Source organism: Pinus tabuliformis, chromosome 2_2 (genome assembly GCF_031772625.1).
Source record: "Pinus tabuliformis cultivar Carrire ecotype Pingquan chromosome 2_2, CPIR1, whole genome shotgun sequence".
NCBI lineage: Eukaryota > Viridiplantae > Streptophyta > Pinopsida > Pinales > Pinaceae > Pinus > Pinus tabuliformis.
The window spans coordinates 640,762,533-640,834,621 of NC_142300.1; positions in this window are offsets into that span (position 1 = coordinate 640,762,533).

Genomic DNA, 72,089 nt, shown 5'->3' on the forward strand with positions numbered 1-72,089 from the left:
TGGATAGATTATAACTTGCATTCACTATAGGACGCATTATGCTTGTTTGCATCAATGTTGAACTTTACTAGACTAGAGGCCTTGTCTAGTTTATTATCTCAAGACTAAGATGAAGTGATATCTTCTTGCTTGAATGACCAGTAATAGCCATGATGTCAAGAGAAGAGTATCTCATCTAGAAGGGATGAGTCCCGTGTCACTGCTAATATCAAAATGCCCCTGAAGCCCTTAAATTACACTACAGTGTTACTTGTGGGGTTGTTGTGAACTTTAGGGAGAATTTTGTTATGTTATGGGAGAATTGGATGCCCTTCAGGAGTCACTGAGACCATACTAGGGGGCGGCAGAAAGGCCACATCTATAGGAATGCGTGGAACTCCCTGCCCTTGAAAGGCGAAACTTTGAAGGCTAGAGACTTATCCATTATTCATCAATCCATCAGACACAAGCATGTATTCAGATCCAAAAGGGGGGAAAATTTCCTTTGAGGAGGATTGATCTTCTCATGGCCTTCATGGTGCCTCATAAATCACATGCCCTCGAAGAGTAGTTGCGCAAGATTGTGAGGGATAGCACTAGTGAGTGATTTCGTATGCCATAGTGGTCATGGTGGAATGTTGGCATAGATCTAGACTGTTGCATAACCACTACAGCCAATCCATAACTTAATCCATGCTGGAATGGTGAAGGTATGAAATGAACAAAGGTTGCGAGGAAGCTAGGCAAGAATTCAATCTTATAGCTCTAATCAGATAACCCTTATCCAAATAGTTTGATGAAACCCTCATTGTGGAAGCCCTACATGGGATGCCTAGATTTTGCCTTATCATGATTGGGCAAAGGTTTGGTCTTGTAACACAAAGGAATGGAAGGGGTTAAGGGGCACCTAGTAGCTAGGCTTATGACACATAGGCAGAGAGTGTTCTCATTGGCCAGAACAGTGCCCAAATTACGACTCATCCCAACAGTGAATTCCCATAACTATCACAGGGGTGCTCGCTTTGAGGAAATGTGATGATGTGGGGTCGGGATGGGGTGGCCTCCAGGTAATCTTGATTTCACTAGGATTGGCGTAGGGTGGGCATGAGATAACTCAACATGTAGGAATCTTCTCGAAAGTGGATTATGAAATGTTATAGGTGATGGGCCTCCAAATTAGACATAAATTAAGGCCCATCTAACCTTTCTTAGGGACATGAAGGTTATATTAAACCCATCCTTATACACTTAATAATTTTTTTATTTTTAATATGTTGATTAGGAAGGTCTATGGATAATTTCATATTTTTGCCTAATATTATTTATTTTTGTAGAATATTGTGATAATATTGGGAAGATTATAGAGATTTGGAGGAGGAGATAATTTAGGGACTTTCTACCTACTACAGGAGGATCAATATTGGATAAGAAATCAACAAGATATTCTAAAATTATTGCACAAATTCTTGAGCTCCAATGATTGAGAAAATCTAAGAATGTGTTCCCTATCATTTAATGCAGATTCCTAGTATTGGGAACCAGATCCACTATTTGAGGGATTTTGGAGGGGAAATCTTCCTCATTTCATGGATAATGCTTCCTAATAATTTTTTACAAGTACCAAGTCAAATTTGTCTCTAGGGGTGGATTTTTATTAGTCTTCTTGTGGAAAGAACTTGTATTTTTGCAGCTCCACTTTCATTTCTTGCAAGGATGTAATTGTATTGATGGAAATAATGAAAATTGGTGCCATGCTCAGATTCTAAATCTTGGTCTCATTCATAGGACTCTAAGTTTCCTTAGGCTTGGCCATCCCAGAAGCCTCAAATCACTTTTGCATCATTTACTTTTCTTCCTTTCACTTCTTATTCACATGCATCTCTTGTTCTTGACTTTTTCTATTTCTGCATTTAGTATTGATGATTTATTGTTGTAGGATTGGGTTTAATAGTTGAAGTAAGTTCTTTTGTAGGATAAAAAACATGATTTCATCCTTTTAACATCTTTGGAAAGTAATAGTAATCATTGATCTACTTGGATTAGTTCGCTTATTCCCAAATCTAAATTTCTGGAAGTCCCTTGTGGCAAATAGTAGTAAATTTCTGCTATTTTTTAGAACATGCTAACAAGATTCAATCGTGTTAATTCCAATTGAATTAGATAAAAAAAATTCCATTTAATAACAAACTTTAACCCATTTCATTCAAACTTGATTAGGTTAGGAATTTTATATATTAAATAGCTCACTAGTTCTAGAATTTCTAGATTTTAGACTACTAATTTTCTGCTATTTTTTAGCATGTGTTAACAAAGGTATTTTTGAGTGATTCCACCTGGAATGGAGACCTACGACATCCTAATAAATAAAAAAAATTGTCCCATCAAATTTGGATTTGATTTACTTGGTCACTCGATGAGTTATATCTTATGTAGAAAACATGTTTCCTCTCGCAAATTCCTGTAGGACTCTTCCAACATGTATATACTTGCCCAAATTTGATCAAAAAGCTTGGTTTGTGTCCCTTAGGGTTGAATAATAACCCATAGGATCTAAATAAATGGTTTCTGAGGAATAAATACCACCTAGGACTTGCCTTATTACCCCTGCAAAACATCTCAAAATTTCGGTTAATGGACATATTTATGAATTGGATAATACAATAATGATTTTCTTGATTGCTACATCCAATGAACTCTGTCAATGGATCTAAACTCTTTGAAATGTAATTATTGATTTGAAGTTCATGATATTTTCTGTATGTAATTAGAATAGGTTTTATCTTCTTGTATTTTCTTTCCTGCAATAGGTTAAGGTTTACATTTCGAGAATTTCCATTTTTACAATTACTTTAGGATTTGATTGCATTCACTCCATTACATCATGTCAGCAAAGGAATGACACATTGTATGCTATAGTGCCGATACCTCTTAATTTCGTATGAACCCTGGGTTGATAATTAAATTTGGTAGGTTGGGAGTTACAACATTCTTGTTGCAATACTGAGGCTCGTCACTTTTTAGCGTCGTTACCGAGGAGGTGTCAAAGTATGCATTGTTTTCTTCCCTAATTGATTCATTTCTTTTTGGTTTCTGAAAAAAAAATAAAAAATTATTAAGAATATTTCATTTCAAGAACATAAAATTGCATTGCATTAGCATTCTTATTCAAAAAAATTCTCCAACACCAACCCCCCCATTTTATCACGTGGTGTAGTAAGAGCCACATCACCATCCACTTTTGCAGGTAGAAGAAGAGGAGGTGACAGAGAAGGTAGAAGAAATGGATGGAGATGATGAAAATAAAGAAGATCCTCTTGGATTTGTCATTCAAGATATTTATATTAGTGTTCATATGAAGAACATCCCTCCATCTTTCCTTCCCAACTTCCATTGTATGATGTCATGGAATCTGGAAACCTTTCTCTTTGAATTTGAAATTGTTTGTAGATCTTATGGTTACTTATTAAACACTCAAAAATTGAAATTGTTTCCAGTAACATTGAAGGATAGAGCTCTTAAATAGTACATGATTTTAGGACTAATTCAATAAGATCATGGAATGATATGCAAAAGATATTTCTAGAAAAATATAAAGATCATGATCTTAAAGAAGAAATGTTTAGAATTAATAAAAAATAAGATGAGAGCCTTGAGGATCTAATAGAAAACTTCATGTATAATGTTAAGAGGGAAACACTACATCATTTAGGATCCGACACACTAAAACCCCTCTTTCTTAGAACAATTAGGTATGAATGGATTGATCTCCTTGATCTCATGAGTAGAGGTTATGTATACCAATTATCATTTGAAGAAATTTGTGAAAAATGCAAACACATATCAAGAGGAAGGGCAGGAGTAAGTCAATCAACATTAAGATCAGTAAGTCAAGCTAAACTTGCAAATTTACTTGATAACTTTAAAACATAAATTCTTAGCAATCTAAGTGAACAATTAGAAATGTTAAGAATACAAAATGAGCAAAAATATGATGTTGATATATGTGTGTATCCATGCAGAATCACATGATATTAAATATTTCCCCTCATTACCAAGGTTGAAAGAAATTTACCAAGAGGACAATGGAGCAAGTCAATTTCCAATGTAGCTATGTTATGTTGCTACAAGAGGACCATGGCAGCCTATTCAACCTGATATGATGTAAGAGCCTAATTCACAATTTCAGGCTTATGCACATCCATCTCAAAGTAATTAGAACACACCTTTTGCTTGGCAAACTTGGCCATCTCAACCCCAAAACCAATCTTCGCAACAAGGTTGACAAGGAAATTATGGGAGTCATCCAAAATATCCTGAATATTTTCCTCAATATTCTCCATACCCAAATCCATTATATCCCTACCATTCACCTCCACCACAACCAAAACCCCAACCACATCCATCTCAAAGATCCATTCCCACTCAACTGTATATACCAACTTTTCCAAACCCACACAAGGAAGTAGCTCAGCCCACTTACAATGTTGAGGGACAACACTTTCAAACATCACCTCTTGATCTCCATGGTATTCATCTTAGCTCAAGAAGAGCATTTCAAAAAAGAGATTCTCTTGATGTCATTGAAGGATAACATTCAGAAAAAAGAATATTCGAATAAGAAGACCAAAGAATCATGGGCTGCACTTGATGAAGAGAAGACATCAAAATCAAATATTGAGAAATTTCCCTCATGTTTACCATCAGATCCTCCATGTGTTCAAGAGAATATTCAACGAAAGGAAGCAGATATGAACTTCATGGAAGAAGAATACATCTAAGATGATCCAAATCAGAAAGTGGACTAGGGGCATCAAAACTATATTGAAATATGGTTCCAGACAATCAGTAATTTGCAGCCACACACTCTTCTTCAACAATTCCTGATCTCATCTCAATCAAAGCATTTGGTCTCTGAAATTTAGGTACATGTCAAAGCATATATTTCAAGCCTACACATTAGTTTATCTATCATATTGATGTGCACATGGATCCATTGGAAGTATTCTTATACTTGAAAGAGATTTTGTTTTTCAAGTAGAGTAGGATAGAAAAAATAAAAAATGGAAAATAAAAGAAAAAATAAAATCTCAGGTGAAAACCTCTTTTGAGGTGCCTGAGATTGTCTCATTGATTAAAAACCTCGATGAGGCGGTCAATGGGTTGGGAAAAAAGAGAAAAAGAAAAGATCCTAGGTGAAAACCTCCTTTGAAGCACCTAGACAGACCTACTAGTTGAAAACCTCATTAAGGTGGCTAGTAGGCCTAAAAGAAAAAAATGGAAAAATAATAAAATAATTTGCTCCATGTATCTCTCTCTCATGAATGTAGGTGCTATCCAACCTCTGCAAGCAACAAAAACAAGTTAGCCACCAAATGAAAAGTTGATAAAAAGCCTAGTCAAAGGAATTCAAACTTGGAATTTCTCCTCCTTTGCTCAGATGCTACAAAAGGACCATGGCCATGCCAACCCATCACCCTCATCTATTTCCACCATCCACTCCTGATTCTCAAGATTTTGCCACTCATTTTTATTGTTGTCTTCAAATGCTACAAGAAGGCTCTATTTTTCTATAGGAAGTAAAAATACTCAGAGGAAGAAACTATTTTTGGCATATCCTGAAAATCATGTATCCATTTGCCAAATTGTTTCAAGGGGAGATGCATATGGATGATAGTAACATGCCCAAGCAATTTCAACAAATTCTGGTGCACACTTTCGAGAAATTGACCTCCATCACCTACAACCATTTTTAAATTTTATCGATATTCATGCATCCATTTTCCACTTTGTTCCATGGGGAGATTCATATGGATTATGGTAACATGCCCAAGAAATTTCAGCAAATTCCAGTGCACAGTTTTCGAGAAATTGACCCCCATCTCCTACAACCATTTTAATTTTTTCTCATGATTCATGCATCCATTGGCCAAGATTTATTTATGGGGAGGTGCATAAGGATTATGGAAACATTCTCAGAAAATTCCAGGTTAATCCAATATACCATTATGGAGATCTGGGAAAAACAAGTCTACTATAGGTTTGCTACACGATGCTGCTACATGATTCTTTGTACTGCTACAAGATGTCTTGAATTGCTACAAGAAGTTGGCTAAGGGGTTTTAGAGGAAAATAATGGTGAAATGAAGTGTTGGAAGGGTGTCTGATAGTTGTGAAAAGTGAGGGGAAGGTGAACATCACCCATGACCAAGCTTAACTCCAAGAAGGTCAGATTTGACTATGACAACTTGCTCACAGTAATTGGAGGACAGAGGTTTAGAATGTGGGCTGGAATACATCAACTCCAACAAGAGTATATTGAATGCTAAAAAGAGGCCTACACACAAAAAATATTACATCAGTTAGAAAAAGCATCATGCTATGAAGACCTATGCATCAACAAACAAAGGAAGTCAACACCTCTGAAATCATCATGTTATGAAGCTTAGCAGTAACATTTTAGCCAAGGATGTGAAGCAACAACAACAACAACAAAAAGCTAGGAGACCTCTAGATTCAAGGCTATTAGCAATAGGACCTCCAACAGATTATCACATGTAGCTTCAAGATCATTAGCATCAGCTTCATGACCACCAAAGGAAAATTCAACATTCATATTAGCAACCTCAATATCACCTGCAAAAACAATTCAAGGGTAAGGCCCAGGTATTCAATCCTTTAAACATTTATTACGAACTTATTTTATCTTGAAAAACATTGAAAACGTATGAAGGAAAATGATTTTATATCCAAGATTAGTAGCAGAGAAATCCCAACCTTATTTAGCAATTAATTTCACTTTTCCACCAAGACACTTGCACATGGGGGAGAGGACAAGACAAAAGTGAAAAGGACTTGAGAAAGTGGGATGTAATAATTTAGTCATGATGGAAGACAAGGAGTGTGAAGGGGTAGGTAAGGGCTAACCCAATTAACTCAAAGAGCTTTGATTTTATTTTACATGTAATAAAAAAATAGAGAAAATTTGAAAAAAAGAGGAAAAATAATGGAAAAGATGAAAAAAATAAATAAAAAATGGACCCACCACCTCTTGGCATGCAAAATTTATTTCCTAAAGGATTCAAGTTGTGTGCAGCTTATTACAGTTGAAGAACCACTCGAGGGAAAGAAGCAGCCTCAACCTAGAGTAGGCCTTCCTTGGGAAACTAAGATAGAAAAATTCTGTAGCAAGAAGAGCAGCAGAAAGAGCATCAAATAGACCAAAAAACAAAGCATGAAACATGTCCGCATACATGAATAACAACAAGGTGAGCATGATGAATAGGTTGCTCAGTGGATGAGCAACAACTTCAGTAGGGGTATGATGGACCTCCAAATTAGACATAAATTAAAGCCCATCTAACCTTTCTTAGACTCGTGAAGGCTATATTAAACCTCTCCTTCTAAATGTAATAATGTTTTTTAGCTTTAATATGTTCATTAGGAAGGTTTATGGATAATTGCATATTTTTGCCTAATATTATTTATTTTTGTAGAATATTGGGAAGATTATGGAGATTTGGAGAAGGAGATAATTTAGGAACTTTATCCATACTACAGGAAGATAATATTGGATAATAAATTGACAAGATATTATGAAATTATTGCACATATTCTGGAGCTCCAATGATTGATAAATTCTAGGAATTTGTTTCCTATCATTTAATGCAGATTATCAGTGTTGGAAACCAGATCCATTATTTGAGGGATTTTGGAGGGGAAATCTTCCTCATTTCATGGATAATGCTTCCTAATAATTTTGTACAAGCACCAAGTCGAATTTCCCTCTAGGGGTGGATTTTTATTAGTCTTCTTTTGGAAAGAACCTGTATTTTTGCAACTCCACTTTCATTTCTTGCAAGGATGTAATTGTATTGATGGAAATAATGAAAATTGGTGCCATGTTCAGCTTCTAAATCTTGGTCTTATTCATAGGACCCTAATTTTCCTTAGGCTTGGCCATTCCAGAAGCCTTATAGCCCTTTTGTATCATTTACTTTCTTCCTTTCACTTCTTATTCACGTGCATCTCTTGTTCTTGTCTTTTTCTATTTCTGCATTTAGTATTGATGATTTATTGTTGTAGGATTGGGTTAATTGGTTGAGGTAAGTTATTTTGCAGGATCAAAAGAATGATATAATCCTTTGAACAAATTTTGAATGTCATAATAATAATTTAGATACTTGGATTATTTTTCTTATTCCCAAATCTAAATTTCTAGAAGTCCCTTGTGGCAAATAGTATTAAATTTCTGCTATTTTTAAGAACATGCTAACGAGCTTCTATAGAGTTCATTCCACTTGCATTAGATCAAAAAAACATTCTAGTTAATAAAAAAATTTACTCCATTTCATTCACACTTGATTAGGTTAGGAATTTTATAGATAAAATAGCTCACTAGTTCTCAAATTTCTAGATTTTATACTAGTAATTTTTTGTCATTTTTTAACATGTGTTAACAGGGGTATTTTTGAGCGATTCCACTTGGAATGGAGACCTAATACATCCTAGTCAATAAAAAAAATTCCCTTCCAATTTGGATTTGATTTTTTTGGTCATTAGGTGAATTATATCTTCCTGTAGCAAACATGTTTCTTGTAGCAGATTAAGCACTCTTCCAACATGTATATACTTGCCCATATTTACTCAAAAATCTTGGTTTGTGTCCCTTAGGGTTGAATCATAGCCCCTAGGATCTAAATCAATGGTTGATGAGGAATAAATACCACCTAGGACTTCCCTTCTTACCCATGCAAAACATTTCAACAATTTGGGTCAATGGACATATTTATCAATTGGATAATACAATAATGGCTTTCTTTTGATTGCCTCATCCAATGAACTTTTTCAATGGATCTAAACTCTTTGAAATGTAATGATTGATATGTAGTTCATGATATTTTCTTTATGCAATTAGAATAGGTTTGATTTCCTGGTATTTTCTTTCTTTCAATAGGTTAAGGTTTCCATTTCGAGAATTCTCATTTCTACAATTAGTTTAGGATTTGATTACGTTCAATCCATTACATCATGATAGTGAAGGAAGGACACATTTTATGTTTCACATATATTTTTGATACCTCTTAAGTTTGTATGAACCCTGGGTTGATAATTAAATTTGGTAGCCTTAGGAGTTGCAACATTCTTGTTGCGATACTGAGGCTCATTAATAGGGAAGGTTTGGGATGATTCAACATGGGATGTTATGGCATTATGATGTGGTGGATCAACCTCAAAGAAATTATATGTACAGGTAAGGCCCACCAATCCACGTAAACCAGGAGGTCCCATCCCAGAGTTCCATACGAGGACAATGGAGGAGAGTACTTGGATGAGAAGTGTGGGATGACGAGGTCGGTTAGTACCAAGAAGAAGGCCAGAGGGATGGGCCCCATTGTGTCATATGCACATGATAACATTCCAATGGTGGAAATTGAAAACTAAAAAACAACTTCTAATGGCCCCCTACAATGGTTTCAGAGAATGTGGAAATGGGTGGCATAATGGATGTTGGTTGTGATATGGGTGGAGGGATTTTGGTTAGTTGGGTGGGGGCCTTGGAACCCTAGTCTGGAACCATTATTTTCATAGGGTGCCTGTCCATTAATAGCTGATGAGCCTCATCATTGGGTAACTATATGGACCTTAATCCACCTCCTATTTTATTCAAATCAACTCTTCTCATAATTTATTACATATTTTGATTGTATTTTTCTTAATGAGATGAGTCAAAGTGAGATATTATGCCTAGTGGACTAATATGCATTGATTGTAGGTTTTTGAGAGAAAATCATTGAAATTTTGGCTAATTAAGGGCTGAAAATCGAATGAGACAAGGAGGAGAGATTGTAGGAGGTATATCCTCCTCATTTACTCCTCACTCATTTGAATATTCCTCCATCAATCACACTAGCTCGAAGTACAAGCAGCCAAGTCATGGAGATCAAAAGGCAGTTGAGCAAGTAACATTCAAAGAGCTAGTTTATCTTGAGTTTGGGAGCTGAGCCTCCCTAGATTTAAGGAATTTGTTTCCATACTTCAATTGTATAAATAATAAGGCCTAGAGCCTTATTACAATTTTAATTTTTGCAGTAAAAACACTAGTCATTTTCGTGTTCAATTTTTGTGGAAGACATTGTTATGCAATTTTCTATTTTGATAATGAGAAAGCGAATTTCCTTGATCCAGCACTGATTTGACTCAGAGGGCTGAAGATCTTGGGTTAGGGCCCAACCCTAGTAGCAAAGTCTCCTCTTCTTGTATTTGTATGCTTAGTCAATTTCATAGATTAATGGTTGAATTGTCTTTAGAATTATTTCATTGCAAGTAGTTGTAGATTTGATTAGTTTGCTTCCATTTGTGCTTTACTTCAGCAATAGCTTAGAAGAGATAAAGGAACATCACAAAGCTATCAGTAGGTGGATTTTGCCTCACTCCTTCCTTCAGGGATCATGGTTTGAGGAAAGAACCCCTATGCAGCCCCAAAAAGACAAAATTCTAGTTTCTCATGGAATTTAGGGTTTTCTGTACTTAGGTCAACATTTGATTAGTTTGCAAGAATAGGATTTAGTTATCATTTCTTCTATCTTTAGTATTCCATTAGATCTCATCAATTTTTCATACTATTTTGCAATGTTTCTTCATGCATGAAATAGGCAACTAGCTCATGAAATTCTGTTTCCCTTAGTTAATTGAAATCCTTCTTGTTTACATGATTTATGGATAAATTTAAATGGTTGATGCAGTGCAATATTTTTAGTAGTACGTAGAGATTTCATGATCAGCAACCTCGTCCCAACTTCATCCATCCATGATCATTCCTTTCTTTCATTAAAACCCTCACCAATTTCACCATTTCACAAGAATAATTCTCCAAGATTGTTGAGCAAATCCATCCATCTCTCAACTCTTGTTTTGTGTTCTGAAGTGGTCTTAGGCACTCTGTAGCCTCATTCCATCCACCAACCACCTTCCCTAAGCCTTCCATCACCTTCAAAATCCCTCCTTTTGCTCTCAGCTGTATCCTGTAGGAATACAGGGGATCCTGTAGGAATACAGGGGATCCTGTAGGAATTCAGGACATCCTGTAGGTTGACATGTAGTGACCTGTTTTGAGGCCGAATTATGGAAAAATCCTCTAGGAAGCTAGAAAAGGACCCCTACTTGTCTCCCAATCCTTCGAACAATTCACCATCATCCCGAAGCCACCTGCCACATCACCAAAAGAGGTTAGATTTCATAATTTCTCATGAAAAAAAGACAAGAAGAAAAACAGAGTTATTTTATTCATTTACATGCACAACAGTAGAATGTTGGATGTTTCAATTTGCATACCTAGGATAGTAGGACTGCATACATGTTAACTTAGTATTCTTTTGAAGCAAAGCCTCGTAGGAGTTAGTTAGAAAAATGGTGTGTTTTAGCATTTGATTTCAGTATTTTTCCTTACTGCAGTAGACAAGATTTCCCTTAGTGTAGACTTCTCTTTTCCTCATTGGTAATAAAGCTTCTTCTGAATCAGTAGAAGTATGGTTTGAAAAATCTTAGTGGTATATCACTAGCTTAGTAATGACAAAGAGCGAACCCATCACATTTACTTGTGTATACAACACTGTCACCTCTAAGTTTGTACGAACCCTAGGTTGATAAAGTAAAGTTCATAGCCCTAGGAGTTGCAGCATTCTTGCTGCAATATTGGTGCTCACCAATGGTAGAGCACATCGTCCTAGAACAATCCATTCATAAGCCATTGATTCCCTGTTTGTTGTGATCATCAAATTTTATTGGTGACAGTGGGGACTGCCAAGGTGTAGTGACAAAGTGCTGTTTAAATATGTACATATTTAATAAATCTATATTTATATATATAATAAGAGTTTTTTTAATCCCATTCTTATCACAGCATAAGAGGAATTGGGTTGGGAGTGACCATCCCATTGGGGTAGGTGGGATGTGTTACAGTGGTTATATATCAATGTATTTATCAACACTAGTTATAAAGGAATGCATTATTCCTAGTTTTCTTTAATGAGATGCTATTTCTAGTATCTCATGGTTATGAGGGGTTGGACGTCTGTAAGTCTATTTTTTGGTACTATTTTGAGTTATGGATTTATTTACATGGTTATATATGAATGTTAATATTCTTAGTTAAAATTTTACAGTGCATGGAAATCCCAGTGGACCTTAACTTTTTAAAACTGTTATGTTGGTCATTTCAACCCTTTTTACCCCAAATATTCCAAATCTAGAACCACTATAATAGAGCCTCATTTAATAGCCATTGGATCCAATTCTTATATTATATAAACAAGGGAAGAAGAAGCTTACCTTATATTAAAATTCTCATGCTCAATCCTTTTATTATTAGGCAATGAGTCCAAGCACATTACATATTATATATCGGTGCGACTCCATTCTCTATAAGCTCCTAATGCTTTAAACTTTCCTCCCATTTCTTGTAATGCAACCACACCACATGACTTAGGTCTCCGCTCTTTTTCCTTGGTGTACCGTTCTCTACCCATCAAGACACATCATCTTGGGCTTACCTCACCTTGGCCTATCCCAAAAGTGTGCATAATGGGAATGCTCTGGTAGACATGCTTCGGGAATGGGAATTATTCATTTCAACTGTTGTTCATGGATCCTATCAAATTTTGTCCCTAAACCTTTTTCAAGCACACTCAATCCTTTTCCTTCCAAGAGGAGTCAACAACACTCACGGTCCCACTTTACTCTGTTGTTTCCATGCAAGAGGCTTCAATTTCACCCCAAAAATCTTTTTATTGGCTAGCCTTCAGACGTCATCCTTTACGTGCTCTCCTTTTGACCTTTCGGGGAAGACATTCCCCGACATGTCACCCTGGCATAGTAAATTAATGTGTTTATCTTGATAGACTTTAAATTTGTGTTCCTTGGTGTTGTCAATTGACGTACTTTTCTGAAACTTAAAAAAAAAGTATTGGTGGCCCGCCTATGTACTCTAATTTTGGATCTATTAAGGATCTTAACACTTCTTCATCACTCCTCCAAACGTCCCACTCAAGTAGTCTATAACAATGCTTTAGTTTACTCTATATTTAGTTACAATGATCAAAGTGAAGCATGCAAAACATAGACATCTGCTATATTATTAATATATGTGTGTGATCCACAAGATAAAATGAAACGATTGTAGATGGACTGGTTACAATATTTTATAATGAAAAATACACTTTCCACTCCACATTGATTATTATTATTAAATCAATATTTATATGAATACATAATGTTGGTCTAGATCCTCAAAGATAGGATTGAATGGGCCATTCTTGTCATAATAAAATAAATTATAACAATTATGTAAATATAATGAATTACATGGCAATTGAAAAAAAACTATATCCTAACAATCCACACATTGGAGAACCAACTCCTTTGGTAAAATATTTTGACCTATTAGTCAATTGATTTTTACGGATCCCCATGCATCATATTCCCAAGGAACAAAGGATTCATGGGCTCATGCACATGAGGTCTTCAATATTTCTGCCACTTTCTATAATAATGTGGAAGTCATTCAAGTTGCATCAACTACTAGATGGTCCTTCCACTTAACCAAATACTCATAGTATTCCTTTCCCTTAGTTTTCTTAATCTATATCTTGTTTAAAATCCTCTCTAGCAACAAAAGCTCTACTTCTCACAATTTCTTATTCCACTGAATTTGTTGTTTTCCATTGTCATTTGTTGTGTGCACCTATTCTCTAGGTTGATACTTGTATATGTCTGCTACATTGAATATGGGAAATATTCTAATCCCTAGTGGAAACTCTATCTCATAATCATTTGCTAAAAATTTCCTAAAGATGTTACAAGGACCATTTTTCTTTAATTTTAGTTTATTGTATTCTCCTTTAGGAAATATTTCCTTCCTCACATGTGCCAGTATTAAATCTCCCACTTCAAGAATTTGTTCTATCCTCTTGAGATATACTCTAGTATTACATTTGAGGTCACTTTCTTGTAGTCTTTGTTTCACTTGCTCATTGATCTCTTGCATAGTTGTAACATTTTTCTCTTGTTGCACTTCTTTTCTATACTCTCCCAAAGTTTGTAAGTTCATGCACTCCTCTTAGATGCATCCCATACATAATCTCAAAAGGAATTTGGCTAATGCTTCTATTTGAAGAATCATTATATGAAATTTCTTCCTCGAAAGCACTTAATCCCAGTATTTGGGATGGTCTCCAACCAAGCTTCTCAAGATGTTCCTCAAACTTCTATTAACTAATTCAGTCTACCCATCGGTATGAGGGTGATAGGATGAACTAAAGCTCAATTTAGTTCCATTCTTCTTCCATAATGTCCTCCAAACATACCCCAAGAATCTGGTATCTTGATCTGAGACAATGCTTTTGGACACTCCATGCAATCTCATTATTTCATTGAAGAACAAGTTAGCAACATGGGTAGAATCATTGGCTTTAAACAAATGAATGAAATGGGCCATTTTTGAAAACATGTCCACTACAACAAATATTTCACCATTGCCTTTTCGAGTTTTTGGAAAACCAAATATAAAATCCATTGTTACCAAATCCCATGATCTATCTAAAATTTGTAATGGTGTATACAACCCTGTATTTCAACTCTTCCCTTTTGCATGCTGGAAAATTCTACAACTACTCACAAACTAATACACATTAATCCTCATCTTTTGGCCAATAGTAAAAATTATTCAACTACTCATAAGTCTTCCCATGGCCAAAGTGTATCACAAGACCTCCACTATGCTTTTCTTTGATCAAATAATCCCTCATCGAGAACTTTGTTATGTAGAGCTAATTGATTTTGAACAATAATCGTTATTAAAGCAAGTAATTAAACCTTAGACTCCTATCTTGGATTGTTGGGTTTTTACAAGATTTATAGGCTTCCTTAAAATATGCATCTTCCTCATACAACTCCTTCATGAAGTCAAACCCCATAATTTGAACTTGACTTTTTTGCATAATCAAATTCCTCCTACTCAACACATCAACAATTTTATTAGCTTGGCCACTAATATGCTTTAAAAAAAAAGTGAAATTTTGGAGATATTCAATTCATTTGACATTTTTTTGACTCAATTTAGGTTGCTACATAATGTATTGTAGGGCATGATTATATGTATAAAAAACAAACTCTTTAGACTTTAAATAGTGCCTCCATTTATTTAGAGCTTGAACCACAACATAAAATTCATTTTCATAAGAAGTAAACTTCCTTTTGGACTCATTCAAATTCTAACTAAAATATTCTATGGGTTTATCCTCCTAACTGAGCACAACGCCAATCTCTTCTCCATTGGCATCACATTCACTTGGAAAGGCTTCCTAAAATTTGGCAAGATCAAAAGAGGCTACTATGTGATCTTCTTCTTCAATAACTGAAATTCTTTCTCTTCTTCAAAAATCCACTGGAATGGATGTTTGTCTTTCATTATGGTTTCCACAATTTTTGCACTCATTCTGCTCAAATTCCTAATTAACATCCTATAAAAACTAGCCAAAGTATGAAAAATTCTAACTTTAAAATTCTTTTGGGAGAGGTCCAATCAACAATATCTCTTACCTTCTCATGATCCATCTTCAAACCATCCTTGAATAATATAAATCCCAAGTAAAAAAAAAAAATTGTCTTTAGGAATGAACATTTCTACAAATTAATGAGCAATTTCTATTACTACAACTTTTCTAACACATACCTCAAATGCCTCAGTGTTCTTACTTGGATTGACTATAAACCAAGATATCATCGAAATAAACAATCACAAAATTCCCTATGAACTCTTTAAACACCTCATTCATCAATCTCATAAAGGTGTTGGGTACATTGGACAACCCAAATGGCATGAACAACCATTCATACAATCCATCATTGATTTTCATGGTTGTCTTCCACTCATAACCCTCTCTAATCCTAATCTAATGGTACCCACTCTTCAAATAAATCTTAGAGAAACAAATAGCACTACTGAAACAATCCAAAAAATCATCTATGTGAGGTAAATGAAATCTATATATGATTGTGATCTTATTCAATTCTTAGGATTCTGTACACATGTGCCAATCTCCATTTCTCTTAGGACTCAACACTATCAACACTGCAAATGGACTAAGGTCCATCTCTCTTATTAACCCTTCATCTACAAATCCACTTGTTTTCTAATTTCTTCTTTCTCCTAAGGGTAGTTTTTTATGCAACTTTATTTAGTAGACTTTCTCCTGGTATTGAGTCAATATGGTTACTTATACTCCTCACAGGTGGCAACTCATCAAGAAAGTCATCCACTACGATATCACTATACTAATTTAACATATCTTCAATCTCAAAAGGAAAATAATTAACAATAGTGGAGGTATGGAGGTAAGAATTACCTTAGGTTTACACACCAAATAAAACATTACCTCATTATCTTCCATCTGCTACAAAAAAAAATTCCCACTTAACAACAATGCCTTGGAATCATTTTTTTTTTATACCCCCTCTTCTTGCAGAGGCAACAAGGTATGGATGATATCATCCTTTTTGAATTTGTAAATGTTATTCTTCCCATCATGCATAACACCTCTGTCAAGCTACCATGGTATAACCAATAGAATATGACACACATTCATGGGCATGATATCACAAAGGATTTTATCCTTGTAGTTTCCTATATGAAACACCACTTCACATTGTTCATTCACCAACAATTTATTACCCTTTTGAAGCCATGACACCTTATAAGGAATTGAATTCTTCATATTTTTCAATTTAAACATCTCCACCACTTATGCAGACACCAAGTTTTCTGTGTTGCCACTGTCAATCAACACCTTGCAGCATTTCCCTTGGACCTTGCAAACAGTCCTAAAGACAACCTTCCTCTGAGTTGGTTCAAAAAATTCCTTCTCTAGTTTCAAAAACACTTCCCTAAGCAATAAAAACTCTCCTCTCCCTGGTACATTCTTTGCCCCTTATACCTTTGGTTCCCCTTCTTCTACTATGGCAACAAAAACACTTCTCTAACATGTATCTCTATTTTATGGACATTCATATGCCATGTGTCCAAGCTTGCCACACCTGTAGCCACAAATATCTCTTCCTCATCCTTTGGAAAAGGATCTTCAGCCTCTGAGGTCTCCCTCTAACTATCGTTTTGGACTTGAGCTAATATCTCCTTCGTTCTTTGTTGTGGATATTCCTCTGGTTTATTGTTGTCCTCTCCCTCCAACAATACTTTTTTGATTTCTAGACTGCTTCCTCACAAGTTTCTCTTTAGCCTTCAAAGCTAGCCAGTATGCCTCAACTTCTTTTCTGGGCGATAATGCATTGATTTCATCTTATACTTACATATAAGGTCATTAATATATCTGGATGTCTTCTCTATAAACGCTTCCACATATCCATCCATAATGTTTTCATTATAAAACTCTTATGTATACGCCCTTGTAGTCATCAATCTTTGCTTGATATTTTGCATCTACCTCAATAAAATGAGTTGATAATCCTTTGGAAAGAACTTTCCTTTAAGCTTCACAACCATTTTTTACTAGCTCTTGATACTATAATTATTCTTCCTTCTCCTTTCAACCTATACACCATCCCACCATAAGGCTGCATGACCCTTTAATTAGGTGCCAACAAACTTAACTTTCCTCTCCTCATCCATCTATTCATACTCAAAGAACTTATTCATCTCTATAATCTAGTCTATAAGCCCATTTGTATTCATGCTAGTAGTGTAAGAAGATAAATCATTCTTTCCCTTTGTAACAGATCCTAGAAATTCCTTCAATATTTTTTTTCTTCTACAAGCTCTTCAATTGCTTCTTCTTCCGGAGATTATTGTTCTTCCTTGCTTACATATATAGCTTCAAGTTCTTTTTTCTTACTGATCTCCATGGCTACCATTATTTCTTCCAATGTATACATAACTCTCATTACTTCATTGTTGGTTATAGGCCTCTTTCCTCTTTAGTCTCCTTTGGAACCTTATCCAACTTTGTGCACCATGGTCAATTAATTGTTCTTGGAGCAGATGCAGTATTTTCTCTGCTACCAATTGGTGCAGGTATTAAATTTTTAAAATTTTTGTGTTGGTGGGTTTCAACCCTTTTCCCCAAATATTCCAAATCCATAACCACCAAAATCAAGCCTCATTTTAATAGCCACCAAAGCCAATTATTATATTATAAAAACAAGGGAAAGGAGAAGCTTACCTTATATTAAAATTTTCACACCTGGGAATTTTATTAATAGCCATTGAGACCAAGTGAATTATATTCTATATATTTGTAAGACCCCACTCTTTATAATCTCACAGTGCTTTAAACTTTCTTCACATTTCTCATATGACGATCACACCACAAGACCTGGATCCCTTCTCTTTTTCCTTCGTACACAGTTCTCTACCCATTGGGACATGTCACCTCGGCCTATCCCAAAAATATGCGTAATGGGAATGCTCCAAGAGACAGACTCCAGGGAACGAGAATTATTCTTGTCAACTATTGTTCCTAGATCCTATCAATTGTCTTCCCCAACCCTTTTTCAAAAGAGCGCAAGCCTTTGCCTTATGGGAGAAGTCAATAAAAAACGTGGTTCCACTTTACTCTACTTGCTCCCTGCAACATGCTTCCATGTCACCCCAACACTCTCTATGTTGGACAACCTTCACACATTATCTTGACACCTAGTCATCCCAGTTCTTCCTTTATGTTCTCTCATTTCGACCTTCCGGGGAAGACCCTATGGGACAAGTCATATTGGTGCTATCCATTAATGCATTTATTCCTACATACTTTTAAGTTCTATTCCCCAACATTATCAATTGATGTACTCCATCAAAAATTTAATAAAAACTAAGTATTGGTGGCCCACCTATGTACTATGTTTTTTATAATATTAAGGCTCTTAACGCTCCTTCATCACTCTTGCAAACCTCCGACTCGAGTAGTCTAAAACAACACTTTATTTTACTCTTTCTCTAGTTATGGATACCAAAGTGAAGCATGGAAAACATAGACCTCTAAAATATTATTAATATATATGTGTGTGTAGGTGTACTGTGTGTGTGTGATCAGTAAGATAAAATGAAGTGATTATAGAAGGAATGGTTATGATATTTTATCAAGAAAATTACTCTTGCCACTCCACACTGATTTTTATTATTAAATGAACATTTATATGAATACATAATGTCAGTCTAGATCCTCAAATATAGGATCGAATGGATCATTCTTAGCATAATAAAACAAGTTACAACAATTAGCTAAATATAATGAATTACATGGAAATTAAAAATAAACACTATTCTAACTATCGACACATTGAGGAACCAACTTATTTGTGTAAATACAGGAAAATACCTCCTCATTAGCTTAGATGAGGAAATCATCATTTTTACTGTAATACACCCTTGTTTTAGGCCTTTTAAGTATGGTCATGCGGTCTCAAAAGGCCTGAAACAGGGGTGTATTCTAGTAAAAAAGATGATATTCTCCTCTAAGTTGACGAGGAGGTAATTTTCTGTATAACAATTTGGTAAAATATTTTGACTTCTCAATCAATTTATTTCTACATATGCCCATGTATCACATTATTTAGTATGATATGGTTTTCATAGATCTTATGATTGTTCATGCTTTTTGGTTGTCTTCCTAGAAAAAGAGTGATGAGGTTGCAATGTATGATATCTTGGTAGGTATAATAGAGGTCCATTTAGGATCCTTTATGTTGTTGTTATGGTGCATTGTATTTGAATTATAGAGCGCTATTAGCTATGGTCCAACTGGTTTTGATACTTGTTTGTAGGCATGTTGATGAATTCATTTATGGAATTCATGTCCATGAATAAAGTCTAAAATATTAGACTAGGAATGGAGGTTTTATTCCAATAGATAATAGTGTTCTAAGTAATGTTATGCATTAAGGAAACTTGGGTAAAGTCCCTGGAAATCAATAAGAATCTAAGTCTATATATTATAGAGATTTGGACTTGTATCCAGGGCTAAAGGAAGCTTTAGCACTAGTTTGTATACAACTTAGGAACATAGAGGGCTTGGCAAAATTATCTGTGAGTCCATATATCCAGGTTGTTTTCCCATTTTCATATGCTTGGAGGAGTTAAACCTAGATGAATATGGATATGTCATGGAAAATATAGGATAGACCATATCTAGGTTGGGACGTGTTTTGTGAGTCCAAAGTGACGATCCAGATATGTGCATGAGCTAGATTTTGTATGAAACGTGGGTAGGGCCCTTTGGTGACAATTTGTCATAGGGATAGATTAATTCACAAGAAGTGGATGTACATGGGAATCCAGAAAATCCAGGAGTGAGGGCTAATACGTAAGACTAGGAAGCCCAGAGGTGGGCTAGGCCTATATGTGTTGTGTAGTGATGGTGATCTGGAGATATCTAGGGATTTGGGGATCCAAGAAAATTTCGACTGTGCACATCCTTTGTGCACCCAAATATCTTTGTGGGTGAATACAAATGGAATTTTGGAATAACATGAAGAGGTCGATCCTAGTGGGACCTATGAGTTAGATTGACGTGGCATGTTACATGAATATGTTGTATAGGTCATGGAGATGCCATGTAGGTATCATGAAGGATGTGACATAGTTGTGTATCTCGATTAAAGCTACGGGGACACCACGTGGTATTATTGATGACATGGGAAAATTGTTGAAATGGTGCACTGTTAGTGTGACACATGGTGGGTAAGAATGCCCCTTTTTTATATTCAAAGGGATGAAAGTTGGATGACATGTGCAACCACCAGAGAAGGCCACATGGAGAGGTGGCAATTCCATGATGTATTTTGGGCATTAGCAAGTTGCAATGGAGACAAGTGGCATGGAACCGAATGATGGAAACTCTATGTGGCTCGTCGATGTCTAGGTGGCACCACAAGTTATGCCACATCATCCCTGAGTTGTGTTTATTGGAGGACCTTTAAGGAATTTCCTTTGTGGGTGGGCACAGTTGATAGAACGCAGGACAAACATCTTGAACATTAACTAACACATTTGCGTCTTCCATCTAGAACCAAGCTCAATTGCACCTTTTCTGGACTTGAGCGTGACTGATACAAGGTGAAATCGAATCTTATCCATTATCTAACATCGAAGTAATTGATAAATAATAGACCCCTCCCTTGTTAACCATAAAATATGTGAAGGGGGGCCATAATAACTTACCAGTCATAAGCTATTACGAAGGCCATATGGAACAGATCAAAATAGGGGAAACTCTAAGATGTTTAGTTACATATGTGACAAATAGTGAACCCCCCCTATTAATTGTTGGAAGGATAGGAGGACCCATCATGAATGTAGATCGTCGATCTAACCCAAGTGGTCATGCCATGGCCTTTGGTTGCCAGGTGTTGAACGATTGGCCATGTGGGTGTGACATGGAACTCTCTAATCGGTTGATATTCAAGAGAGTATAAATTTCAATCCAATAGTCAAATGGAAGTAAAATTTATATCACCAGAAATCTCTCGACGAATTATATATGATGATGTTGTCCAAAGTTGATTCCACAAACCATTGGAAAACAATAAATTTTGTAACCCTAATTCCATAATGAGACAATGGAGGTTGGGATAACTAAAAGTGACACCTCGTATTTAGCCTAGGAATTGCAAGGGGGTAAGAGGGAGAATTCCAAGGAGGAGGAGGTAAAATTGGATTTATATGTATTCTTATCTCGTTCTAGCAACAAACTCCCTCTATGCAGATGTCCATTAGATAATATAGATATATGTGCTATTTGTGAAGAGAAACATGTAACTAAATAAATAAATAAAATTGAAAAAACAAATTGTAACCCAAAAAAACCATGGCCATCTAGATAACCTAATATGGCACAAGACTAATATTTTTTATTGTACGAGTACCCATCACCAAATTAGCATTCACTTATACCAAGGAAACAATGACTTGGCCAAGCTAAAAAACCAACCTTGAAAACATGGCTAACAAGGGATTGTACTATTTGGAAATTCACCCTCTCAAAACTAACAATACTCTCCTCAACCTCATATAATAGTTCAACATTCACCACAAATACAATTTCAATCCATTTAAGCTCCCCAAATTCCATCAAAAGTACCTAACGAACTCATACCCAACCAAAATAATAACAAGGTAGTATAACCTACCTATAGTGTTCAACCACCTCCTTTTCCAACATATGCAATCTCTTCCACAGATTGTAAAGAGATTCACTTACATTCAAGAAAAGTGGCACATAATTAAAATTTCCCCATTATTCAATAATAGGATGATGAAGATGATTTTACTGAACTAGATCATCAACCTTCTAGTCCTCCCTTGGAAATCTAGGCTTTAATTCCACAAAAAAAAAAAAAAAAAAAAATCAATAAAAAAATCCCCATATTTGGAGAGATTGTGCATTGAAAAACCCCCTTCAAGACCAAAGTTTGACATTTTAGGAGAAATTAGGAATGTCTGTCTTAACATTCCTTTGTTAAAATCCATTGTGGATGTCCCAATTTATGCTAAAGTTGTTTAAGAAATTTTTATAAAATGGCTAGGTAGAAAGAAGAAGGATTTAAAATTTTTTCATGTTATATGGAAATTAGAAAATCTAATGCTAGGGAAGGTCTTTGTGGCCAAATGCATGGACACTAGAATTCTGATTATTATTGTTAACATCAGTAACACTATCATTCCTAATACTCTAATTAATTTATGGGTAGCTATAAATGTCACGACTACAGAAACAATGGATAAGTTTTGATTGTTTAGTCTACAACCAACCCCTAAAATAATTTACCTAGCAAATAGACCAATGGAAAAACCTTAGAGAATTCTTGAAGACATAGCCAAATATATAGATTCATGGGAATACGTAGTCAATTTTATGGTCCTTCGGCTAAAATCCAATCTAGGAGGATATCCATTGACTTTTGGGACACCCTAGTTGGTTATTATCAATGCATATATTACCAGTAGGTCTAGGGATATGATAATATCCCATGGGAATTCCACTAGAAATATTACCCTCTACCACCCTACCAAACTTTCTTTAGACTCGAAAGAGTCTCATTATCTTTAATATAGCAATGAAGATAGCTCTTGATCAAGAATTAACCTTTAGAGAAGATATTGGGTGCGATCTCATTTGCACTTTTCTATGAGATCCTCATGCCTCAAGACACTTGTTCACCAATTGAATTAGCATAATTGGATACAATGGATCCCTTGGATGCTACATCTAGAAACTAAAGCTTGCCAGTTGAAATATGTTGAAATTGTAGCAAGGAATGGCTTCTTTGACTTGTGCCTTAGTCAAAGATGAAAATTAGAATTCAATCTCATATATGCTTGAGTTAGTTTTCAATTAACATGTGTGATGTGGCTTGTGATTGAGTTATTTTCAGTTAATTCAAGTTATATGGCTTTGAGTGAGTTGTGTTCTAGTTGACAACTAAAATTTAGCTATCTCGTGGAGTTAAACTCTAGTGCCTGTTAGTTAAACTCTAGTGGATATTAGTTAAATAATCTTTAGTTCTAGAATAGAGATCACTTGGGATTTTGAGTTTATTTTAGTAGTTTGACTTTTGTTAACTCAACTCACTCTTAGTTAACTAGTTGTAGCTAGTAAATCTAGCCCTAGTAGGTCTTGCAATTTGATTTTCCTGTTGAGATCGGATGAAGGCACATCTATAATTATTCATTGTACAGAGGTTTTGGTGTGTAGAGCTTGATATGAAAGAAGAGAAATTATCTTCAAAATTGTGCAAGGAAATAGGCGAAATTCTTATTTTTTAGGGGAAAAATTGTGCTAGGAAATACAAGCTTCCTATAAGGCCTTATTTTCCTAAGTGTTGGGAAAGTATTGTGTAGAGTTGATCAATATTACATGGATATTTAGTCTTGGGGAAGATTCTATGCAATAGTTCAGATTACTCAGTTGATTTAATACAAGAAATAAGGGGTTTTTCCCAGTTGGGTTCCCTTGATAAATTTCTATGTGTGATTGTGTTTTATTCATTGTTTTCTTTCCACAAATTTTTGGAATAGAAACATTTTGTCTTTCGCATATCAATTTTCTCTCATTATCAGTTTCAAGGTTTCAGGGATTTTCTACATGGTATCAGAGTTGAAAACAATATAGAGACCAAGTTCCTTGATCATATTCAAAGCGATTTAAAGAGGATATTAGTTAGTGCAGGAATTCTACAAGTGTAAAAATCATGTATGTTATGAAACTAGCTCACAAAAAGATAGAAAATAAAGATCAACGCCTTATAAATTAGCCTCTTCAAGCGGGAAACCTCCTTTATATTACACAAATGAAAAATTCTTCAATGATACAAATGCAAAAACCTCTTTTCTATATATAGGAGTCTAAGAGGTCACAATATAATCAAAGATGACATAACAATAATAATATAAGGGCACAACAATAACAATAGTGGGCTTCTATGGGGCACAATAATAACACTATGGGGACAATAGGGGCACAAAAATAACAAGAAGGGCTATAATGACAATAGTAATGGGGGAATAACTAGTATTATAGGGACCTAACATGCCCCTCTCTTTCAAAAAAGTGTTGTCCTCAATGCTTGAGTTGTTCTAGATGCTTCTGCATAAAATTCTTATCCTACCATGTGGAATCTTCAGTAGTTGAGTTCTTCCCCTTGACAAGATACTCCGAAATTGACTAATTTCTTAGCTGTTGAGTTCTTGTTTCTGTGACTACTTCAGGTTCCAATATGATTTTTCCTTCCTCATCAAGTTCTGGAAATATTATTTGAATTCGTAGCTTGTCACCAATAACCTTCTTTAAGGATGAAACATGGAAAACTGGGTGCACTTGGGAAGCTGCAGGAAGCTCCAATTTGTATTCCATAGTACCAATCTTTTGCAACACCTTATATGAAACATAATATTTTGGTGATAATTTATTATCCTTCTTAGCTTTCTTAAGGGACATTTGTTTATATGGTTGTAGCCGTAGAAATACCCAATCACCTATATCAAAACTTCTTTCGCTGTGATGTTGATCTGGTTGTTGTTTCATTCTATTATGTGCCAAAGTTAGGTTATCCTTTAAGAGTTGGAGAACTTTTTGTTGATGCTCGATGTGATCTTCCACTACTTGAACCTTCTAATTTTCTCTTAAATATGATGTGATGGATGGTGGGTGATGTGCATAAAGTGCCATAAATGGGGTCATTTTTGCTGCAATATGGAAGGAAGTGTTATACCACCATTCAGCCAAAGGCAACCATTTGACCCATTGTGTTTGCTTATCAGATACAAAGCAATGAATATATCCTTCCAAACATTTTTTTACTATCTCAGTTTTCACATCATATTAAGGATGTTAACATGAGCTATGAGCTAATTGAGTACCAAGGCAAGAAAATAATTCTGTCCAAAAATTTCTAGTGAAAATGGGATCTCTATTGCTTACAATAATCTTTGGGTTTCCATGTAGCTTTTGAATTGTTTCCATAAATGTAGTAGAAACTGTACTCACTTTAAATGGATGAGATAATGCACAAAAGTGTGCATACTTGGTAATTCTGTCAACTACCACCATGATGACACTCTTTCCTTCAAACTTGGGTAAACCTGTGATGAAATCCATTGAAACCTCCTCCCAATGTTGAGTTGGAATGGATAAAGGTTGTAATAGACCTGGGGCATCAATTGTTTTCAACTTTATTTTTTTGGCAAACCAAACATTCCGCCATGAAATTTTGTTTGAGTTGGGAATTCTGAGATAGGTATAAGCAATCTTTGTATCATAACAAATCATTTTTCTGGCTAAATGTATCAAATGTATTGGGATCTTGTTGTAACTTTTGAATGAGTGGCCACACTTCTTCATCATTCTTCCATTCATCACTTACTTCTTTTATCCAATCTGGTTGGATAATAGAAATGGCACAAAGCAATGCTTCCACATCCTCATCCTTTCTTGAGAGTGCATCTGCCACAACATTTTTCTTCCCTTTTTTTCATATGATTTCAAAGTCATAACCCAACATCTTTGTGACCCATTTTTGTTGCTCTTTTGAAAATAATCCTTGTTCTAAAAGGTATCTAAGAGTATCATGATTTTTTCTTACCTTGAAGTGTCTTCTCATTAGGTAGGGTCACCATTTCATAAGTGCATGTAGTATTGCCAACATTTCCTTCTCATAAATAGCTTTGTGTAAATACTTTCCTTTCATTGGACGACTTTTGAAAGAAATGGATCTTTCTTCTTGCATTAAAACAACACCAATTCCATTTCCTGAGGCATCACATTCCACAATAAAGGTTTTTGTGAAGTCTAGTGTAGCTAAGATCGGTGCTTGGCACATTGCCTCTTTAAGATATTCAAAGGCCTTCGTTTCTTCTGGAGTCCATAAAAATGCATCTTTCTTCAATAATGTTGTTAGAGGTGCTGCTATTCTCCCATAATTCTTAACAAACTTGTAATAATACCCTGTCAACGCGAGAAATCCTCGCAGATGCTTTATGGATGTGGGGATTTTCCATTCCTTAATGGTTTTAATTTTGCTAGGGTCTACCTTAACACCTCCATTAGATACAATATGACCTAGATATTCCACCTCTTCTACTCCAATGAAACATTTGGAGCTTTATGCATATAATTGTTTCTCCTCCAATAGTTTGAGCACCCTGTCAACATGTTGAACATGATCCTTCCAAGACTTTCTATAGATTAGTATATCATCAAAAAATACCAACACAAATTTTGTAAGGAAGGGTTTGCAAATTGAATTCATCAAACCCTGAAATGTAGAAGGTGCATTTGTAAGGCCAAAAGGCATGACTAAAAATTCATAATGATCATCATGAGTTCTAAATGTTGTTTTCGAAATGCCTTCAATCTTCATTCTGATTTTATGATATCCTGAACGAAGATCCAACTTGGTGAAGTAAATTGATCCATGCAATTCATCCAATAGTTCATCAATGACAGGAATGTGAAATTTATCTTTAATACTGAGCTTGTTGAGCTCCCTATAATTCAGAGATATGCACCATGATCCATCCTTCTTGTGCACCAATACTACTGGAGTGGAGAAAGAACTTTGACTAGGCTGAATTATACTAGTGTCTAACATTTTTGTAACCATATGTTCAATTTCACTCTTTTGTGCATAGGGATATCTGTAAGGCCTGATGTTTGGAGGAACACTTCCTGGAATCAAATGAATAGCAAGATCATGATCACGAATAGGTGGGAGACCTTTGAAAGTCTCAAATACCTTGGAATGATTGTCCAAGACTTTTTGGACAACTGGAGAAATAGATGATTTTGATGTGGGAACCTCTAGTGAACATAATTGTACAATCACGCCTCATTGTTAGTTCTTTAGAAGTTTTTTCATTCCATTAGAGCTGATTATCTTTCTTGGTTTCCCTGCGATAACTCTTAATTCAACTTCCTTTCCTTCTGAAGAAAATTTCATGAAAATTTCTTGAAAATTAAAATTTATTGTACCCAAGGATTGTAGCCATTGGACTCTTAGTACAACATCAACACCACCCATTGGGCTATTCAATACATATTGTCCCATGGATATCTTGATATTATGGCACTTTCTAGAGCAATTTATGGTTCCTCCACTTACAACCATCACTTGACACTCTGGTGCTAGATATAGGAAGCAATTCAATTCCTTGGCTATCTTACAATGAATAAAATTATGGGTACTACCAAAATCAATCAACACTATTACCTTTTTCTTCTTGATATGTCCTTATATATTGATAGTATAAGGAGTGGTAATTCCACCCAATGCATTACAAGATATGGTTAGATTCATTTCTTACTTCTCTAGGGTTTGTTCCTGGTATATATCCTCTTCTTTTGACATTTCTTGTTCCTTTTCTTCCTCCTCTTCACAATCTATGTAAAATAATTTCTTCTCAGCACACTTATGACCTTTAGTGTATTTTCAATCACAACTATAACAAATCCCTTTTTCTATTTTTTCTTCCAATTGTTGGGGTGTCAACCTTGTACATTGTGGAAGGCTAGGGGAAACAACACTTCCATCCTTATAGTTGTGAGTGGTAGGCTTCCTTATTGCCATAATTTTGCTTTCCATTTTTCTTGCCAGCCCGAATGCCTTCTCCAATGAGTTAGGTTCCCAAAGGTGAACCTCATGTTGGATGTTATCCTTTAAAGTCCATATGAACACATCAATCTTATGCTCCTCTGAAATATCTTTTACCGTTATATTCAATTTTTGGAAGTCCTTAATGTGCTCCATCATTGAACCCTTTTGTTTGAGATTTATCAATCGGCTAAAAAAAGTGTTTCTTTTTGTATCCTCATAATGTGCTACCATTTCTTCCTTAAAAATTGCCCATACAAACTAATTTGGTTCCAAATATAAAGTTGCAATGTGTACCTTTTGTGTGTTTTTCACATTGTGGAGATTGAAATATTGCTCCATCTGTAGTATCCGTTTTACGGGATCCTTCCCATCAAACTTCCTCATATCGATATTTGGAACATGGTGGGTCTTCAATACAACATTAGAGTCTATGAAATCATGATTAACATTTCTTTTGTTCTCATCATGAGTTTTCTTTACTACCCTTTCACCATTAATAAGTGTTTCTTGTAGCAACTTAGTCAAATCTATCTTCAAATCTTCCATCTTAGTGTCCATGCCATTCATCTTAGATTCCATGCCATCCATCTTAACTTGAACATCATTCATATTGGCTTCCACAACATTCATATTAGCTTCCAAGCGTTGCATTAGAGTCTATGAAATCATGATTAACATTTCTTTTGTTCTCATCATGAGTTTCCTTTACTACCCTTTCACCATTAATAAGTGTTTCTTGTAGCAACTTAGTGAAATCTATCTTCAAATCTTCCATCTTAGATTCATGCCATTCATCTTAGCTTCCACGCCATCCATATTAACTTGCACATCATTCATATTAGCTTCCACGCCATTCATCTTAGCTTCCAGGCCTTTCTTTAAACCATCAATCTTAGCTTCTATTACCTTTTGTGAGAGTGTAATTTGTTTCACTTGGTCTCGTAATTTTGATATATCATGTTGCATTTTTCCCTCTTCTTCATGAGTCGTGTTAGAGCTTTCAGGTTTCTTACTAAGTGTTTCCATTTTCTTTCTTCGGGGCATCAATTGATGATAATTATGCTTCACTATTCCCTTTGAACTTCAACCAAATTTTTCAACCCAAACTTATGAAATTTTTTTAAAAGACTACACACCTTTTTTCACTTTCTAGAAGCTCGATATTGAATCGGTTGTATCTCTGTAATTGTGGATCTCCAAGGTCAGAAATTTCGTCCTGCGGTAGCCCTTTGTGTCCTCTTTCTAATGCCACCACTCTGATCAAAATTGGATTCTCCAAGAAACCGTTAGGCCCAATCTCCCGTGATGACCTGATTATATAATTTTTGAGTAGATTGAACTTGTACGATGTGCCATGTGTCACTATTTCGACCTTCGGATCTAGAAATGAAAAAAAAAAAACTAAATTCCATCCTCTTTCTGTAACTTCTTACGAAATTTGAATCTTATGCACAGAGAGAAAGTTATGACGATTTTCCCAAGGTCACCTGTTTGGAATGTAATTCAGGAGTTTGCAAAAACCCTAACTTCCTTAGATCATCTCTCTGAAAATATAGCGATTCAAGATCTTAAATTTGGACCCAAGGTTCAGAACAATTTCAGCTCAAACGAGTTTTTGTTTTAGCTTCTCAAGCATCGAAGGAAAAAATTTATAGCTAACATGCCATGCTGACCTGTTTGGAGCAGCGAAACCCTAGAATCCAAGCCTTGATACCAAATGTTATGAAACCAACTCACAAAAATATAGAAAAGAAGGATCAATGCCTTAGAAATTAGCCTCTTCAAGGGGGAAACCTCCTTTACATTACACAAATGAACAATTTGTCGATGATACAAATGACAAAACCTCCTTTCTATGTATAGGAGTCTAAGCGGCCACAATATAAGCAAAGCCAACATACCAATAATAATATAAGGGCACAACAATAACAATAGTGGGCTTCTATGGGGCACAATAATAACAATATGGGGACAATAGGGGCAAAACAATAACAAGAAGGGCTACAATGACAATAGTAATGGGGGAATCACTAGTATTATATGGAACTAACAATGTCATCCTATGGTTTGAGGATAGAGCATTCCCTATAAGGGACTTCAAACTTTTGTGCATGGAAGGATAGAATGGAGGCTATGTTATATGATAATGGGGTTTTGGAATACATCAATACTAATATTCTTAAACCTGTTACTTCAAATGCACAACAACTAACTCAATGGAAGAAGGATATTTCCAAATCTAAGAGGATGATCCTAGAAGGAGTTAGAGACCATATTGTTCCAAAGTTGCATGGAAAGGATACACCATTCTAGATGTGGAAGGCCATTCCAGATGTAGAAGGCCCTTACTAATCTTTTTTGAAAGCAATAGTGATGCTAGAAAAAATTCTTTGATGAATAAATTAAGGATTGAAGAAAAAAGGGCATGGTGTAGTATTCAACAATGGGAAGGCCTACCTCAAGCAATTTTCTTTGGGTTGGGTCAAGAAGATTGGTTTCAGGATCGACAACCTCTAAAAATTGGAGGTAGATGCATGTGCAGACTTAAGGAGAAAGGAAAATATTTCTCATAGTAGAGATGTTGTGGTTGAGTGAGAGCAGGATAGAGCTCTCAAGATGGAGCCTGAGTGATCCAAATATTTTTAATTCATAGATGTATTTATAATTGCATATAAAAGAGCATGATAACCATAAGTGCATACGCCTCAAATAAGAGGAAAAACATAGGCAACCATTAAAACAAACAACATAAACAACTTGATAACGGAGTTCACCCAATGTGGGCTATGTCTTCGGGCCCTTCCCAAAGTGGAGATGCCTTTTGTATTAGTCTCAAAAAAATAAAAAAGCATACATGGAAACAATTACAACTTATACCTCCAATTCTAGGGATGGCATGGAAAATCATGCTCATATGAAGAAAAACAATACATAGTTGAATTCCTAGTGAAAAATCATAAAATTTGACTATAAATTCGACCCAATTCTATCACTGTGACTTCTGTATCTCTAGGGTATCTAAATAATCCCTACAAGATTCTCAATGGAATATTCCCTACAAAAATTCCCATTGAATCTGTCTCAATAAGTGCACCCAGGGTGGCATGGTTTTGACATTGATGGGGCTTCACAGGCAAAGGGTCTGTCAATTGGCCATGAATAGTTCCCTTCCCCTCTAGTATTGAATTGCCCCGTTTTAATGTTGAAATATGGCAACAAGAATATTCCAATTTAATTTGTCCTTGAATTAAAATTGAATTTAGTCTTAACAGATACTTGGAAATAATTAAATTATTTATTTTAAATTAATTAGTTGGAGAAATTCAAGTTAGAACTCTTTCTGAAGTCATGCAAGAGTTATCCCTTAAATTAAGGAGATAAGATTGAGTTATATTTGAGTTGTAATTAGTTAACTAAATTTACTAAGTTAAGTCCAGTTAAATTAGTTCCAAACTATTTGAGGAACTAATAGTGAGTTAACAGTCAGTTGATGCATTAATGCACTCAACTAGTGCTACTCTAGTTAACTAAATATTCCCTTATCAGAAACTCATGTATGTATATTCTAAGAAAGACCCAATTGAGATTAATGTTCAAGGACAGTGTACTATCAGCTGCATGTGTTTTCTCATGGAGAAAACTCATGCATGTAGTCAAGGATTTATCCTTGAGGATTGGGTAGTTTTGAAGGAGGTTCTCCACTTGGTAATAGGCTAATCATCCATAAGGAACAACACAAGGAAATAGGAGCTTGGCGGGAAGAGAGGAAGGCTGGAGAGAAGCCAAGATTTCCTGTGAGCATCTATGAGGATTGTACTGAGAGCTAGCTAGCTATGAGAGCTAAGGCTTTATATAATTCCTATGTATTTCCACCATGTATGATAATACAATAGTGTGGGGTTTTTAGCTGAGGCTTTCCCCAAAGTATTTTCCTGTGTATTGTGTCAATGATTCTTCTTCTAGTTATATTTTTCAGCTCGATATTTAAGCTTCCGCAAATTGATAATAGAACTAGGTTATAGTATTCTTCTTTGATTTATATTGCATTATCGGGTTAACCTATCACATATTTTCTACATGGTGTCAGAGCTGTGAACAGTATATTGAGAAGAGAATACGAAGTTTGAAGTTCAGGGTTGCAGGTGCAAATCAAATTCATATCGTACTTCAAGGTTGGCCAATGGTGTTCTATGGCTTGAGACTCGATTATGACTTGGAAGGTAGATCAAATTAGATAGCATGAAAATATAGAATGGAGGCTATATTAGAAGACAATGGCTTGAAGGAATTCGTTGATCAAGAAATCACAAAGCTAGCTTCAGCTAATGCACAAGAGTTGGATGAGTGGAAGAAGTGTGTGGTGAAGGTGAGATGGATCATCCTTGAGGGAGTTCGACACCATATTGTCTCGAGTCTCCATGGGAAGGATACTCCATTTTTAATGTGGAAGACATTGAAGGAACTCTACCAGAACAATAGCAACCAAAGGAAATTGGCACTTGATGAGACCCAAAAATGAGTAATTATATGGGCTCATTTAGCCTCCTAATTTGACTTAATCCACCATTCTCATTAGTTTATTGCATGTTTTTTATTATATTTATGCTAATAGAGTGAACTGGGTTAGTCATTATGCCAAAAGTCTAATGTGTGCTTTATGAAGATTTTTGGTCAATTTTGAGACAAATTCAAAGGTTTTAATCAACACTTGGCAGCCAAATTCGTGGAAAAACAAGGGAGAGGATTTGTAGAAAGGTGTCCCCTTCATTTATGAGCCCTTACCTTGAATTATCCACCAGCAGCTCGAAGTTCAAGGGCCACCACATCGATTATCACAAGGGCAGCCGAGCAAGGGCTAGTAAAGTTGTTGTTAACTGCAAGTTTTGGCAGCCGAGTTCCTCAAGTTTAGGAGGACTGTTGGGGTCCTCAATTTGTATAAATAAGAAGGCTTAGGGCCTCATTTCAGTTAGCCAGTTTGTAGTTCGATTTTAGGAGGAGTTAGTCAGATGTTAGTTAGATTTTAGTCAGTAGGTTAGCTCTGCATTTCAGCACATTTTCAAGCTTTTTCTTGTGGACAGTTTTTGGGATGTAACTATTATTTCTTGCTCAATAAAGATGAATCTAGCTTTGCACCAGCTCTAATCTCTCTTAGGAGGCTGTAGCTCTTGGGGTTGGGCCCAACCCAAGTGCCCAGTACCTCCTTTGTGTACTTTTATGTGTCTTTGCTGCATTCTTAGAATAAAATCTGTTATTTAGGTTAAAATCTTGCTTTGTTACTTAGGTTTCTTTTGATGATTAAAATAGCTTTCCATATTTCAAGTGATTTAACAGGTTGATAATAGAAAATATTTTTGAAAAAGGCCATAAAGAAACCCTTGATCTGTTATGAAACCAGCTCAAGAAAAGATAGAAAAGATAGATCAACGCCTTAGAATTCAGCCTCTTCGAGGGGGCAACCTCCTTTACATTACATAAATGAACAATTCTTGGATGATACAATTGAAAATACCTCCTTTCTATATAGGAGTCTAAGGGTTCATAACATAATCAGAGCCGACATAACAATGGTATTGTAAGGGCACAATAATAACAATAGTGGGCTTCTATGGGGCATAATAGTAACAATAAGGCCACTACATGGGTACATCAATATAATAAGTGGGTTATACTAATAAAAATAAGGGGTTACACTCGTAGTATAGGGGCCTAACATGCCCCACTCCTTCAAAAATTGTTGTCCTCAACGCTTGAGTAGTTCTTGATGCTTCTGTATAAAATTCTTGTCCTCCCATGTGGAATCTTCAGTGGGTAAGTTCTTCCACTTGATGAGATACTCTGAAATTGATCGATTTTGTAGCTATCGGGTTTTTGTTTCTGTGACTGCTCCAGGTTCCAATATGATTTTTCCTTCCTCTTCAATTTCTGGCAATATTGTTTGAATTGGGATCTTTTGCAACTTTTGAATAAGTGGCCATACTTCTTCGTCCTTCTTCCATTCATCCCTTGCTTCGTTTATCCAATCTGGTTGGATAATAAAAATAGCATAGCACAAAAAAATGCTTCCACATCCTCATCCTTGAAGAGTCTTCCCATTCGGTAAGGTCACCATTTTTTAAGTGCATGTAGTATTGACAACATTTCTTTCTCATAAATAGCTTTCTTGAGATGTAGCAGTAAAAATACCCAATCACCTACAACAAAACATTTTTCACTACAATGTTGATCTACCTGTTGTTTCGTTTGATTTTGCATCGAAGTGGCATTATCCTTTAAAATTTGGAGAACTTGTTGTTGATGCTCAATGTGATCTTTCATTGCTTGAACCTTTTTCTTCTTGATATGTCCTTCTACCTCTGGAGTTTGAGGAGTGGTAATTTCTTCCAATCCTTTACAAGATATGGTCAGATTCATTTCTTAATGCTCGATGTGATCTTTCACTTCTTGAACATTTTTCTTCTTGATATGTCCTTCTATCTTGATAGTTTGAGGAGTGGTAATTTCGACCAATGAAATACAAGATATGGTTGGATTCAATTCTTCTTTATCGATGTGATCTTTCACTTCTTTCACCTTTTTCTTCTTGATATGTCCTTCTATCTTGAGAGTTTGAGGAGTGGTAATTCTTGCCAATGCTTTACAAGATATGGTCTGATTCATTTCTTCTTTCTCTAGGGTGGGGTCCTGGCGTATATCTTCTTCTTTTGATGTTTCTTGATCCTTTTCTTCCTCCTCTTCATATTCTATGTAAAATAATTTCTTCTCAGCACACTTATGACCTTTAGTGAATTTGCTATCACAATTGTAACAAAGCCCTTTTTCTCTTTTTTCTTCCAATTGTTGTGGTGTAACCCTTGTAGGTTGTGGAAGGCTAGGAGAAACAACACTTCCATCTTTCTAGTTCTAAGGGGTATGCTTCCTGGTTTCCATAAAAAAAATTTCCAATATGTCATAAAGCCCTTTTACTCTTTCCAATTGTTGTGGTGTTTCTCTAAAGAAGGTGTTGCTCTTTGTATCCTCATAATGTGCTATCATTTCCTCCATGAAAATTGACCACGTAACAAGTTGTTTATGAGAACAAAGCCCTTCATACCATAAAAAATGATCTGTTTCTAAATATGAAGATGTAATACATACCTTTTGTAATAGTGGTACACAATGCAGATCAAAATATTGCTCCATCTGAAGTATCCAATTTACCGGATCATTGCCATCAAACTTATTCATCTTGTTTTCTCTTGATTTTAGGATCTCGATCTTGAAATGTCTCTAACTCTGTACTTTCGAATCTTTAAGTTTTGAAATTGTGACCTGTAGTAGCCCTCTGTGTCCTCTTTCCAATGCCACAAGTCTGACCCAAATTGGATTCTCCAAGGAAGAGTTATGTGAAATCTCCCACAGTGACATGATTATAAACCTTTCCAGAAGAGCGAACTTGTATGAAGTTCCATGTGTCACTGTTTCAACCTTTGGAATTGAAAAATTTATACAAGAAACTACAGTCCGTCCTCTTTCTGTACCTTCTTACGAAATTTCAATCTGATGCTCAGAGAGAAAGTTATGACGATTTTCCCCAGGTCACCTGTTTGGAATGTAATTCAGGAGTCTGCAAAAAAACCAAATTCCTCAGATCATATCTCTGCAAATATAGCGCTAAACGCTCTGAAATTTGGACTCGAGGTTCAGCGCGATTTCTTCTCAAATGGGTTTTTTTTGCAACTTCTGAAACATCACAGAAAAAAAGTTATAGCGAAAATTCCACAATGACCTGTTTGGAGCAACGAAACCCTAGAATCCAAAGCTCTGATACCAAATGTTATGAAACCAGCTCAAGAAAAGATAGAAAAGATAGATCAACGGCTTAGAAGTCAGCCTCTTCGAGGGGGAAACCTCCTTTACACTACATAAATGAATAATTCTTGGATGATATAAATGAAAATACCTCCTTTCTATATATAGGAGTCTAAGGGGTCATAACATAATCAAAGCTGACATAACAATAATATTGTAAGGGCACAAGAATAACAAAAGTGGGCCTCTATGGGGCACAATAGTAACAATAAGGGCACTACATGGGTACATCAATATAATAAGTGGGTTATACTAATAACAATAAGGGGTTACACTCCTAGTATAGGGGCCTAACATGATATCACCTCTCCCTCCTTGGGACCATGAGCTGAGACCAAGGTGTCCTTGCTGCCATAAAAACATTGTTCTTGCTTCTTCATGCAATTTCTAGTGTTAGATTCTTAGTTGTAAAAGTTAGTACCAGTCGTGATTACATGCTTAGATCCATTCTTTCTTGGTTTCCATAGTTGTTTTACATTATTTGTTGCCAATAAACTTCTGTTCATCATGCTTATGGTTTCGAGGTCAAATTAGGTTAAAGTAGCTAGATCTTTGGTTTTCCTAGTCTTCATTTGATCACTTTGGAGAATAATGTGCAGAGCACCTAAGATACCTCCTCCCCTACCCTTACTCCATCAATACAACCTGCTTCGTCCTCTAACTCAGATTCTTGCCTTTCATTTGCCACATTTTCCTACTTTGCCCTAATTTCTACATTCTTGTGCATCGTTGCTCTCTCCATCCTTGAATGAATCCAATCACCCTAATCACTCCCCAGCCTCATTCACTAGGTCCTAGACCCCTTAACATCCTTATCCAACCTCCATTTCCACTTCTCCACCTTTCTTCCACCATCAACCCTTCAAAATTCTCTTTCGGAACATCCGGTAGAAACATCCTCTAGAACCTCTGCAAACTTCCTGTAGAAGATCATGTGAGCGGTTTCTTGGGATCTGAACACTGTGAAACTCTCTGGAAGGGTGCTAGGGACCCCTTAGGCCCTCTTCTCACCTTCTCAACCTCCTGCAAGCATTTCCTTTCGCCAATCAACCTCTGCACAGAAAAAATAGTCAAAGCACATGCATAATAACTTTGCGAAATTACTCAAAAATGAAAAAGATGTTTTCTTCATATTTCTCTTCAGAAGTAGCTTAGTCACATGCATTTTACCTTTCTAGAACTCAATGGCATCCATTTTGGTAGATTTCATCCTTTTACTTGCACCAGTAGGGTTAGTCAGTAAAACTAGGGTTTGCTAGGGTTTGCATTTCCTTTCAGCTTTCTACTTCTTTTTGCAAGTAGATTAGCCTCCTTTGAGTTAGCTTTCATCCATCATATTTAAAAGCTTCTTATAAGAGCTCATAGAAGTTGGCTTAAGCTCCTAGCAGACTTGTGCCAGTTGATCAAGTGATAGCCGCGGCAAGAGCTAGTACTTGTGCATATAGCACCATCGCTTCCAAGTTTGTTACGAACTACCGGGTTGATAGAAGTAAAGAAGGGAGCCCCGGGAGTTGCAGCATTATTACTGCAATACTGGAGCCCACCATCTTTTTGGCACCGTTGTCGGGGAAGGGTCAGAGTATTAGCGATTGCTACTTTTCTTCTATTTTCTACTACAACCTTCTGCTACGTAGTTTATTTCAGCAAGCGTAGAGTAGATTGTTTCATTTCCATTCTGCAGTTTCATTTCTGCAAAAGTAGATTAGACATTTCCTGCTTTCATAGATTAGCATTTCAATTCCGCAATTTCATTTCTGCAAGCGTAGATTAGAATTTCATTGCTGTAATTTCATTTCAGCAAAATAGATTAGTCCTTTCCTGCTTTCATTTCAATTCCGCATTTTCATTTCAGCAAGATAGATTTTAGTTAGTTGCAATTCAATCTATTTCAGTTTTTCAGGTACAAGCAGAAAAAGAAGAAGAAGCAAAAATCAACCAAAAAGATTTCCTTTCATGCCTTGTAGGAGTAGAGATAATTCAGAAAAATGATTGCACAATGCCCCCACTGCTTCACATAGCCAACCTTCTCTCTTCTTCGATGGCTGTGATTAAAGAACCCTTAGGTGGACAACAAGACATATTTGAATAACCTCAAGGGAAGAAGAAGAAGAAAACATTCCTCTGGAGAAAATGGCTAAAAATAGAAATGTTGGGAGCAATACCTTTTCTTCCAACTCATCCATTGAAGGTGAAATTGGAGACATGTGGGAAGATTGCAAAAGTGAGGTGAGGCAGATGCTTTCCATGCATATACAAAAAATATCGAGAGGAAGCTGACAGAGCTTTGGCCATATTTTGTCCCAGGTGCACTAGAAAGCACCCTAGGGACGAATGTCCATTGCACTCCATAGAAGTGTGTTTTGTCTGTGAAGAAGACCATCCTATGAATCAATGCCCTTACTTACCTGGACTTAAAGTTTCATATCAAAGGGCCAAAAGAGTCACTAAACCACTTTATTTAATGAACCAAAGGAGGCCACATGGATCCATACCTTACCAGCAGGGAATGCAAGGGATATCCTAGACTTATTACAACCCCTATCAAGCCACTTCCATGCCTTCTTGGGGTCCCCCTACTCATTCTTCCTGTTCCACACCCCCTCCTTAGTCGTATCCATCTCAATATAATGCTCAACTAGCTACTCATCCATTTCACCCCTATGCTCAGCCACAGCCACAGTGGAATGCACCTCATCAGGGGTGGAGGCCCCAGTACAACTCTCCTCCCGCTCCTTTGCCTCCACCACCTGCTCAACCACAACCCCATCCACATCCATCTCAAACCACCACTCAACTACGCATACCACCATTTCCAAACCCGCACATTGGAGAAGGGTGAGGGATGGAAACATGGATGTTTGCAAGCCTCATGGACATATTCCCAGCCTTCGGGTCCTCTTCAGAGATCAATTTTGGCTTGTTTGTAGGCTTCCTATAGAAATTACAGGAAGCTAGAAATGGATTTTAAAAGGCAGTTTGTTGAACATGATAGCTTCCTAAAGGGTTCATAAGTCTTCCTACAATCTTCAAACCTCTCTCCCATCAATTCCAAGTCTGCATTATAGTCCAAGCTCATTTTTCTTACTATGCAAAAAACTTCAGAATGCTTTGAAACAAAAATGCATAGTGTTGAAATTTGTTTTTTCCCTAACTTGAAAACTGTGCATCCATTTACAAAACTGTTATAGGGGGAGTTGTATAGGGATGATGGCAACATGCCCGCGCAATTTCAGCCAATTCCAATGCATGGTTTCCAAGAAATCTACCTCCATCACCGTCAACCATTTTTGCATTTTCTCCATATCCGTGCATCCATTTCAAAACTTGTTTCATGGGGAGATGCATATATGTGATAGTAACGTACCCAAGAATTTTCAACTGATTCCAATGAATGGTTTCCGAGAAATTGACCGCTGTAATCTTCAACAATTTTCAGTTTTTCTCGAAATATGTACATCCATTCACCACAATTTTGCTATGGGAGGTGCATAACGATGATAGAAGCATGCTTAGAAAGTTTTAGCTCAATCGGATCTATCGTTTGGGAGCTATGGATAAAACAAGTTGCTGTCTTGCAAAAATTCAGCATCAACAACATGAGGGTGCAAATCTGAACGTTGAGGCGGGCTCTTGTAGCGTAGATCTAGCCAAAGGATACCTGCACCAGAAAACAAGCCATGTATCAGCAAATAGACCAGCATGCATGTTATCGGGAAAAGTGTCTATCTAGAACTGCTCTATCCCACTAAGGTGTGACAGCTACCTTAGAAACAAACAGAGAAAACTACTTTTGTATTCTTCTTTATGAACTATAAACAAAGAGGAATAGGATGAACCAACCTGTGTCTTGTGCTAGTCCTTTGATCCAATCTCTCTCCTCTTTGACAGCTTCGAGCTACCTGCTCCCTTACTTGCCCAGCTTCACCAAGTACCTACAAGATCACAGAAGAAGGAAATTATACAAAGACATGGGTTTATATTCATAAATAACTTAGGATCAGATTTAAGCTAACCATACAAATGTAACAAGCATCAATGAAACACAAGCATGGAGAAGAAACTCAAATAGTTTTATTGATATACAAGAAGATCCAGGAGGAGTTACAACTGATGATTCCTGACCCAGCATCAACCTCCCAGCAAAGAAGTCCCTTCTTCAACCCCAACAAAGCATAGATCACCCAATTCTCTGATATGTATCTCAAAACCAACAACAATTCCTTACAATGTGCAAAATTCCAGCCTCTGGATCTCTGGGATGAGGGATCCATATATAGATGTATGCAAGGAGGATGAGTCAGCTCATGAATTGATTAGTGGCTTCTCTCTGTCAGTTCTTGCTTCCACTTGGAGACTGAGAGCCTCTTACTCATCCTTGGTCGAATTCAGTGAGGCAAGTGTCATTGGAGAAGATTCTGGAAGCTTCCATTGTCTCTCCACCTCGTGGAATGACTCTGCCACTTGTCATTTCCTGCTGAACGCACCCTGGTAGTGCATTTAGGTGTGTTACAACGCACCTAGCTAGTGGACTTAGGTGCTATGCAACGCACTTTGCTAGTGGAGCAGCTGAAATGATCCTGATTTGACTTATTCTGAGCAGTTTCTGGTGGAGAACTTCTGGGAGAAGCTGTAATTTGTTGACCTTGTTCCTTTAGGAGTTAGAACAACACTTTTAGGGACTTAGGAGCCCTTGGTTTATGGACATTTCATGCTTAGAGCTGTAAGGCACAAAAATGTCTATAACAGTTGCCCCCTAAAGTATGAGGCTGTTTATCGGGTGAAATGCTTTATTAGGAGGATCCCAAGTTCTTTCAATGCTGGGAGGAGACCTGTAATAAGATACAATACAATACATTATCTTCATACTGTTTTCATGATCTAGCTGAGGCGGGCATTCCCATGCTCAGCTTTATAAATTCATTTTCATGTACATAGGACAGACAATCGTCTGATGGTAGACTGATGATTCTGATAGAGCCATCATCCTTTTGGTAGGATGATTATTTGTGCTGCAATGTTGTACATTTCAATGTCTTTATTTTTCCTGAATATATATCACAGCCCGGATGGATGAAAGTAGATCCGGGGTCTTCAATCTCGTCCGATCTTCACTCGAAGTACAAGTCGATCCATGTGAGAAATTTTTTGAAGTCGAACATGGGAAGACATCGCTTGATTACCAGTCAATGATGTAAACTGTTAACAAGCGCGAGAGGAATCACCGATAATGATAATGACCCTCAAGGTACTGCAGTACAATTCACGTGGTGTGAATAAAGGACTTGGTGTCGAACACCACGCAAAATCTTTCGGTCGAAGGTCATTGATGTATACCTGTCGCCGGAAGTGAGAAACTTGCCATTGAGGCATGCAAGCTTCAAAGTACTGAATGGGGTGTTCCTAGATCAACTTCTTGGATAATGAGCTGATGTCGACAATAAGTGATCCGTCATAGGAGGGCCTTAATGAATCCCACATCAATGACATGGAACGGAGCAAATGATTTTGATGGAGGTGAAAACAATCTGATGATATATGGTTCAGGGTGGCGGTCATGAAAGAATGGAGTATAATGTATGGTAGTGGGCGGGACACAGGTGGCCTTTCTGGATGACTTCTCTTGAACATGTCGGCGACACTTATGTGATGGATTGGTAGCATTAACCCCAAATGTTGATGGTATGGCGAGACCATGGCGATGTGACCGGTGAATGAAACAACCCAACCCGACTCGGGCACGGAGTGGAAGTGTCATGTTCAAGAGCGACTTGCTACCAATAAAGATTCTTTGAGTTTTCTTCCCAATTTTTCCCCAGTCATTGCTGACCAGTACCTCTTTATTTTTTTCAAGCTTGAGGAGGATAACATATGCTTGTTCTATAATTTGCCCTTCGGGCAAACCCATCACTATGTTTTAACGAGCCTAGCGATAGTGAAACTCGTTCTCGTCTAAAGACAAGTTTGTTGCTATTAATCTTTTTAACGAGTCTAACGACAAAGATAACTCGGTCCTTTTCATTTTTAGAGAGTTTGAAAAGGTACGTAAAGGTAACTCCAAAATTCCTTTTTCGTCATCTAATCCCTTAAGTCCGAAAAAGTATAAAACAATACAGAAGGGATGAATTTTCGATTAGCTTTAACGAGCCGAACAAAACAAGCGCTCGATCTTTTTGTGCAATAATCCCTCAGGTCCAAAAAGATTAAAATCTAGAGGAGGGATAGCACTTCCTGTCGCTTTAACGAGCTGGAAGGCTAAAACTCGGCAATATTTTCATATTTTACGAGTCAGTTGAAAAGAGCTTAAAGAAGACTCATCTTTTGAGGAACGAGTGATAAAATGGGTAGCAGCTGATTCCAGGTAAGGTTTGGAATTTTCCAATCACAACAGTGTCACAAGGATGGCTAGTGAAATCACTCTTCGCAGCTGTTCCTAAAAATGGGTAAACAATCAAATGGAGGTGAATGATCGGCCAATGGAAAAGTGGAGGTGACGGTGCAAACACGACCAAGGCTTTAATGGCTGAAATGCTACATTCACGGTGGTTATTTACCAGGGGATAATTCATTTTTTAACGAGCTTAAACGCGGGTGGAAACATTTGCTCATGTCTTATGTTTATTTTTTAACAAGCTTGAACTATGCGCTAAAACTGCTCGATTAATCCAGTCATATGATAAGAATGTCTCATATAAAAACGACAACTTTTAGATTTTTGCCCCACATCCTTTATTTATGCAAGTTAGGTGAAGACTAATCCTACGAGTTTAAAGGGTTAGAGGTCCTAAAAATTTAAAAAATAAATAGCCGCCCATCGCTTGCACTCAAAAAGGTTTGCATGCCCCCAGGTATAAAACAGAGTTTCAAAGTTACCTCTACTTCAGTCCGTTAAAACATTTGTTTTACCGAGAGAGGCCTACCTCTTACAAGCTACCCAAAGATTGTTCTATTTACGGCGTAAACAAAACACTTCTTCGGCGATGTCTACCGAGATAAACAAAGGTGAGCGACGATGCCCGCCAACTCACATAACTTTGACAAGAGAATCTTATCCTAGAATAACCCCTCTTCCACTGACGGACGGGGTACAGACTAGTCATATTCTCCCGTGGAAACCTACCCTATACCCGAAGTTTTCCTGCCGAAGCAGACCAGGACGCATGCCCCCTGGGTTTCAGTCATGTCCCTCCGAATTACTCGCGCTCATCGGGAGGACGGACTGGGGATTGAGACATTTCTTGTGTGAATAGACCATTTAGGGATGGTATATGACTATTTGCTATGCGTGATCCAGGAAATGAAAGCTGGTCCACGAGCTTGACAACTCTTCCTTCGTGCGGAAAACACATTACTCTAAAGAGTGAGGAGACAATGGCTCCCATGCCATAAATATAGTCTCGTCCAAGGAGTAGGTTATAATCCAAGGGTCCTTGAACTACCATGACGTTCATGCGAACTATCTTCCCTCTCAATGTTATGGGCACATCGGGAAGGATCCCTAAAGGTCGACTGGTTCCTTTATCAAAGCCTATCAGATTTCTCATTTCAGGAAAAAGTGATGGTGAACCAAGCGCTTTCCAAGCAGTAGAGGAAAGGATACTCACAGAAGCCCCCTCATCTATGATGGTACCAGCCATGACCATTCTATATATTTGAATGATAATTCGGAATGGTACACTTGCTGGTAAACGGGGTCTGCCTAGTTGATTCCAGTCGAAGGAGACAACTAGGTTGCTTGGAGGTGGGACCGAGTAGACGGCCGGGTATGGCTCTGACGAACTTCCTTCCTGTGGTAAAGGAACGGGTAGACTGCCCCCATGTTCATCGGAGTCTGTGTTTATGAAGAGAATTTGGACGGTGTCATCCTTGTTCCCTTCAGTGACTGTATCATCCGAAGATAAAACCTCTGAAGGCAAGACCGGGTCAACTGCCACCTCGACCTTTTGACTTTCATCTGGTATGGATTCAGTTGGTTTATCTTCAATGATAGGCGCTTCAGCCAACCAATTGAGCGGGCCAGCTGGATTCTCAACTAGTGATGGACTCGGCAAGAGTTTTTTATATCCAAGAGGGAGTCGTAACGGTGAAATCGGACGATCATCAAAAACTCTTTTAGCTTCGTCTAAGAAGGGACAACGGTGGAGGGCATGATTGTCTTCACACAATTTACAAGGAAATCTAGCTTTCCCTTTTTGTCGTGGAGCTTCACTTTCACTAGTTGACGGTGTGCTTTCAACATGATCACCAGAGGTTGACGACACCGGGTTGTGCAAACGAGGAGACCAGTCCCTTAGTATCCGGGGGATGCAAGGACAATCTCTGTGAAAGTGGTCTCCTTTGCAAATGACACATGGCGATTTAGGCCTGGTCGGTGCAATGTGTGGATTTTCGTTAGACGACACTCGTTTTCCCCCATTCGCCTTTGGCTCCTTCTTCTTTTTCTCTTTCTTCTTCTTTTCCTTCTTCTCCTTAGGAACTTGGCTTTTAGCTTTACCAGTCCCATCAAGCGAAGAGGAAGGAGAAGAGGAAGAATTAGAGGAAGTAGAAGGCTGGTGGGCAACTCTGGACTCGTCTAATTGCTGATTCGATTGTTCAGGAATAGTGGTGTTCTGAATGACATTGGTTGAGAAGAGCCATACATGCAAGCCAATTGTCAGTCCTAGAAGCGACAATGTGGCCATATGGGGCACACCAACATCTCCCCGAGAGGAGAAGGGACTAGGATTTCCACTAAGGGGAATTCCTTGGTTGGTAGGCTCCATTTTCTCAACCCAAGATCAACGTAGGAAAGGGGTATGAATATTCCGTTTAAAATAAATTTTAACACGCTTTGACACAACTTGTTTTTTCAGTTTTTAAGAGTCGAGAAAAAACAAAAGATGACTCTAGTCTCCTTCGATTTTTAATGAGCCTGAAGTGACAAGTGCTCAGATGGACCTTTTCCGTTAAGGAGTCTGAAAAGGAATGAAAGGGACTGTTCTAGAGGTCTAGGTAGAGGGAGTACCAAACCAATCGAAAAACTACAGAATACTTTTTACGGTACGGCAGTCAATCTTCCCGAATGCTGTGTTCGGTGCATTGCGATCAGTAGGGCAGCCAACACGGCTTCCTATGGATAACGGATTTAAACCTATAGGGGTCTCCCAATATATACTCGATGGTATGTGGGAGCACAAGTCCGTACTGGCACTTATCGTCTCAAAGTGGAGGAATCACCCAACCATCAGTGAGGACAACAGTTACCAGGCTTTACGACGCCGGAATACGTCTCTAGCCTAGACCTCTAAATGTTGTGCGTTAAGTTACAAAGCGTTGTTAAGTTCATTGAGTTTATTTTAAGTTGATCTTTCTTATGAAGTTTGCCTTTTGGGATCACCACGAGATGTAGATGTAATTCCTAAAATGCAATCTAAAGATGATAAACAAACTTTTACCTCTTTTCAGCAATGAAAATCCTAGCTACTAGGGGAAAAGAAAGACACAATCTTTTCGCAAAGAGCAAAGAGCACACTGTAAATGCACTTTCCTAAATCAAGCCAAACAGACTGCCAATATGCAAATTCACATGCATGTGTTTTGTTTTCCACTTTCTTAATATTGATGCCTAAAAAGAAAGTTTTTGTACAAATCTGAATTTGCTTTCAAGTGACAAACACAAACAAGCTTCTTTTTCGAAATCAAAGAGTAGAGATGATTATGACACTTTATGATTTTGAAATAAATACTCGTTTTGACACTAGAAAGTCACAAATTCAAACCAAAGGCAAAAGTAAAAGCATAATCGACTATCAACAGCAAATAAACTTTCTCCTATGATCAAAATTGACACTTGCGACAGATCTAAATCAAAGGACGACAATATGACTATTCTACTTTTGCAATGGAAAACTATAAATGACGCAACGAACACATAAAAAACATCTACAGTTTCTTTCATACAACTGAGGTGGAATATCAGTAAGGAAAAGGGGTTTGAAACAGTGAAATACTGATCACAGGCTGCAAAAATCAGAGACAAAACTGAAAGAATGAAGCAAAGAACCTCAGCTACACAGGGCTAGGCCGATCAGCACACCTGTTACACAGAGAAACTACATTGCAGCGCAGGTAGCCCTCTCGGGAAGTGCGTTGAAATGCAGAACCTCTTCACAGAGCCTGCGCTGGGGCAGAAACGAGAATTCTATCCGGGTTCTGGGTCACGGTTTGCAGTTTAATCTATGGTTTTTGGCCGAGTAAAAGCAATCAGTAATACACAATCAGAGGTAGATCTAAAAGGGGGTCTAAGAGCTATCACAAGGGTAATTAGTTAGTTTATGAATCAACTGTTCAAATCGTAAATAGATCCAGTGAATGGATTGAAGCAGCAGATGTCTACTTTGCATTTGTAAATGGAAAATGCAGTTCGATTGCTACTTCTAAGTTTATGAAATAAACAACAAGAGAAACACAAACAAACTAACTAGACACGATCCCCAGCGGAGTCGCCATTTTGTTATCGGGAAAAGTGTCTATCTAGAACTGCTCTATCCCACTAAGGTGTGACAGCTACCTTAGAAACAAACAGAGAAAACTACTTTTGTATTCTTCTTTATGAACTATAAACAAAGAGGAATAGGATGAACCAACATGTGTCTTGCGCTAGTCCTTTGATCCAATCTCTCTCCTCTTTGACAGCTTCCAGCTACCTGCTCCCTTACTTGCCCAGCTTCACCAAGTACTTGCAAGATCACAGAAGAAGGAAACTATACAAAGACATGGGTTTATATTCATAAATAACTTAGGATTAGATTTAAGCTAACCATACAAATGTAACAAGCATCAATGAAACACAAGCATGGAGAAGAAACTCAAATAGTTTTATTGATATACAAGAAGATCCAGGAGGAGTTACAACCGATGATTCCTGACCCAGCATCAACCTCCCAGCAAAGAAGTCCCTTCTTCAACCCCAACAAAGAATAGATCACCCAATTCTTTGATATGTATCTCAAAACCAACAGCAATTCCTTGCAATGTGCAAAATTCCAGCCTCTGGATCTCTGGGATGAGGGATCCATATATAGATGTATGCAAGGACGATGAGTCAGCTCATGAATTGATTAATGGCTTCTCTCTGTCAGTTCTTGCTTCCACTTGGAGACTGAGAGCCTCTTACTCATCCTTGGTCGAATTCAATGAGGCAAGTCTCATTGGAGAAGATTCTGGAAGCTTCCATTATCTCTCCACCTCATGGAATGACTCTGCCACTTGTCATTTCCCGCTCAACGCACCCTGGTAGTGCATTTAGGTGCATTGCAACGCACCTAGCTAGTGGAATTAGGTGCTATGCAACGCACTTGGCTAGTGGAGCAGCTGAAATGATCCTGATTTGACTTATTCTGAGCAGTTTCTGGTGGAGAACTTCTGGGAGAAGATGTAATTTGTTGACCTTGTTCCTTTAGGAGTTAGAACAACACTTTTAGGGACTTAGGAGCCCTTGGTTTATGGACATTTCATGCCTAGAGCTGTAAGGCACAAAAATGTCTATAACAATGCATCCACAGAATATGAGTATGCAGCAGCGAAAAGGACCAAGCAGCACGTCGACTTACAGGTAAGTGTCTAAACCAATTCCTCTATTTGCATCTATATGATTCGAAAGTGCATAAATGAATGAAATGGTGGGATTAAGACAGGAAGCTAGCAAGTTAACCCGACACCCTCAGCTAGTTCGATTGCACTCATCCGGAAGTCACCCAGCACACGTGTATAGTCACGGGAAATTTAAAAAAAATAGGTGGTGGAAAATGTTGAACTCCAGCGCAACTGATGGTAAGGGATTACAGGCATAAAACATCCAGTTCCATGACGACACTACAGTAGGGACCAACGGTCCGAATAATGACAATGCACATTTTTTCCACCTCATCTTCTCACACGAATCACGCTGCAGTTAAATGATGCTCGGCTAAAACTCTCACCACTCTTTGTTCACTGCGCCTTCACTACATTCACAACTAAAGCACGTGTCCACCACTTCCAGATCAGCTAACCAGTGGTCCTCTGCAAGATTCCTGCCTGATTTTTTGAAGATTTCCGCCGTTTTTTAAAGATCTCCCGCCTATCAGGTTCTACAGGAAGTGCAGTTTCGTTCTACAGGAAACGAGAGCCTTCTACAGGAAAGGCAGAAATAGCCGTGCAGAAAGAAAACCCAGGATTTTCAGTGAATTTCAAGCTCAAAACGAGGTAGGCTTAGGAAAACTTCTTTGTGCATGATTTTTTTGTGCAAGGTGGTGAATTAAACATGGCATCAGATTGGAAAATCAGTGAAAAATCTGCCTGTGTATTGGAAGTAAAATGTTTGCCTGTGTATTGCATTGAGTGTCCCAGTTTTTCTGCATCAAAATTCTCCTCGACGTTTCCTTTTTAAAATTCTCCATAGGGAAGATATATGTAGCCGTGGAGGCTGGCCTGTGTGTGTAAAAAAAAGAAAACAAAAAAAAAAAAATGAATTTGCATATCTGTCTGTGTGCTGAGAAAACAACTTGATCTCTGTGCTCTACCTGTAAAAACAAAATTCTTCCTTTCATAAACAGAGAGTCAAATCCTGGGTGACAACAGTTTTCAAACAGGGGAATTACTGCCATTTGATGTTGTAAGGAGCACATGAAAAATTCCTTCTTGGGTTCGGAAAAAACTGAATTCAGCTGTCCTCTATTTCAGTGATTGACTGTGTTTCTTTCCCACTTGAGCATTTTCTTTTTTGGTTAAAACACAAACTCAACACCATGCCAACTGAAGAAATTGAGAAGAACATTGATGAGGGAGCACAAGAAATTCAAGCAGAAAAAAGAGGAAGAATAGAAGGAAGAAGAGGAATTTGACAAAACTGCTGAGCCTAAGACAGAAAAGGAGAAAATAGCAAAAACAGAGAGGGCAAAAAAGGAAAAAGGTTGGGAAGAAAAAGGCCAAGAAAGCCCAAATGAAGGCTGCCACAGCCAAAGAAGGCACACAAAAACAAAAGGGGAAGAAAAATCCTAAAACAACAGCACCACAGATAGAAACAGTTGACACAAGGATTTTTACAGGAAGCAAGGAAAAAGAACAGTAAGAGGACAAATCACCTGAGATATGGGTAAGGGAGGTAGCAGTTGTGCTCGCTGCCTTAAGCACACCTCCAAAACCAAAAGGGAAGAGAAAGAGGCAAACCTCCATGTACTTTAAAGCAAGGAGGAGCACACGGATCAAAGTAGGCATACCCCAGCCACAGTCAAAGGAGCCAATTTTCATTCAGGACGCAACACCTAAACTAAAGGAAGATTCTCCTTCAAAGATATCCATCACCTACGAATGAGGAAGCCCAAAAACCTCCACCTAGAGAGAGAGAATTAAGATGATGGACTCAAAGACAGTTCTACAAGAAGCTGAGAATTCTCTATAGGAGACTCGGGCTAAGCTAAAAGAGACCGAGAAATTGGAGGAAAAGGCGGCCAAACAATCACAGGATGAAGGAAAGATAGAGAAAATATTGGAACCAAGCTCTCAACCTAGCCTGGGCTCATACTATAACATGTTAGAAGCCGGGAAGATAATTCCCCAGAAATTCGCAGTGCCACTTTTCTTTGCACTAGAGCAAGAAAGGGTTAGGACTCACACTTGGATGAGGATTGCGAAATCCAAGGGTGTGGCAGACATAGGCCACCTGGAAGAACAACTCAAGGAATAAAGAAAACAATTGGCCATGGTGAGGCATGTGGAAAGTAGTCAAAGGACCAAACTACAAGAGGAGAATGAGCTGTTGAAACAACAGTTATAGCTACAGGGAAGTCATAATGAAGATAGGCCCTCCATTTTGGGAGAACAACAGTAGCAAGAAGGGCCTCCAGCAGACAAGGAAACATCTGATGAACAGTAGAGAGAGGACAAGTTGCAGGCTAAGGTTGAGGCTTTAACAAGACTGCTACAGGAAAAGGAGCACAGGCAGTGGGAGGAAGTAGAGAGAAAAGAATGGTTTCATGACCGAGAAGAGGACATCACCTCAGAAGCCTGGGATGTGAGAGAGGTAGTCAAAGCAATCAAAGATGAAGAGATAGATTAGTTGCTCGGAGGATGAGCAACACTTTCAGTAGGGGGGTGATGATGAGCCCCAGAAATGGGTAATTATATGGGCTCATTTAGCCTCCTAATTCGACTTAATCCACCATTCTCATTAGTTTATTGCATGTTTTTGATTATATTTATGCTAATAGAGTGAATTGGGTTAGTCATTATGCCAAAAGTCTAATGTGTGCTTTATGCAGATTTTTGGTCAATTTTGAGACAAAATCAAAGGTTTTAATCAACACATGGCAGCCAAATTCGTGGAAGAACAAGGGAGAAGATTTGTAGGAAGGTGTCCCCTTCATTTATGAGCCCTTACCTCGAATTCTCCACCACCAACTCGAAGTTCAAGGGCCACCACATCGATTATCATAAGGGTAGCCGAGCAAGGGCTAGTAAAGTTGTTGTTAACTGCAAGTTTTGGCAACCGAGTTCCTCAAGTTTAGGAGGATTGTTGGGGTCCTCAATTTGTATAAATAAGAAGGCTTAGGTCCTCATTTCAGTTAGCCAGTTTGTAGTTTGATTTTAGGAGGAGTTAGTCAGATGTTAGTTAGATTTTAGTCAGTAGGTTAGCTCTACATTTCAACACATTTTCAAGCTTTTTCTTGTGGACAGTTTTTGGGATGTAACTATTATTTCTTGCTCAATAAAGATGAATCCAGCTTTGCACCAGCTCTAATCTCTCTTAGGAGGCTGTAGCTCTTGGGGTTGGGCCAAACCCAAGTTCCCAATACCTCCTTTGTGTACGTTTATGTGTCTTTGCTACATTCTTAGAATACAATCTGTTATTTAGGTTAAAATCTTGCTTTCTTACTTAGGTTGCTTTTGATGATGAAAATAGATTTCCATATTTCAAGTGATTTAACATGTTGGTAAGAGAAAATATCTTCAAAAAAGGCCATCAAGAAACCCTTGATCTCACCTCTCCCTCCTTGGGACCATGAGCTGAGACCAAGGTGTCCTTGCTGCCATAAAAACATTGTTCTTGCTTCTTCACGCAATTTCTAGTGTTAGATTCTTAGTTGCAAAAGTTAGTACCAGTTGTGATTACATGCTTAGATCCATTCTTGCTTGGTTTCCATAGTTATTTTACATGATTTGGTGCCAATAAACTTCTGTTCATCATGCTTATGGTTTCTAGGTCAAATTAGGTTAAATTAGCTAAATCTTTGGTTTTCCTAGTCTTCATTTGATCAATTTGGAAAATAACGTGCAGAGCACTTGAGATACCTCCTCCCCTACCCTTACTCCATCAATACAACCTGCTTCGTCCTCTAACTCATATTCTTGCCTTTCATTTGCCACATTTTCCCACTTTGCCCTAATTTCTACATTCGTGTGCATCATTGCTCTCTCCATCCTTGAATGAATCCAATCACCCTAATCACTCCGCAGCCTCATTCACCAGGTCCTAGACCCTTTATCATCCTTACTCAACCTCCATTTCCACTTCTCCACCTTTCTTCCACCATCAGCCCTTCAAAATTCCCTTTCGGAACATCCTGTAGAAACATCCTGTAGAACCCCTGTAGACTTCCTGTAGAAGATCACGTGAGCCGTTTCTTGGGATCTAAACACTGTGAAACTCTCTGGAAGGGTGCTAGGGACTGCTTAGGCCCTCTTCTCACCTTCCCAACCTCCTACAAGCATTTTCTTTCACCAATTAGCCTCTGCACAGAAAAAATAGTCAAAGCACATGCATAATAACTCTGCGAAATTACTCAAAAATGAAAAAAGATGTTTTCTTCATATTTCTCTTCAGAAGTAGCTTAGTCACATGCATTTTACCTTTCTAGAACTCAATGGCATCCATTTCGGTAGCTTTCATCCTTCTACTTGCACAAGTAGGGTTAGTCGGCAAAACTAAGGTTTGCTAGGGTTTGCATTTCCTTTAAGCTTTCCACTTCTTTTTGCAAGTAGATTAGCCTCCTTTAAGTTAGCTTTCGTCCATCATATTTAAAATCTTCTTCTAAGAGCTCATAGAAGTTGGATTAAGATCCTAGCGGACTTGTGCCAGCTGATCAAATAACAGCCGTGGCAAGAGCTAGTACTTGTGCATATAGCATTGTCGCTTCCAAGTTTATTATGAACTATCGGGTTGATAAAAGTAAAGAAGGGAGCCCCAAGAGTTGTAGCATTATTGTTGCAATACTAGAGCCCACCAACACTCAAGGACAAGATTTGAAGAATCAAGATGGAGAAGGACGATACTATTTCCACATATATGAACACCACCTGCAGAGATCAGCTTGGCAGTGTGTGAATAACTACAACGAATGATGATATGGTGAGCCTCACTCTCCTTGGCCTTCTAAAGAGTTGAAATAGCTACCAGGACTCTGTAAATGGAAGAAAGAAACTTCCAGATTAGGAATGACTGTGGTCGGATCTGATGCAGGAGGAGATCGGGAGGAGCACACGAGATGGTTCTTCATCCAAGAATGATGATGAAAAAAAATTATCCTTAGCATGTAAGGCAAGGAAAGGGAAGGGGAAGGCTTCCCATTTCAAATCTAATTCTTCTCATGGAGGTGTTGAAGCCCCGAAAATCAGGTCTACAACAAGGGGGATACCTGCCCGGTCCGGACCTTGGTTAGCAGCTCCTTTTCCGTTTGGTATAGCAAGTCCGACTGGGGATATGGGACCAGTTTCCCAATTTATGTGTGTGTGTGAGAAAGATGAATATTTCTGTTTCTAACAGTTTCTAAATGGAATACTTCTACTCTAATTCTAATATAATAATAAGGAAATTATATTCTAATAAACAGAAATATGTAAATCTACGGTAACCCAGGGTGTAATCTTTCTTTTATGTGATCTAAAATGATTTCAAACAACAACTGGTAATAAAGATCATTCAGCTGCTATGAGAAAAAATTCAATAAATATGAACCACTTCCTATAATAATTTAGACGAAACAGCTGTGAAAAACATATCGCATAATGAGCTATTCATACACTAAGCATAAATAAATAGCTATCACCATACAAAAGTGCCAAATGATAACTCAAGCATTCATATATCAATATATAAATAACTGAACATGAAAATCACTTTAACACAAGGTAGAAATAGTTAAGAGATAGAAATACCATTTATAACTAGTCCTACTCATGAGCTTCAAGTGATAATGATTTATCTCTTCTTGATCAAATATCCACTAAGAGTACAAAAGTGCAACATCAATAAATCTTGTTCCATTCATTCATCAAAACCTGCTCAGAGGGTACAAAAGTGCATGTTCTGGGGATAAGTTTTTGATAAATTTCAGGACCCTTCTCTAAATGCATGAGAAGGGTTTAAATACTACTAGCTAAATCTAAAAATAAATTATTACAAAAATATAGGATGCGGTTTAAATGACCGTCCTATTTTCAGGAAAATAAAACAAAATTAAAACTAAAATTGAATCTAAAATGAAACTACTTCTGTATTTGGTCCTTGAAATTGCATGCATACAGCATCTATTTGAGAAGAGTCGGCTGGCCGACTTTCGATTTTAGCTGAGCTAAGAAAACATAATCGACAAGAGTTGGCGCCATATTTTCAGCCGCATTGATGATACACTTGAGAGTCATCCATTTGCTATGTGGCTTTACCAAGTAAGCCCAGTAATAATCCTAGTTTAACCTGGTTAACCTTGAATTGCTTCTGCCTTTTCTTTTTCCTTCTGCTTCCAATCTGCCTGTAGTTGTTGTGCATTAGGTAAATATCCTGGAGTGCTCTCTGCGATCAAATTTGCCCTGTGCAAATTTTCATTTACACAATCAATAATACTGCTTGCTGTCGTGGCTACTCCTTCTGCTGCTGTAGTAATTGTTCATTCAAGGAAATGGACTCTGTGATGAATTCTGTAAGTATAGGATTGTCCTTGTGCATCTCTTGTAAATCCTGTAACTACTTCCCTTTCTCATCCAAGCTTTTCTGATATCGTATCTGCATCTGCTGGAAGTCCTACTGTAACCTTTCAAGCTGTTTTTGTGCTTCATTGTTGGCATTAGCTTGTTGCAGCTGCTGTTGCAAAGCTTACATCTGGTCTTCCTTTTCTTTTAGCAATTGCTGTACCTCGGATGCTTTATCAATAGTTGCAGAGGCATATGCTCCTGCGATCTGAGATAGTTTGGTGAGATTCTCAGTGGGATTGCTAGTGGGATCTTGCCACAGGACGTCTAATTGTTCTGCATCTTGAGGGAGCACATTTTCCAATTTCCTTTTCTTCCTCTGTCATTTTACTACTGCTTTGTGCTACGGGCTATAAAATATTTCAAGAGGAGGAATTTTTTCTCTTTTAATCATAAGCTCAGAGGATGGGGCAATAGGAATATGCTCCATATCTAAGACATTGCTGACTATTCTTGTGACTACTTCTTTTGTTATCTGTGCATCGCTCACAGGTGCTTTTATGGTTTGTCCTTCAAGATTGATCAAGTCATTGAAGGTTTCCCATTCTTTATCTAGTTCAGTTGTGACTGGCAGTGTTTGAATGACGAGAGGGGGAGGATCTCTTTGCAGGGAGGCAAAAACCTGTTGTTGTAGAAGTTCCTTTAACTGGGCAGTATCCTTTACTGACCCTTCGTTCTTATCTTATTCATTTCCAGATCTCTTAGAATGTTCAGATGTTTCTTTTCCAGACTTGGATTTAGATCTGTTTGTGCTTGAACTCCCACTAAGACTAACACTTGGAGTTGGTTCCCTTGTGGGTTTTAGGCATAGTTTCTCTAAAGGAATACTGGATAACCTTCTTTCCTGTATATTTTGAACTTTTGAAATTCTTCTAGAGAGAATTGCAATTGGGCTGCATGCAGAATTTCTTCAAGTGTGCTTTTCTGTTGGAATATATCATCGAATAAATCCTTTTCTCCAAAGAACACCTTTATCTTGACTACAGTGGTGAAATTCTGGGCAACCTCATTAGGGTTAAATGGTCTTCCTGAAAATTTGAATAACTATAAACACATTATATTATTTACTTCTGTGAATGCGTGGCCTACATCAAATAGCGAAAAAGCTCCACAGGCTACAGAAAACTGTGGCCATATAACCTTCTTTTTGTCCTTCAAATATTTAGTTAGACCGCCTTCCCCACAGGTTTGATAGGCAATCTCGAGCTAACAATTTATCATGGATATACAAAGGTAGGACATGAGGAGAAGCAGAACTTCCAAATACCCTGACATAGTAAACAATTCCTCCCCAAACCATCTTGCGACAGGGAGGATGTCTACCTCTGCTTCAAGAGGGCATCTTGGAGCGTCTTTATCATACAACATTATGTACAAGGGTAGCATAATTCCATGACAAATCTGGTATAAGTATGGAGTGAACTTAGAGTCCCATAATTCTTTATGATAGACATGAATAGGTAAGGGGTCTTGAGTTGTCCCCTTCCAACCCATTACAGGAAACTTAGAAACATAACATATCACATCCATTACATACGCCGATAGGTAAAAAAGAGGATAGATTCTCCGAGAGAAAGTTCTTTTAGATCGGTAACTTACAATGGTCGTGACTAAATTTTCAGATAAGATTTTGGCCCAATCTACAATAGTGGAATTTGTGGCGGCATCCAATAACGGTAGCCATTCAGATGAAAATTTGTTGATATTTGGCATTCCAAACAATCTACAGAGCATGGCAGCAGCAAATCAATATGGGGAGGTGAGAGAACCAGTACTGTACATACCGTGTTTATCTTTCTTTAGCGGTTCATCCCTCCTAGACCAGTATTTGGTGGTTTCTGCCAGGTCCTGATTTTCTTTTGCAAATTGTTCCATAAACCGCTTGTTATAAGTTGCCTGTGGCTCTGGTAAATGATACATGAGCCTTAAATCGTGTGTAGCAAATGAACTGATAAGTCCTTGACCTTGAGTTTTAAACTGTTTGTTTATGATATCTGCGCTATCTAGTATCCACTTCACCATGTCCGTGTATGGGAGAATTTTGGGCCTTGCTGCTGTCCGATGTAAGAATGAGCAGGCTAGCTCTGTAATGGATGCTTCAGAAGAACCATTTGAGCCCGCGGTAGCAACTACTTCCATTACTCTGGGATTCTCCTCTTCAAGCAGATTATACATGCCTTCCCACGTAGCAATTCCCGCGTCTCTGTTACAGGCCATGTCTGTATACAGGGGCGCCATTTCTTTCTCTTCTGAGCTCGAGGCTTTTCTTTTCTTTCCCATTTTAACCTGCGTATTGCTTTGTATCGGCCTCTGTTCTCCGTTCCTGCAATTCACAAGTGAAGTGAAAATGAATGACAAGGAAGGGTGATGGGAAAGTTTTAAATGCCACAGACAATATAAAATATACCACCTTACATGAGATGATTTCTCGATAAGCATGCACCCATATTCCATTAATAACTGGAAACTAACTCATTTATTAGCATTAAAGCTTATAACTAGGTGTCCGCTTAAGGAAAATACTTTTCTTGAATAACGTGCCCGAAAGATCTACGATGGAGCTATTTTGCGATTTGCTTCGCAATATCATAGATCGCAGCATCGCGAAATGTTAATATCGCAAAATCATAACATCGCAAAGTTGGTCACTCATGATATCGCACTATCGCATTATCGTTGTATCGCGAGATCACAATATCGCAATATCACAGATCGTTGTATCGCGAGATCGCAATATCGCAGATTGCTGTATCGCGAGATCGCAATATCGCAGATCGCAGGAATGTTATGTATGACAATCTTAGTTAACTTGTTTTTTGTGAAATGCGATTTTGCGATCGGCGTCATTGCATATCAGCAAATTGAAGCGTTTTGTTGTAAATTGTGTTGTATGCGATGCGATATTTCATTATCACGCATCGCAATCTCGCAATGTTTAAAGTTCAGCTCATAAGGAGGTATCCCGTTATCTTTTTCCCGATGCGATATTCCTAAGGAAAAATTTACCTTATCATAAAACTTAGATTTTTGGATTTTAGAAGGGGGGCTTCCTAAGGTTATGATGGTAATTTCAAAAAAAGGAAATTTAAACACTAATTTGATTTTTAAAATTTTTAACTAAGGGTCCCCACTTATTTAGTATTAGGAATAACACTAAATAAGAAGGGGGGTTGTTGCTAGCCACAACAATTGGCGATTCACTTGGAAGAACCAGTTATCTCTGCTGCTTTTTTGAATTTTCAAAACTTCTAAAATAGAAAATTTTCCAGAAAGTTAAACTTTATTATAGAAAGATAAAGTACATTATGCTTTACCCTGTCAATGACATTTTGTTTCAACTATTTTCAACTTTGATTATTTGCTGCCTCAAGCTAGTCCTTGTATTCACATCAGTCATTACTTGGCTTGTAAAGATAAGAAAATTCTTCTCTGTAAACCAGTTTTAAATATGCTCATTTGTCGTAGGTAGAGCCTCTGTTGCCAGCAGGCATTTATAGCCTCGACAGGGTTACCTGTTACCTAGCAATGATCCTGTATCCTACTTAAAGAAGCCTACAATTCCCAAAGAAGAGTCCACACCCACACTTGTTGCTTTGATTTTCTTTTTATTCTTAAAGAGCAATGTCTTGGTTTGGTAGCCAATTCATGACACAGTCATTCACTGATTTATAACTTTGCTGAATAAGTTGGCTCGTGATGAGACCCCTTGTCTTTTGATTTTAACAATCTCGAGTCATTGCCCTGTTGTGGTATGCAGTATTGGCAAAGTCAGCAAGTTATAATATCTGTGATTATGATAAGCCAGCTCGCGATGAGACCTCTCACTCTTTAAGATAAAGTGTATCCGTGGATTGTTCCTTTGAAAGTTGTGATTTCCTTAGTAGGGAGGAAGTCATTGTTTCCTTAAGATAGCTCTGGACAACAATAATAGAGTTTTTTGGAAATAGCTGTTCTACAGAGAATCTTTATTTTGTTATTGATACCTTTCATTGCACTGATATAAAACAATTTCTCGCTAAAGGTTGTTTTCATCAAATTTTATGAAGTTGAAACTAGTATCATATCTAGGCTAGAGTTTTTAACTGTATCTTTTAATAATAAAGATCAATTTTCCAAAAGATTTTCTATTTATACAAGCGAAAGATCACAATTTGAAAGAGAATTGGTGTCTTTTTCGTAAATGCCTATTGTAACCATTCACAACTGGTTTTATTATGAAAAGAAAAACAACTACTCTACAAAAATAGAAGAATATTCTTCTATGGAAAATATTTCCTAAGAATCTGACTATTAATAGGTAAAGAATCCCTTTTCCATGCTAAATATTGTAACATGAAGGTAGATGGACCTATGACTTCTATGATCTGAAAGGGACCAAGCCACATTCTTTGAAATTTTGTATGTTTTCCCTTTTCCTCATGTGCCTTGTCCCATTTTAAAACTAGATCTCCTAACTGAAAATCTTTTCTGGATATCATATTGGAATCAAAAGAGGCCTTTGCCAATGCTTAATGATGAGCGTGAGTTATTTTAGCCTGTTCTCGTTGTTCTTCTAATTTAATTAATTCTAGCTTCCTAAGTTGTAAAGAGGAAGTCGGTACTTCATCAATATATTGGACCAAGGCTAAAGAGGGAATTGCCAGATGTGTTGGAAGAACCACTTCTTTCCCATAAACTAAATTAAAGGGAGAAGTGCTGATAGAGGCCTTCTGCGTTATTCGATCTGCCCATAAAGCATATATTAAGGACTTATGCCAATTTTTATGATTTTGGTCAATGGTTCGCTTAATGATTCTAATTAAGTTCTTATTTGTAGATTCAGCTAGCCCATTTCCCTGCGGATAATAATTGGCCGAGTATTTAAGCTTGAAACCCCTTTTGAGTGCAAATTTAGTCATTGCATTACTAGAAAAGTATGATGCATTATCAAACATTAAAGTGGAAGGCAATCCAAACCTGGTAATTATGAACTGATCTATGAATTCAATGATATTTTCAGCATTAGCCGTCTTGAGTGGAACTACTTCTACCCATTTTGTAAAATAATCTGTCGCTGTCAGAATGTATCTATGTTGTTTAGAAGAGTGAGGAATGATCTCACCTATTATGTCCAATCCCCACTGATCGAATGGCTATTCGATGGTAACTGGTTGCAGTGGCAAGGATGGTTTCTTTTGTCTCCCAGCAACGATTTGACAGACTTGGCATTTCCTTACGTAGTTATGTGCATCCTTCAATAATGTGGGCCAGTAATAGCCTACGCGTAAGATCTTATGAGAAGTGGTGTCTCCAACGTAGTGTCCGCCTGCTGGCCCATCGTGGAGCTCCTGCTAGACTTTTTCAGCTTCAGATTTCTCAAGACATCTAAGCATAACAGAATCATAATTTATTCTAAAAAGAACGTCATTCACAAGTTGATATTTCTTGGCTTTTAACCTCAGGGCTCTTTTCTTTGTATGATCGAGGTTTGAAGGGGCATATCCATTCTTTAAATAATAAATAATATCAGCATATAATGACTCAGCATCGTTTAGGCTTACCTCGTACACTTGTACCTCTTCAAATGGATTTTTGGGCATTAGCGATGCTCCTGCCAGCATTTTGCAAAAGCCTTGACCTTTTACAATATTTGCTGGTCTGATTTCTACATCGTATTCTTGTAAGGCAGTAACCCAATTTGCCTTCTTCTCACCCACATCCTTCTGTACTAGAAGATTTCTTACAACTGGAAATGGTACTATGATCTTGGTATGTGTTTTGAATAAGAAAGGTCTGAAATATTTAATTGCTTTAAAAACAGCATAAGCTTGTTTCTCCACATCTGAATAATTTAATTCAGCACCTTGTAAATTGGAACTGAAAAAAGAAATTGGGGCTTCCGCCTTTTCTTGATTTGCTTGAGTGAGTATCGCAGCATATGATCTATCTGAGGCAAATGTATACAAAATAAAAGGATCGGAAAAATTTGGAGTTGCTAAAGATGGAGCATTGATAATTTCTTGTTTGATCAGATTGAATGCCTCATGTTCATCTTGGCCCCATTTAAAGTTTGCGTTCTTTTCAATCATGGTTTGTAAAGGGGACACGATTCTCGAAAAGTTTGGGACGAATCTTTTTACAAAGTTAATCTAGCCAAGGAAAGATTGCATGGCTTTCTTGTTGTGAGGTAGGGGAGCTGCAGAAATTTCCTTGATTCTGTCAGGATCGATGTGAATTCCAGATTTTGACACAATGAATCCTAGAAGCTTTCCTTCACTTAATGTGAAAAAATATTTCTTCGGGTTAAGAAAAATCCCATACCTTAAACAACGTTGGAAGATTTGTTTTAAATCCCTGAGATGGTTGTTTCGTTTCTTGGAATAAATAGTAATATCATCCAAGTAGATTACCACTGACTTATTAACTAACCCTTTGAATGCAATGTCCATGGCTCTTTGAAAAGTGGCACCCGTGTTAATCAAACCAAATGGCATCTTTTGATATGTGTACGTGCCCCACTTAGTTCTGAATGTCGTTTTTAATTGATCGTTGGGATGTACCAGCACTTGGTTGTATCCTGAGAATCCATACAAGAATGACATTAATTCTGAGCCCACAACTACCTGCAGTATTTGTTCCATGGGAGGTAAAGGAAAATTATCCTTTTGGTAGGCCTTGTTAAGGTTTCGAAAGTCAATGCAGATTCTGATATCTTCGTTTTTCTTTCTAATAGGTACCATATTGGAGACCCATTTAGAATGTCTAACGGGAAAGATTATTTTGGCTTTCAATAACTTGTTGAGTTCAGTTTTGATCTGGTTTTCTAAATTTGGATGGATCTTTCTCAACTTTTGTTGGACAGGTTTTTCATTATCGATCATTGGGATAGTATGTTGGATGATGGAGGTGTCGTATGTTTTTAGTTCATCATAATTCCAAGTAAAGACACTTTTGTATTGTTTTAAGAGATGAATATATGCTAATTTGTCTTCAGGGGCTAGGCCAAGGCCTAGGTTGATATTCTGGGGTTTGGCATCAGTTCCTAGATTTAATAATTCATAATTCAAAGTAGAACTTTGGAGTTTTGAATTGGTAGATCTTTTGAATCGATCATTCAAATCATAAAGGTCTTCTAATTTTACTACTGATTTAGGTATAGCATTGTTAGTACTATCATGTTGCAATTGTTGGTCATGTTGGTCTTCGTCGATTATTTGATTGGTGTAGGATCCTTCAGATGTGAGAAAACTCATGATATCAGGATCATCGTTGAAAATCCTCCAATTGGTAGCGTTATCAAGGATAGATGGTCAAAAAATTAACTAAATTGAAAATTGGTCAGGGCTAAAATCTTCTGAAGGAATGCGCTTGGAAGCTACGTTGGCTAAGAGGTCTACGCTAGCATTCTAGAGTCTGGGAATTGGGGAAATATTAAATGCTATAAAATGTTCAGTCAGATCTCGAACTAAAGATTGGTAATGCTTTAAATGACCTAATAAACAGTGTATAGTATTATGTACCTGTCTGATTACAATTTCTGAATCTCCGAAAACTTACAGGTATTTGATGTCTAATCCGATTGCCTTGTACAACCCTTGGACTAGAGCTTCGTATTCTGCGGTATTGTTGGTGCACTTGAATTCGAGTCTGCAAGTTAGCATGATTTTATCTCCCTCTGGGCTTACTAACACGCATCCTGCTCCTACTCCTTCGTTAGACTTAGAACCATCAAAAAAAAATTTCCAAAACAAAGATTTATTTACAGGACTATCTATAAAATTAATACATTTAGAACTATCTGTTTGAGAAAAATTTTCTACTTGAGATAAAACAGAATGTTCTAAGTAAGGTGAAGTATGAGCATTAAAATTTCCTAAGAAAGAATCTACTGAATAGTTGCCTATGATGTTAGAATTGTATGCTACTGGTTCATTTTCTCCCTCGAGTTCTGTCACTATGTATTTCTGATGTCACTCGTGCTCAACTTTTATTTCGTTTGGTTTACCATTATAAGGCAGCCACATGTGGGACCAGTCAGTTGCAAAGTATCCATGAAGATTTTCTGACCAGTCTCTGCTAAGAATTAAGCCATAAAATTCAGGAATATCAACAACTAAAATGTCGATAACTTGACATACCTTTGGGTTGGATGACAGCCTTATGGTAACCTGATTTAACTCGCCAACCACTTCGACTTGCGATCGATATAATTGGACTATGCGTACAGCGGATTTTTGTGGTTGAACATTCAATTTTGCGCAAATTGAACTTGGTAAAATATTTGATGAAGCTCCAGAATCCACTAAGAAATTATGCACGTTTTTATTGAAAATTTCATAAGTAAGGAGAAATGGCGGAGTATGTGATCTCGATCTTCCTCCAATTAATGTGATATTGTTTGGATCAACTTTATTCATCGTGCTAGTTGGAGGTCTTCCCATATCATGAGAAGCTTGAGAGATTACAGCAGCTGGTAAAGGCCCAACTGGTACGACATGTAATTCTTTCAAAAGTACTTTTTGTTGGTGTTTTAACTTACTCAATTCAAAAAAAGTAATATTGGCCCTAGTCTTTTTCATATCCTCTACGATGTTATACTCCATTTCATCCGAAACAATTAGCGTTTTAGATGGAGTAGATGTGTCTGTTTGGACTGGGCTGGTTTGAGTCGCTTTAGGTAATGATTTCTTGAATGCGACTTTATCCTTTGTCATTGAGCTTGCGCTCTTTGGCTTAGGTGTAGGTTGAGGAGAATCAAGCTGATTTCTGCTACTAGTACTAACCGGGAATGCCTCTTGATCTTCTTCATTTGGGAGGATGAAATCCCACATACCTTGTAACTCTACAATTTCTTCTTCATCAGTATGTTCTTCGATAGTGTTTTCCTCTTCTTCTTCTTCTGACCCAGAATTTGATATAGCGTTAGGGGGTTTAGAATCAGTTGAAGGATTTCTTTTAAAAGGCCTGTATGGATTTTTAGAAGAAGTTTCTACCACTTGTTTCTTAATGTCGACTATTTCGTTAGACATGGTCTTCAAAACTTTTTGTAATCCTTCTAAATCAAATGGATCTTTCGGTTGTTTCTTCTTGGGATCTTCTTTGAAGGACACCTTCTTAGACTTTCATTCTTCTATCGCATTTTTCTTTTCTAGGGCCGTAATACGTTTCTCTACTGCTATCGCTTCTTTCATATTTTCAACTAAGGTTGTTTTGTTAGCCCTATCAACAAAGATTTCTAAGTTTGATGGTAAAGCGGTAATGTACCATTCACTTCGCACTTCTTCACTAGGCTGAGAAGCAGTAGGAATTTTGTTTAAAATTTTATTGAAACGTAAATTGAAATCTTTGATAGTTTCTCTTGACTCGGCCCTAAGATTAGACAAGTCATTGATCAGTGTCGCTGTAGATCTGTTGTCACCAAACTTGGTCAGGAATTGTTCTTGAAAGATTTCCCAACTAGTAATAGATCCAGAAGGTAATGAGAAATACCATGATCCGGCTATTCCTTGCAAAGTATAAGGAAAAAGTCGAACAATAGCATCCTCATTAACAACTCCATTGAGATTTATAGATAACATGAAGTTATTTATATGCTCTTTCGCTAGCATGCCTGCCTCAGGGTTAAACTTAGGCAACCATTTTTTAGGATGGGCCGATAACTGACTCAAGGGTGCAGGCATTAAGACTGCCCCTGGGTTATTCCATGGAGTTTGGGCCATTGTTGAACTACTAACAGAGGAAAGTGCAGAAGATGATCCCTGTGGTTGAGAAGATGAGGGTATTATGACTCCAGATGGTTGAGAAGGAGTTTAGGAAGTTGCAATAGGCTGATGGATGATGATTTGAAGTGGAGGAGTGGATGGTTGACTTCACAGTGAATAGGTTGAGATGGATGATGAGGATGAAAGAATCTCGCTATCGGATCCTTTAGTAGACTTCCTTTCTCTCTTCCTATTAGGCAGAGGTAATTCGGTTGGCTGAACACCAAACTTTTCGCTCTTTAACCCGGTGAGAGGATGAGCAGGATTATATTGCGAAGTCATGCTGCCTTGAGATTTATCATACTTTTGAGGAGATATAGAAAGTTGCTGAAGTTTGTGAATGAAAGATTTAACTTCAGGAGGTTCAATAGTAGATTGTTCTGAAATATCAGGGTTTGTAGCAGCGGCTGTTGCTCCAGCGACTTCTAACTCTGCATTTAGGTTTCAGAATGCAATGGAGAAGTCGGAGGAGATGGTGAGGGTGATTTACTCTCAGAATGGTATTTAGATTTGGATTTTCTTGCCATTCACAGTTCGGTGGCCCTCCTTCTAGCACCAAATATGTTGAAGCCCCGAAAATCGGGTCTACAACAAGGGGATACTTGCCCGGTCCAGACCTTGGTTGGCAGCTCCTTTTCCGTTTGGTATAGCGGTTCCGATTGGAGATATGGGACCAGTTTCCCAATTTATGTGTGTGTGTGAGAAAGATGAATATTTCTGTTTCTAATAGTTTCTAAATGGAATACTTCTACTCTAATTCTAATCTAATAATAAGGAAATTATATTCTAATAAATAGAAATATGTAAATCTACGCTAACCCGGGGTGTAATCTTTCTTTTATGCGATCTAAAATGATTTAAAACAACAACTAGTAATAAAGATCATTCAGCTACTATGAGAAAAAAAATTCAATAAAGATGAACCACTTCGTATAAAAAGTTAGACGAAACAGTTGTGATAAACATATCGCATAATGAGCTATTCATACACTAAGCATAAATAAATAGCTATCACCATACAAAAGTGCCAGATGATAACTCAAGCATTCATACATCAATATATAAATAACTGAACATGAAAATCACTTTTACACAAGGCCAAAATAGTTAAGAGATAGAAATACCATTTATAACTAGTCCTACTCATGAGCTTCAAGTGATAATGATTTATCTCTTCTTGATCAAATATCCACTAAGAGTACAAAAGTGCAACATCAGTAGCAGATATTAAATGCAAACATCAATAAATCCTGTTTCATTCATTCATCAAAACCTGCTCAGAGGGTACAAAAGTGCATGTTCTGGGGATAAGTTTTTGATAAATTTCAGGATCCTTCTCTAAATGCATGAGAAGGGTTTAAATACTGCTAGAAAATCTAAAAATAAATTATTACAAAAATATAGGATGCGTTTAAATGACCATCCTCTTTTCAGGAAAATAAAACAAAATTAAAACTAAAATTGAATCTAAAATTAAACTACTTCTGTATTTCGTCCTTGAAATCACATGCATGCAACATTTGTTTGAGAAGAGTCGGTTGGACGACTTCCGATTTTAGTTGAGCTGAGAAAACAAAATCGACAAGAGCTCGCACCATCTTTTCAGCCGCATTGATGATACACTTGAGATTCATCCATTGGCTATGTGGCTTTACCAAGTAAGCCCAGTAATAATCCCGGTTTAACTTGGTTAAGCCTTGAATTGCTTCTGCCTTTTCTTTTGCCTTTTGCTTCCAATCTGCCTGTAGTTGTTGTGCGTTAGGTAAATATCCTGGAGTGGTCTCTGCGATCAAATTTTCCCTGTGCAAATTTTCACTTACACAATCAATAATACTGCTTGCTGTCGTGGCTGCTCCTTCTGCTGCTGTAGTAATTGTTCATTCAAGGAAATGGACTCTGTGATGAATTCTATAAGTTTAGGATTGTCCTTGTGCATCTCCTGTAAATCCTGTAACTGCTTCCCTTTCTCATCCAAACTTTTCTGATATCCTATCTGCATCTGCTGGAAGTCCTGCTGTAACCTTTCAAGTTGTTTTTGTGCTTCATTGTTTGCATTAGCTTGTTGCAACTGTTGTTGCAAAGCTTGTATATGGTCTTCCTTTTATTTTAGCAATTGTTGTACCTCAGATGCTTTATCAATAGTTGCAGAGGCATATGCTCCTGCGATCTGAGATAGTTTGGTGAGATTCTCAGTAGGATTGCTAGTGGGATCTTGCCACAGGACGTCTAATTGTTCTACGTCATCACATCGGCAAATGGAAGTGTTTCATTGTAAATTGTGTTGTATGCGATGCGATATTTCATTATCGCACATCACAATCTCACAATGTTTAAAATTCATCTCATAAGGAGGTATCCTGTTATCTTTTTCCCGATGCGATATTCGTAAGGAAAGATTTACCTTATCATAAAACTTAGATTTTTGGATTTTAGAAGGGGGGCTTCCTAAGTTTATGATGGTAATTTAAAAAAAAGGAAATTTAAACACTAATTTGATTTTTAAAATTTTTAACTAAGGGTCCCCACTTATTTAGTATTAGGAATAACACTAAATAAGAAGGGGGGTTGTTGCTGGCCACAACAGGAGGGAAGAAGGGTTACATGCCTAAAGTAAGATGCTTTAATTGTCACAAGATGGGACATTATGTGACTAATTTCCCATCGAAGAAGTCCAAGAAGGGATCCTCAGAAGGTTCAGAAGGTGAGGCATTAGCCTCTCAATTCAAAATGAACTTTACCCTCATCGCATGCATGGTGTCATCGATGATGCATTGTGTCTGGTATCTTGACAATGGAGCCTCATTCCACATGACGAGTGATAAAAATTTATTCAGTGCCTTGGAGGAGAAATACCTCAAGATGTGCATAAATATTTGTGATGAAGGAAGGTATAGTGTTTCAAGAGTGGGCACGATTGCTTTTCATAGGGAGCATGGAGCTCCTCTCACCTTGACAGATGTGATGTATGTGCCTAGACTGAAGAAGAAATTGTATCGGTCACGACGTTGGAGGACAAAGGCTACGATGTTGTCTTCAGTAAAGGAAAGATGTTCCTAAGACACATAGCCACGGGTCAAACTAAGAGGATAGGGATTCGGGTGAAGAATCTCTATCAACTAGAGGTAGATGATTGTGCAGCATTGAGTATGAAAGCAGAATTGGTGCAAATCCAAGACATTGGCGAGTTGTGGCACAGGCAGTTGGGCCATTTGCATCATGGGGCATTGAAGATAATGCAACAGATATCTATAGGAATTCCCAAAGGTAAACTTGAGCAAGTTGACACATGCAAAGGTTATACATTGGGAAAGTACACCAAGTCTTCCTTTCATGATCGAGATAGTCAAGTAGAGGCTATCTTAGAGCAAGTTCATACTGATTTGTGTGGACCATTCTTGACGGCATCCACAATGAAACAAAAGTATTATGTGATTTTCATTGATGACTATTCTCGTAAATGGTGGATTTATTTCATGTAGAAGAAGGACCAAACTTTCACAAAGTTATGTGAGTTCAAATATTTGGTTGAGAAAGAGCCAGGGAAGAAGATCAAGGCCTTGAGAAGCGAAAATGGTGGAGAATATGTCTCTCAAGGGTTTAAGGAATTCTGTGCAGTGGAAGGAATTAAACAAGAGTTGACGACACCTCATAACCCACAGAAAAATGGGGTGGCTAAGAGGAAGACATAACTATTGTAGGGGAAACACGGGAAATGTTGTATGACCAAAGCCTACCACTTCAGTTGTGGGTTGAGGCATGTAGCACAACAGTCTATTTGCAGAATAGAAGCCTGTATCGCATAATTGGGACGAAGACACCAAAGGAATCTTTCTCCAGTAAGAGACCAGATATGCGTCGCTTCAGGATATTTCGCTCATCGGTATATTTCCATGTGACAAAGGATGCACGAAAGAACCTTTAGCCGAAAACAGAGTTGGGGATATTTGTGCGGTACACTAATACACCTCACAACTATTGGGTGTACTTGCCTACCATTCAGAGGACAATGGTTCGCAGAGATCTCAAGTTTGATGAGTAAAAGGCCATGCAAGTTTCCCTTGAGAGGGAGCTACAACTAGAGGCTATGGAGGAACTGTTGGTTCCTAAGGAGGAGGAGCCTTAGATTGACGTGGAGTAGCCGCATGTAGAGGTTCTAGGAGTGGAGACATCCACTCAAGCAGAGTCTTCCAGAGATAGACGAAAGCACACAAGAGAAGCTAACAGATTGTTGGAGGATGCGAGAGAGAATGTGGGAGCATCATCTTCTCAGCGCAGATAGAAGATGTCACTTGAGAGGTACACTGGATACATGGCCCTTGCTAGGGAATGTGTTGAGACTGAGCCACCTTCCTTTGAGGAACCAGTGCAGCAGTCGATTTGGGTTGATGCTATGGTGGAGGAGTATGACTCCATAGTTCATAACAGTGTTTAGGATGTGGTTCCGAGATCGGAGAACAAGTCAGTTGTGAGTTCTCATTGGCTTTACAAGGTAAAGCAAGCTGTTGATCATGTTGCAAGGAGGATCATCTTGTTGCAGTATATTTTGACAAAGGAGCAAGATGCTGACATTTTGACAAAGGCATTGTCAAAGTGTAAATTCGAGTTCCATAGAGACAGCATCGGGGTGGCAGATAATCTCTTTCTTGTTGAGAGGAAGTGTTGAAATATGGCAACAAGAATATTCCAATTTAATTTGTCCTTGAATTAAATTGTGAATTAAAATCTAATTTAGTCTTAACAGCTACTTGGAAATAATTAATTAATATATTTTAAATTAATTAGTTGGATAAATTCAAGTTAGAAGTCTTTCTGAAGTCATGCAAGAGTTATCACTTAAATTAAGGAGATAAGATTGAGTTATATTTAGTTTTAATTAGTTAACTCAATTTACTGAGTTAAGTCCAGTTAAATTAGTTTCAAACTGTTTGAGGAATTAATAGTGAGTTAATAGTTAGTTGATGCATTAATGCACTCAACTAGTGCTACTCCAGTTAACTAAAGATTCCCTCATCAGAAACACATGCATGTCTATTATAAGAAAGACCCAGTTGAGATTAATGTTCAAGGACAATGTACTATCAGTTGCATGTGTTTTCTCATGGAGAAAACTCCTGCATGCAGTGAAGGATTTATCCTTGAGGATTGTGCACTTTTGAAGGAGGTTTTCCACTTGGTAATAAGCTAATCATCCACAAGGAACATCACAAGGAAATAGGAGCTTGGAGGGCAGAGAGAAAGGCTAGAGAGAAGCCAAGATTGTCTGTCAGCATCTGTGAGGATTGTACTGAGAGCTGGCTAGCTGTGAGAGCTAAGGCTTTGTATAATTCCTATGCATTTCCACCATGTATGATAATACCATGGTTTTGGAGGTATTTTCATGTGTATTGTGCCATCAATTCTTCTTCTTCTGGTAATATTTTTTAGCTTGATCTTAAGCTTCCACAAATTGATAGTAGAAGTAGGTTATAGTATTCTGCTTTGATTTATATTGCATTATCGGGTTAACCTATCACATATTTTATACATTAAATACATTGGAGTGGACATTGTTAACAAATCCCATAGTTGGTGCATGTGGCCACAATGGGCTGACGGGCTCGTTTCCAACCCAGTGGTTACAAGTTCAACTTGTAGACCATTCAATGACTGTTAATTTTTTTATATAAAAATAATGCATTGAATATATGTCAAGTTAAACATTGGATTATTTTTGTAATGATTCTACACCTTCATCCCCCTAGCTTGACCAAAGGTTTGGCAGTTGTGCCAACTCTGGCCTCTCCCAAAAGGCCTCCAAAACCACCTTCTAAGCTTAGTCGAAATTGCCAAGTCTACCACCAAATTGACTGACCCAAAAAATATAGTTACGACCAAATTCCTCTCCAAGTTGTCCATTAAATATAGCCTAGTCTAGGACAAACCAGCCAATCACAGGGTGCCTCATGGCATCCCTCTTATTGGGCCAAATGGCACCTTTGGATTGGGCCTTATCCATCCAATCTGGGCTTTCCACATGTCAACTCCAGATTGGTCTAGAATATTCCCTGGATTCTACCACATCACTTTTCATATGGATCATGTCATCATCTATAATAATGACGTGAGTTGCCATGTGGTAGCCTGTGGGCCTTTCCTACAATTTTTTTAGTCATTTGTCAAAAACTTCAGCAGGCCATAACTTTCACATATAGTATCAGACTAAGGTTTCATTTGTACTATTAGATTTAGAACGACAATATCTTCAATTTGGGATAGGTTTCACTGAGTTTTGAGGAGTTCAAAAATTTGGCCTTCTAGGATCCTCCTAGATCATTCCTCCCCACTAATGAGATTTTGGGCCTCCAAAAGCCTTATTAATCAAATAGAAAGTGAGGGAATTATTCCCTCACTTTCTCCTTTTCAATCCATTGGGCCTTACCAGGATGCATCCCCTTGAAACCAATACGAAGGTATTCTGTCAAGAAGTCCTAGTTCTCCTATCAAGATTGAATTCTTCATGCAGTTTATCAAAATACTCTAGTGAAAAATCATCCACTAAAGGAATGTGTCCAACCTCCTCGGTGTTGAAGATCAAAGGAGGCTCATATATCTTCAAGTTTTCAACGTTCACCACAAAATACATTTGCATGTATGCTAGAAAATCAAGGTGAAATGAATTTTCTCCAATCTACTCCAAGATGGTGAAATGACCATATATAATTAGTCTCAATTTCTTGTCTTCCACCTTCATTTTGTCCATGCTAATATGGAGCCATACCCTATCTCCAACTTGGAATTGGTGATCAAATTAGTATTTTTCATGTCAAGCCTTGTATCGAGATTGAATTTTCTCCAAGTGTTCCGCTATTGTCTGGTGAATCATTTTGATGCACTAAATGGAATTATGTGCTCTTTCCTTGTCACTTTGTTCACTAGAATCTTCATCCTTCCCAAATAACATGTCTAAGGGATCTTTTGGAAGGTATCTAAAACATGTCTCAAATGGTGAGCTTTGGGTGGATGAATGCAATTCCCTATTGTATGCATGTTTCACATAAGGAAGTTGCTCATCCCACAGCTTGAGATGCTTGCCACAATAGCCTCAAATCAAGTGAACCACTGTGCATTTGACAAACTATTTTTTCCAACAGTCTATGGATGAAATTTCGTGCTCCTCTTTAGTTTGGTGTCCATCATTTTCCACAAACTTTTCCAAAACTCCCCAAGAATTCAGGAATCTCAACTAGATACAATGGATGTGTGCAGCCCAAAGTGGATGCACACATAATGAAAAAAGAGTTGAGTAGTCTACTCTAAAATTGTTTGCTTCTTACATGTAATTAAGACACACATATTACCAAATAAATCCACTACGAAAAACAAATAGTCATGACACTTTCTCAACAAAGGAAAAACCCTAACAAAATCCATCGACTAACTTTCTGAAGGAAGACAAGGAACAGAGAGTGGTGTGTGTAGCCCCAATTTTCCATTATTGGGCTTATAAACAAAACACATCACACATCCCTTTACTTATTTTGATACAATCTCTTTCACATGAGGCCAATAACATAGCCTCTGCAAAGGACACAAAGTTTTCCCTCCACCAAAATGACCTAACATAAGAGGAGTATGTGCTTCTTATATTACATGGACCATTTCATTAGTGGAAATACACAATTTTCCAACATGGTACAAAAGTTGTCCTTCCAAATGGTAATTGTCTACCTGTGATCCATGGGTTATATTTTCATAAATATCCTTGAAATCTTCATCAACAATATATTGTTCAACATAAATTTCATGAGACAAAGAAGCATTTTACAAAATAACATATGTAGAAATAGGAGGATGAGAGAGAATATATGCTACTTTATTGCTAGTGCCATTTTTGTATTTGATTACCAAGTGAAACTGCTGAAGAAATCCCATCCACCTAAAATGACATGCCTACTACAACTTGGTTTGAGATTGTAGGTACTGTAAGGGTTGGTGATTTATATGAATAATTGTCTCCTTACCAATCAAGTAGTGTTTCCACTTCTTCACGCTTTGCACCAAAGCATACAACTCCTTGTCATAAGTGGGATAATTCATAATATCTTGAGAGAATATATCTGAATGGTAACATATCAGTTTCCTCTAATGAATGAACACTTATCCCATCACGTAGACATTGGCATCTATCTCAATTTCAAAGGGTTTATGGAGCTTAGGAAAGGCCAAAACTGGTGCAGTACTAATATTCTATTTTAGGGTATCAAAACCCTTTTGTTTCTTTCCTCCCCGCTGAAAATTTGGCTTCACACTTGTCAAAGAATGCAAAGGAGATGCTATGATGGAGAAGTTGGCAATGAACTTATCCAATATTGCATTGCATCCAAAATGCTATGGACTTTTGTAACATTGGCAGGCTTA